Source organism: Vicia villosa, linkage group LG7 (genome assembly GCF_029867415.1).
Source record: "Vicia villosa cultivar HV-30 ecotype Madison, WI linkage group LG7, Vvil1.0, whole genome shotgun sequence".
Classification (NCBI taxonomy): domain Eukaryota; kingdom Viridiplantae; phylum Streptophyta; class Magnoliopsida; order Fabales; family Fabaceae; genus Vicia; species Vicia villosa.
This window is the reverse complement of record NC_081186.1, coordinates 127,245,713-127,317,801: the sequence shown is the minus strand read 5'-3', so window position 1 is coordinate 127,317,801 and position 72,089 is coordinate 127,245,713. Positions and strand designations below refer to the sequence as shown.

Sequence of the window (72,089 nt, the reverse complement as noted above, 5' to 3'; positions counted from 1 at the left end):
ATCCGGCCGAAAGGAGCACGCAATCTACTATCTTAGCAAAAAGTTTACCGATTGTGAAACAAGATACTCACTACTCGAAAAAACTTGTTGTGCCTTAGCTTGGGCAGCTCGCCGACTAAGACAGTACATGCTAAATCACACCACTTTCCTAATCTCCAAGATAGATCCCATCAAATACGTGTTCGAAAAACCTGCTCTCTCAGGGAGAATAGCGAGATGGCAAATGATCTTAACAGAATATGACATTCAATACACTTCACAAAAAGCAATCAAAGGAAGTGTGGTAGCTGATCATCTGGCTCATCAAGCAGTAGATGATTATCAAGCATTGAACTTTGACTTCCCAGACGAAGACATTATGCTAGTCAATGACTACAAACAACCTGGACCAGAAGAAGGATCCGAGCCAGGATCCCGGTGGACTATGGTTTTTGACGGAGCTTCTAATGCACTTGGCAATGGCATCGGAGCTGTGATCATTTCCCCCTCAGGAGGTCATACACCATTCACTGCCAGGTTATGCTTCAATTGCACTAACAATATAGCCGAATACGAAGCATGTATTCTGGGTCTCAAAGCTGCAATCGATCTAAGAATCAAATTCCTGGAAGTCTACGGAGACTCGGCCTTGGTAATCTACCAAGTCAAAGGGGAATGGGACACGAAGCACCCGAATCTAATTCCTTACAAAGAATATGTGCTGAGTTTGATTCCTTACTTCGAGGAAATCACTTTCGAACACATCCCACGCGAGGAAAATCAACTAGCTGATGCTTTAGCTACCATGTCATCCATGTTCAAAGTCAGGTGGGACAACGAAGCGCCTATGATCACCATCTACAGGCAAGATGAACCATCCTATTGCAATGAGATCAATACCGAAGGAACCGAGGAAAAACCATGGTTCCATGAGGTAAAAAGATATCTCGAAGCTCAGGAGTACCCTGAAGGGGCATCCATTAACGACAGAAAGTTTCTAAGGAGATTTGCTGCCAAATTCTTTCTAAGCAATGGAACCCTATACAAACGCAACCATGACTCGACTTTACTTCGCTGTGTAAACAAGAAGGAAGCAGAACAAATCATGGAAGAAATTCACAATGGTGCCTTCGGTACTCATTCCAGTGGACATACAATGGCTAAAAAAATCCTTAGAGCAGGTTATTACTGGTCTACCATGGAAACAGACTGCCATCATCACTCCCGAACATGTCACAAATGCCAGATATATGCTGACAAAGTACATGTACCTCCAGTTCCATTAAGCGTCCTGACGGCTCCTTGGCCTTTTGCAATGTGGGGTATTGATATGATTGGAGAAATCAAACCTACTGCCTCCAACGGACATCGCTTTATCCTGGTCGCTATTGACTACTTCACAAAGTGGGTAGAAGCAGCTTCATTTGCTTCTGTCACCAAAAATGTGGTAGCCCGGTTCCTCAAATACAATCTCATTTGTCGGTACGGCATCCCTGAACGGATTATCACGGACAATGGCACAAATCTAAACAACAGAATGATTACTGAACTTTGCACACAGTTCAAGATCAAACATCATAATTCCTCTCCATATCGACCAAAGATGAACGGCGCGGTGGAAGCTGCCAACAAGAACATCAAGAAAATCATACAAAAAATGACAGTAACCTACAAAGACTGGCATGAGATGTTACCTTTTGCTCTTCATGGTTATCGCACATCTGCGCGTACCTCAACAGGGGCAACTCCATTCTCCTTAGTCTATGGTATGGAGGCGGTTCTTCCAATTGAAATTTAGATTCCTTCCCTAAGGATAATGAAAGAAGCCAATCTAGACGAAGACGATTGGATTCAAACACGGTTGGACCAGATAAACTTGATTGATGAGAAAAGGCTCGCAGCTATTTGTCATGGTCAGCTATACCAAAAGCGTATGATCAAAGCCTTCAACAAAAAAGTCAAAAGTCAAGCATACCAAACTGGTGGCTTGGTTGTCAAACGCATCATCTTACCACAAGGTGATCCCAGAGGCAAATGGACTCCCACCTACGAGGGACCATTCATAATCAAGAAAATATTCTCCGGCGGTGCCATGTTGCTTACCACCATGGATGGCGAGGATTTCCCACACCCTGTGAATGCTGACATAGTCAAAAAATACTTCTCTTAAAAAGAAAAAAAAAAACAGCTCGCTAAGTTGAAAACCTGAAAGGGCAACTTAGGCAAAAATGAGCGTCTCGGTGGATTGAAAACCCGAAAGGGCGGTCCAGGCAAAAATTAGAGACTAAACAAATACTATCCCGGTAGGCTGAAAACCTGAAAGGGCGGCCTAGGCAAAAGTTAGGGAATGAAGCATATAACTGTGTTCCGTTCAGCTGCCTACTCACCATCAAGATTCAACACCTCAAAGACACCGATCAGTCTAATCACTTTCTTCCAACAAGTGAGGGATGAGATGCTCGAAGACAGATTGGCAATAGCAGAGTTGAAACTTGACTGGATCATTCTCACATAGCTATTTATCTTCATAAATATTTTTCAAAACTTTCTGACAGTTTCCTACTTCTAGGATTGTTGTCTCCCTGTGCTAACCCGCCTATCATGGCTCTTTTCAATGCAGCTCTTTCAAAAAATCACTATTTTCACTTTTTCTGTTTTAAATACGTAAGCGTCCCGATGATAATTTTGAATGACCATGTGCATTCAAATATGATTGATGTTTACCAGGAAAAACAGGAATGGCATTCAGGAAATGTTCCGATCATCTGGACATCATTCCATCAGAAGGAAATCACCAAGAGAAACGCATTTCTCAGCAAATTCCTCAAAAAGATTTTCTCTTCAGAAGAAGTCTTATTTCCCAGCAGGTTTGTTCCAGATTACTATCTTCAGAAGATGTGATCCCCGCACCCGGACTTGGTCAGATAGTGCATCGGAGGATTATGCATCTTCCTCATTCCCATTTGAAAGGGCATCAGAACTTCCAGTTACCTTTGATTCCCCAAGCAGTAGTCAAAGATTCTTCAACAGGATACCCGGGTTCTCAAAGAATTTCCCCAGCCGAGGATACTCAAACAAGACAAAAGATCATCAACGATCACAATACATTCATGACTAGCTGGCTAGTGGGAATTTATTTTTCCAACTAGAAGCTTGACACATATCACATTCACATTCACATTCACATTCACATTCACATTCACATTCATACATTCACATTCATATTCATACATCATATATTCATATTCATGCATCATGCATACGCATTTTCATACACAACATAACATGCATATTTCTCCGGGAATATCTCACATTTATATGCATCATAAACATTGCATATCACTAACTTGATTTTTCAGGTAGACGGATATCTTCAACAAAGATGTTCTCACTCACATGCAGTGTTCATCTGAATTCCATGAACGGTTCTCTCAGATATAATCAATCCAAAGATTCATTCTGATCACTTACCAACTCAAAAACAGAGCATCACAGATCAAAGCGATACCTCAGACGGTTCCAGAACGATCTAGCATCACAGATCAAAGCGATACCTCAGACGGTTCCAGAACGATCTAGCATCACAGATCAAAGCGATACCTCAGACGGTTCCAGAACGATCTAGCATCACAGATCTAAAGCGATACCTCAGACGGTTCTAGAACGATCTAACGTTGCAGATCTAAAGCGATACCTCAGACGGTTCCAGAACGATCTAACGTTGCAGATCTAAAGCGATACCTCAGACGGTTCCAGAACGATCTAACGTTGCAGATCTAAAGCGATACCTCAGACGGTTCCACAATGATCAACTTTCAAAATCTAAAGCGGAAAAACTTTGGACAAGTTCCGTAACGATTATCCTCCAAGACTTAAAGCGGTAACCTTGGACGGTTCCGAAACAGTCAACACAAAGACTTTCAAATCCTTCATCAAGATATAATCAATGGATTCATTCTGATGAACAAACCCTCAATACATTTACCAGGTGGCACCTGAAAGCCCATCTCAGGTAATGTTCCAATCTGCCAACAACATTTCGCAGACGACATTCAAATGCAACTTCCAACATCTCTTCTGATCAAGGTAAGTGCAAATTTTCAGGGCATCTAAATATTCAATCATCTTCTACCTTCAGATTTCAGACAATCTCTTCAGGTTTAAGAAGATTGAATAGGGGCAACTGTTATACCCCAAAATTTGCCCACATATTTTTCAAGAAAACTCCAATCTGAAAATTAAGGGTCTCATATAATCATGGATTTTTATTTCAACAAATATCCTGACATATGAAATACTTAGTTTTTAGAATCTTTCTTATACAGTAATTTGGCTTGCAGTTGAATTTATTCTTACGCAAACGCCAAATACTGTTTATTACTTCACACATGCTATTTATTTATTTACAGATAAATAGTACTGACACAATTGGTGCAGAGTTAAATCTTTTTGCAGGCGCAGAATCAGGAAACTCAGACTGTACCGCATACCGTAAATATTAGTTATTTATTATGTCTGTGTTTTTCTAACAAGTCAAGTAAATAAACTTTCATTTTTCACATAAAACAAAAACAACAAAAAAGAAAATTAACTTTGACTGTTGATTTTTCACTTTTAACTGCTGTTTCAATACCTGAACAGTCAGTTGACAGCCAAACTGCTGGCAGTACAATTCTCAGTGTTTTGTACCATCAATCAAATCAATCTTTCACAATTCAAAATTCCAAGATTTTTGTTCAAGAAGTCTTCTGAATATCACATGATTAGCAGAGACTCAACACTGCACAAAAATCAGGTACGCTTAACTGTCTCCTACACAAACAGTCCCTAATCAGGGTTTTTCTTGTTTTTACAGGGGCAACAAGTTTTTGAGAGCTCAAATGGATTTCATATACATCCATACATCTCAAAGTACCATCATACAAATTTTCAAACTTCAATTCACTCAGACGCACCGTCAGCAGCTCAAACAGTCAACAGACGACCCGTTTGACCAGAAAAGTCAACTGACAGTCAAAAATGAAATTTTTTGTCAAAATCCATATTTTGTCAAAGGATTCAACATTTGATCATTGGATGATCACAATTCATCAAGGAAAGATCAAAAATCAACAAAACCCTAAGATTCAAAATTAGGGTTTTTGCCTGAAAAAGTCAACTCAACTTTGACTGATCATAACTCTCTCATCCTTCATCCAAAAAATGCCAACCAAAGCTCATTGGGAAGGAAATTCAATTATATTTCAAATGCCATTGATCCCATGGTCATTGGATTCACCATTTGAAAACTATGGCCAAAGACATTACAGGTCATTTTCAAAATCAACAAAAAGACACTTTTTTCAAAAGGACACACAAGGAGAACCAAAAATCATTTTGATATGAGACCAAAGGCATTGGTTAGAGGACTCTTTGAGGTTTCCAAAAAGTGCAAGATCTCCTTCATATGACAAAAATTGAAGGATTTACACCTTGTTGAAGTTGGCTAAATTTTGGGAAAATGCATGAAATCAACATTGCTCAAAAATGTTTTTTTTCCAAAAGGTGCCAAGTTTTTATGGTCCAAACATCTTTGCCATGTTACTATGGGCCTCCCACGACCAAGACAAATCCCACTTCTATATTATCCATTTTTTGACATAATTTTATCTTATTTTAAGATTAAAATTAAAGGAAAATTGCAAGGATAATTAGTAGCTTGATCTCTAAGCATGACTCACCTCCAAAGTCTTCAATTTTCTGCAGAAGATTGGTGTCCAAGGCAAGAGCATTGAATGGAGTCAAAGTTGGTCAAAAATTCAAGGTTTTTTTAATATTAAAGAACCAAACTTTCAACAAAGGCAACAAAGCTTCTTAGCTTGAGTTCCAAGCAACTTTGGGCTATAAATGAGCTATCATACTTCAGCAACAAGGAGAGAGCCAAAAAAAGAGACACGAAATATAGCAAGAGCATAGCCAAGAAACCTCTAAAAATTCTCAAAATTCTCCAAACTTTGTAATTTTCGAATTATATATTTCAATCACTATCAATACAAACCAATTGCTCTAATCATCTCCTGGCACTTAATATAGTAAGTTAGAAGCAATAATCATGGCTATATACTCATAGAACTCGTGTTTAAAGAATAACATATTCGTGCATATTATCAACTTTTGATATCTATACGATAAGCTTATTTAAACAAAATCTAATGCCTTTGCCATCCCTTTGAGATCATATGGGGTAGATCTAACGTCTAACATGTGAGTTTAAAGCCCAGAATCGTGGGGTGCCATGGTTGAAGCTTAAAGCTTCAACCTTTTCGTTTTCATACTTAGCGTGATCAAATGAGAAAACTAACCTCACCATTGGACTCAGGAGGTCATCTTTAGTAGATCTGGGCCATTGTGGTTTTTATTTTCATGCGTTTTTGTAGGTTTCAAAAAATCCAGAAATTCGAAGGTGGAATCCGCAGGTAAAATCGCAGGTAAGTCCGCAGCTAAATCCGCAGGTAACTTGGAGAAGATGATGAACAGTGTAGTTGAACGTTTGACTGCACGCGTGGACAAATCTTGCTTCTCCATTGGCCAGTTTTGGCGCGTGTGGACCCCATCAAGAGTTTGAATTCATTTTGAACTCAGTGCATGCAGTCTTATCATTATGTCATGTTCTCTTCAATCTGGGCCATAGATCTTCATTAAAAAATGAATCCAACGCATCACAACACGCAGCCTATACCATGGGCTTCACTAATTTCCACACCAGATTAGTATCCTTTTTAATTTTCTATTTTATTTTATTTTTATTGCAAAAATAATCAAAAAATAGTTTTAAAATCCAAAAAATTCCACAAAAAATATTTTAAACTTCTAAAATAATATATTATTTTCTGAAACAAAAAATATTTTATTTTTCTTCAAAATTTCAATATTTTACATAATTAATTAGTATGTACTTATATATTTGCTTATTAATTATTTTAATTAGTCAAAAAATCATAAAAAAAATTGTTCTTTGTGTTAAATATTGTTTATATATTATAAACTAATTTTGTACATATTTAGGATTATTTTTCTCATTAAGTTTTAATTATATGTGTAATTATTTGCATAATTATGTTTTAATTAACTTAAATCAATTTCCAATCAATTTCAAAAATTCCAAAAAAATTAGTTTTGTTCTAAAATTAATTGACAAACCTTTTGTACATATTTTAAACTTATTTTCTAGGTTTAAACCTATTTTCATCTTTTTCTTCATTTTAATTTAATTAATCAAGTATTAATCATAATTAAAATAAATCCTAAAAAACCCAAAAACATGCCTTTTATTTTTCTTGCAATTTAAAATTCCTAGATAAATGTATAGGATGTCAAATTCATGTAAATAGGCTAGTTTACATTTCCCGCACAATCGATGTAATAGCGTAGATTTACTTTCCGCACTTTACATTTCCGCACTTTAATTTCCCGCAAATATAAACTGCGTGTATGTCAAAGATAAAACTGAACCGTTAGATCACTAACTTCAAAGATAAATATCTGAATCCAATCACAATCACACTTGCACCTCTTCAGGTAATCCTTTCTCATTCTTTTCAAAATCAAAGTCAAAATTACACTGTTTCAAGTACAAAATCGAACCTTGCTTTTATATCCGATGACAGGATAGATTTTTAAAGGAAACAAGGATAAAGACCTTATAACTCAGGGTAGACCTCCTAGTTTGCTTGCTCAAATCAAAACAATCAAAATTCTCATACACTGCTGTTTCTTTCAAAACTTTCCAAAAAGACAATACTTTGTATACATCCAAACACGGATTATTACAAAGTTAACGTTCTTTTCAAAACATCTTTCGAAAGATAAACAAGCATTTTGTATACATCCACACACGGATCATTACAAAATTTAATTCACAAAGTATTTGGGAGCCACATATGAGCAATTTCATAGCAATCAAAAATGATCAATCAACAATTGAGCTAAGCAAACTTAAGAGCCCATGGATAACCATGGATACAAAGGGTGCTAACACCTTCCCTTTGTATAACCTACCCCCTTACCCAGAATTTCTTAAAGGTCTTTTTTCTGTGTCTTTTATAAACCTTTCCTTAATTGGATAAAATAAAAGGTCGGTGGCGACTCTGTGATATTTTCAGAAATGCGAAAGCATTAAGCGACATAAAAAGAGTCAGTTCACGTATCTCTCCAGAGCAGAGGTATGGCCCGGTATTAAAAAAAAATCGGAGGTCCACAATTTCCTAGCTCTCTTTCTCCCATAATCCATGGTATAGATCCTTAAGTCCTTTCTCCGTTTCTCTCTTTCTATGAAGTTCAAAACGTTCGTTATTTAGTTTCCTTGAAAAACGACTTGAAAAAGACTCTTTTTGTTTTTAATTGTTTATTAATGAATGCATGAATGCACACACAAGAGTTTTAAACAAACATGGCGTTGAAGGGTATAGTGGTCATGAAGTCAAAACGCAGTCTCCCGCCCCAATGGTAAACTAAGGTTAATGATTTTTTGTACCTGTAGAACGGGTTCTAGGGGTCTCAGAGTTTTTGCTCAACCTTAAAGATACGTTGATTGGTATCTATAAGAGAGTTTTCTCTGAGTGTAGTATCTGCGTGACAATTACTTCCGTAATCACCGCTCTACGTCCTAAAAAGGCTTTAAGTGGGGTTAATGTGTTTCTAGGTCCTCCTGGTACAAATCAGTCTCGGAATGCAGTGGCGCAGTTAATCACAACCAGCCAGGCAAATCCCAAGAGTAGACTTGGAAACCAAGATTAGAGGGCCTTCACCGGGAAGACATCCTCCATCCTATCTTATGTTGCACTCAAATCCGGGTATAGGATTTCTCACCACAAGGGGGAATCAAGCCCTTTCCCGATACAGAATAAACAAAATAAACAAATATATATGCAACAATCACATGATATGACACAGAGGTTAGGCAGGACCTCTCTTGTTTGAGGGGGAATTTGGCATCCCTAATTCCTCATTGGGGCTGGACCAGCAACAGGTCAACCATTGGTTTGGATGAAAAACCAAGGTTTTGAACACTTATATCCCCAGCAGAGTCGCCATTTTTCTGTGGTGTCGTTTTCTTTACCTCCCCGTTTCACTTGGGAGGACGGCACGCTAAACCCTTCACGCGAAATTTGGAAGGAGAATGCGCCCGTGGTGGGATGAATTTTATTTCAGTTCTTCCTACGATATCACACGAACTTTCTTATTTGTCCTACGAGTAGGAAAGGGAAAAAAAGATCTCAACTAAACCCTAGGAGTTTGCTAAGTGTGGGGATTTACACCTAGACTAGAAATTCTGGAGTCCGGGAGGTCGGTTATACATAGGGAAGTGTTTAAACACCCTACATATCTGTAGTACTCTACAGGAACCTTCTCTGTGTCATTTGTGTTTGTGTTTATTGCTAATGATTGGGAAAGTTTCTCCTTTGTATTAGGAGAGGGAATTGAATTGATTAAAGAAAGACAGACAGATAGACAGACTGACTATTTTTGGTATTTTATTAGCTCGCTGAGATTCCTTGTGAACCTCATGCCTACATATCCCTAGTGGAAGTCAGAGCTTAATGTAGTTCGGGGAACTAACTAGGGAAATTAATTATTTTTGGTGCCTTGCTTGAAGCTCAAGGTTGAAGCTTGGAATTAAATCTCTGTTTACAGTAAAGAGACATGAAATTATCTCTACAGAGAGGTATTTGTACTATTCTACCACAAACATTTAAAGGAGTGACAGAATAACTGAATTCATTTCATTCAAGAGGGGGACCTTACTTGTGTATGTGCAAGTATACCAGTCAAATGCCTCTTAAATGAAAGAAAGATGCTCATCCAAATTAGGGAAAGTTACCACATGTCTGGGTTTTACTGCCAGCTCATGCCTTTCAAAATCCTAAATGGGAGACTTGATTAAAATTGAAATGAAATGTTTGTTTGTTTGAATGTGGTAGAGTAGTAAAAATATCTCTCTATGGAGATAAGCTATGTCTATCTACTGTATAAAAGATTTGACTTTTAGCTGGCTTGTATGAGGCCCAAGCTTGAGGCTTTTTGATTGATTAATTAATATTATTGACTCTGGGAGATGACTCCACTGGGAATTAATTACAGGGTATTTTTGTGTTCTGTACAAAGCCTAGAATTGAGGCTGACTCTACTTAGGGAGACTCTATTTGTGTGCCTTGTACAAAGCCCAAGGTTGTGGCTAACTGTTGAGGATAATTGAATGACTCTATTTTATGTGCCTTGTACAAAGCCCAAGGTTGTGGCTAACTCTAGCTAGGGGAAAACATTATTTTCTGCCTTGTACAAAGCCCAAGGTTGTGGCGGACTCTTAAATGAATTAAGTATGGATGACTATATGGGGAAAGATCCTAAGTGTTAGGAATCTTTGACACATGAAAGATATGGTTTATCTGCCTTGTACAAAGCCCAAGGTTGTGGCTACTGAGTGATGAAGGACTCACTAGGGAGACTCTATTATCTGCCTTGTACAATGCCCAAGGTTGAGGCTGACTCTTGACAGGGGAGTTTTATTGTTTGGGTGCCTTGTATGAAGCCCAAGGTTGAGGCTAACTGTTTTTGTTGGTTTTGACTCTACTGAGGAGGTCTTATTTATTAAAAGACTGTTTTTCTTTGGAAGCTAACCCTTTCCAGGGATTTGACTCAGCTGGTGAATTTGTCTGTTAAAAGACTGACTTTATCATGTTTTTTTTTAATTAATTTTGGAGGTTAACCCTTTCCAGGGGTTTTGACTCTTTTGGGGAAATTATCTCCTAAGAGAATGAAATTATTTATTAATTAATTTTGGAGGCTAACCCTTTCCAGGGGTTTTGACTTTTTAGACAGATGTTGGAGGCTAACCCTTTCCAGGGGTTTTGACATTTTAGACAGATGTTGGAGGCTAACCCTTTCCAGGGGTTTTGACATTTTTGGACAGATGTTGGAGGCTAACCCTTTCCAGGGGTTTTGACATTTTTGGACAGATGTTGGAGGCTAACCCTTTCCAGGGGTTTTTATTAAAATGAATGGCAGAAAGATTATCTAATGGAGACTTCTTGTTTAAAGCCCAAGATGAAGGCTGACTCAATGCTGAGGATGACCAAACATGGATCCTAGACTCTGCTAAGGAAGATTGATGAAGATGAGGGTGACAGAGACTGTCCATGTCTCTCATTCCAAAAATGTACTCAATGTGAATTTGAGACAAACTTAGCTTGTTTAAAGTCTGGTTTTAAATTGGAAGAAACTCACCAGGGTAGGCTAAGAGGTGACTAAAGACCTGTTCCTATGTTTATAAGAAACCTGATGGGTCCTTGTATACAAGCTCAAGAGGAAGCTGGAAATGCTTTTAAGAAGCCTGTGGGTCCTTGTACAAAGCCCAAGAGGAGGCTAATCGAGGGTCCTTGTTATAGCACAAGAGAAAGCTTATGTGGTTTTGAACTTATTTTGGCTCTAAGCAAATGGGTAAGAGGTTTCACCGGGAATAATTCCTCTTTGGGTGGATGTGTCCTATTATTTGGATTCTAAGGTTTTTGCCAAGATGTTTCACCGGGAATAATTCATCTTGGGGGTTTGAACTACAGATCTCTAATTAGGAAAGAGCCTTCACCGGGAAGACATTCTCAATCCTAGGTCATATTCCTATAATATATATATATATATATATATATATAGTTTAACTGTCCTATGGTTTATACTCAAACGTAGTTCTAAACTAATATATATATGCACAGTTTATATTTGACAGTAATTTAAATAAAGACTGTAAATTGAAAGCTTGTAAAGCCTAACCTGGATGGAGTGGAGGCCATTGAAGAAGTATGTACAGAGCCTCAACAGTATTTTTGTTGTTTTGTTGATAACAGTTGAATATATATATGATAAACAGTTAATGGTTTTTTTAAAACAGAAGAAGTGAAGATGGACAAAGGTCACATAGGTATCTGAAGAGTTTCACCGGGAATAATGCCCTTCAAATACCAGAGGAATGTTTTGAAAACAGAAAGAAGATTTTGAAAATACAGTTTTTAAAAACAAGCTAAGAAGAGAAGGTTTTTGGGACTTACACTCTATTAGAGGCCCAGTACTTTGCAGTACTGGTGATAAAAGCAGTTGAAAATGATTTGAAATGATATAAGGTTTTGTTGTTTGAAAACCTTACTCATCCGTTTAATCGGAGATTGATAACAACTTTGAAAATTGACAAAAGTCAACTTAATTAAAGTAAAAATAAAGATTTTTACTTAATTAAGACCTAAATAATTAGGGTTTTATCATAAACTTATTTACAAAGTGATTAGGTTAAAATAAAGTGATAATATATATTTAAAGTATTTAAGAAAACACTTAAAACATACTATTTTAAACCTAATTAAAAACTCAAGAAATAAATAATATTTTTATGATTTTTTTGACTATTCACAAAATAGATATATTAAATAATAGGTGTATAAAAAATGAAGTGAAAATGATTTATTTTAATAGGTTAAATAAATATGTGAAGTTGTGAAGAGAAATGAAAGAAATTAGTGTTAAAAAAATAAGTTTTGGCCCTTGGAGGGTTTGAACCCACGCCCTTGAGGTTACCAGCCCAAAACAACACCACTGAGCCAACGCGCGCTCAGTGTTAGTGACTTGCCTTCATTTGGTTATGTTTCAAAACAAGTTGTAAATCTTTGAAAAATAAAAGAACCAAAAAGTCTGGGGCGAGGGGGATTCGAACCCCAGACCTTTGGCATGAGGAGACTAAGAGCGCATGTGTGGCCACTAGGGCAAGTTATTCAGTCGTTAATAAAACGCACACCATTCAAAATAAAATAAACTCTCCCCTGAGAATTCAAATTTGCGCGCCACCACCATCTTCATCTTCAACCTCAAGCTCTCCATTTTTGAAATTCTGAACTTACTCGTTTCTCAACCATTTGCAACGATGTAAACATGAAACTTGCTCTAAATTCACTCACGATTCTAAATATGTAACTAACATGAACTATCATTAACTACATCTAATTATTTTACCAGAAATCGTGAAGAACCCTAAAATTTCAAAATTAAATTAAATGACTATACTGAAAGATAAATGGATGATGATAGAGGGTTTTCAATCCTCTGATGATGCTGAACAAGATAGAATCGAGCTATTTCACAAAGAGTACTTAAATTAAAGAGAGAGAGTTCAGAAACTTACCTCTGAAAATGGAGATCGTGAGGATGATAGAGAGCAACTGGGCTTGTATGAACGATCCCAAAAGCTTCCTTGTGGCTCAGTGATGCTAACTGAATGCTTGTAATGACCTCAAACCTCCTGAATTGTTCTATGGACCTCCCTCGATTTCAGCTTCAAGTGAACATGGAGGGTATTGATTCTCGAGTTACAGATGAGCTGCAGCCATCTGGTTAGCTTCACTATGACCTGAGGAGTGTGTCTGGATGATTGGCTTGCCTTGAAACCTTCTGAATCACTCCATGGACCTCCAACTGCAGATGCTCCAAAGTGAGAGCAACAATGGTGTTCCTCCACCTACAGAAGTGATCCAGGTGCTTGGATCACCTCAAATGACCTCCCTTGAGATGTTAGAATGCTCACTTCCCAAAGATAAGCTCTGGTTTGAAGAAATCGATTCTTCTTGCCAAAGAACTTTGAAAAACAATGAACAAGAGAAGAGAAAGAGAAAGCAAGTAATATGGTTGCTTTGGTGTGTTTTTCTACTGAATTGTGCTCTCCTATTTATAGGCAAATGTCTCAGTACTGAGTGAGAGAGTGAGCTTGCTTAGTGAAGCAAGTTTGGTTTCTTAGCCATGAAGAAATTTCAAAGAATATCCAAGTGTGATCATTGCATTTTCGAGCCACCTCCCCTATCCATTGATTCTATCTGATCTTAGGGGACAATTCAGATGCAAAGTGAGCTCTAATTGGTTGATGAGAAGATTCCTTGGGTGATTCATCAATTTGCCATAAATTCTCAAATGTAATCATTACATAATCACATGTTCTTGTTTTAGGAATCTTCTTCAATTATCATGGCATGGTGAAAATGAATGCATGGCATGTTTGCAGATGTATTATGGGTCATGTAGCATCTGAATTTGAGGTCATGTGCACAAAACTTCAAAGTTCCAAAATGATGCATGACCTATAATTTCACTTCATGAGGCCAACTTTGAACAAGCATAACTCTTAGCTCAAATTGAATTTTGAGAAGGTTGAACACAATTTGGAAAGCCCTAAACATCTACTTTAAATCATTAGTTTATGTCTTCTTCAGAATCCTTTGGGAAATTTGTGAAAAATGAGGCCAAAGTTGGAAGAAAACTAGGTTAAAACACTTAGAAAAATTTCTAAGTGTTTATGACCTAAACTTCAAAATTTCCAAAACTTCATAAATGGTTGATCTTTTGAAAAAAGTTCCCTTGTAAGATGTTGTTTTATTTGGCAAGATCTACAACTTTCATGTTGGAAGTTTTTTGAGTTGTGTAGGTGAAACTTTGAGATCTCACCATGCCCTCAAAAACCCTAATTCCCGACTTTTCGCTCCTTGATGAATTTCTTTGAATTTCTTTGGCCAAATGACTTTGACATCCATATATTGATGATATTGATCTTTGAAAGTCATTTTTTGACCAAAAACCTTAAAAGTCAATGATGATCCTTCACAGTTGACTTTTTCCTAACAAAGTGAATTTTTGGGCTTTTGTGTAGAAATAAGATCTTCTCCCCAAATGGATGATATAAATGGATTATATGGAGGTAGTAGAGATCCTTGAATCATGTCTTGAGTTTTGGATTCATGCCCTGATCAGAAGTCAACTATCTTGGTGAATTAGGTCAAAACCCTAATTTGTCGACCATGTGAAAATAATGACTGTAGACTTTGAATTGAGATGTAATGTCCAGTGGATCTTGTCATATGAGTTATTTGAAGATGATTGATGTCTTTGAATGGTTTCCTGGGGCTTTTTAGGGTTTCCCAAAAGTGATCCCTGATTTTAGTCCTTGATAGGTTCAAAACCCTAGTCTGGTGACCTGAGTAAACCTGTACTCATATGACTGGATGTCTAATCAATCATAGATGAGAAAAGTGAAGTTTTTGAGCCCCATGATTGTATTAGAGACTAGTCTTTGTATTGATTGATCCTTTGCCTGAGCTTTCTTGTCTTTGAGCATCCTCGATTAGGTACCAGATGGAGAAATGACTGCTCTGGGTACTTGTCTTGACCTGATGAAAAATCCTGAAGATATGTCATCTCAGGGGGGTCAAAAATTAGGGTATGACACATGTTATCCATCGTTAACCCCATTTGAGCCATAATAGTTGTTTTGTTCATTGTGTTAGTCTGTTTATCACCTGTTATCTCATTGTTCATGTCATCGCTCGGCATTCATGATTAATCACTGGTAAGACACTAAAAAGATCCAAGTGTGGGGTTGTGAACCATTGAAAAAGGGGGGCAAGAAGAAGGAGAAAAATAAAAAAAAGGGATATCTTAAAAAAAAAAAAAAAAGAGAGAAAAAGATGAATATGATCTTGTGAAAACCAACAAAAAGAGGTTTAAAATTTCAAAGCAGAATAAGATATTTGCCCCGGCCCACTTTTAATCTGAAAAAGGTTCAAACCCCATTCTTATGATTCAGATCAAAATGAGTAGAGAAGTGAATCCTATGTAATGCCAAGCACCTAAACCATTTGCTACCTCGTTCCTTGTTTACCCACCAAACCAAAGCCACGTTGCATCCTTAAGACCTCATAAAGTGTGTGTAATCTCTGTGTGTAGTGATTTGAGAATTTATTCAAAGTTGAAAGTAATATGCATGCCTTGATTCTATGAGTGTAGACACTTTAACCCGGAGAGATTTTGTGAGAATGTGAAAAGCTTGCAGGTGAAAAGCGTGTTCGAAAGTGGGAATGCCATTGATAGTCTGAAAAAGGAAACTTTACACTCGATTGCTAAGTGTAGGAATCTTGCGAAAAACCTGGTTGTGTTGTGGAGAAAAGAGTTTAGTCGGTGACCTTTGTTTTGACTCGATACATCACTTGAGGACAAGCAATGAGATAAGTGTGGGGTTGTGATCGGTCACCATTTCTAGTAAGTTTCCGCACCTTTTCCGACTAAAAGTCATAATCTTGGTAATACTATGTGGCATTGTTATAGGTTTTGTTAGTAAGTTTCTTGTTTGTTGATTGTGTGATGTTGTTGCATGATTAGTGTGTTCTGAGTATTATTTAAGTGCCGTTTTATGCGTTGGTTGTTAGTTTGTGTGTGGTCAGGTTAATGCACGGGAGAGGTCGAAGTTATGGCGCGCACAAGCGAGAAAAGAAGCCAAAAGAGCCAAAACTGAGGTCAACACGGGCACCCGTGTGTGTGCACACGGCCGTGTCAAAAGATGGCTGGAAAGTTGGTTTTTGGATAGAAAACAGAGGTTTCACACGGGCACCCGTGTTCCTGCACACGGTCCGTGTGAAAAGCTGCGCAGAAAGTGAATTTGTGGAGCTGAAGCAGTTGACCAACACGGGCACCCGTGTTCCTGCACACGGTCCGTGTTGGTAGGCGCGGGCAGATTTCCAACTTTTGTTATTTTGAAAGCCTTGAACTCATTAAGGGTAATTTGGACCTTTCGGATACGAGGGATGACTGCCAACACTACTAAAACCTAACAGGAGGAAGGAAGGGGGCATCTTGGATCATTGAGCATAGAGAATTACAGAGAAAGAAGAGTCAAGGGTTTTGGAAGAAGATCTTCAAGAGCACTAGCGATTGGAGATCATATCAACCACTAATTTCTTGTAATGACTTCAATTACTCTTGTTATTTTCTTAAACAGTATGAGTAGCTAAACTATTTCATGCTAGGGTGATGTCCCTAAATCTTTTCATGTAATGACTTGTTAAAACCGTTGTGATGAATTTGATGTTTTTATAATTTGAGTTTATGATTCAAAGATTTTCATGCTTCATTGTATTGGAAAATATTTTGTTGATCTATGATTAGGGTTAGGCTTGACACACCACTCTAATGCGTTTTGAATCAAAACATTACCGGTAAATTGCTTAGGAATAAGGATTTCACCATAGTGATCATCCATTCTAGAACACGATGCATAATGCCTTAATACTAAAATCAATTATTGAGGAATTGAAATTGACTTTTAAGTATTAAGAAGTTCTCCACTAAGGAATTAGGGAAAACTATTTTATAGAATTGATACTCAATTGTGGTCACATCTTTTCATGAACAACGGTGTTTTCAAGGGGTTACATAAGATTTATACATCAACCTTAGCATGCTTTCTCATTTGTGAACCAAATCATCATTTACTTATCGTTTTTAATTATAAACAGTTAGTAGTTTCATCAAGCAAATCAAAAACCCAACAATAGCTTTTTGTTCAATTGAAATTTAGTACTGGCTTATACGTTATTCGCAGTCCTTGTGATCGATACTTGGATTCAACTCCATTTTAATAACTACATCGGTAACAAAAGTAGTACACTTGCTATTTTCCGACCAATAACCATGGATACAAATGGTGCTTACACCTTCCCTTTGTATAACCCACCCCCCGAACTCAAAATCTTTCAAAGGTCTTTTTTTAGCCTTTCTAAATTGAATAAAATAAAAGCCGGTAGCGACTCTTTCTATCCGCATATTTCAAAAAGTCAGTTCTCCCACCGTATTATAGATGGCCAATTGTTCTTCAAGAAAAACACATTCCTCTTAGTGATAAAAATTATGAGTTAAATTTTGATATTCCTTTGACTCCTTCTTACGCAACCCAAGTGCTTACTTCATACGAAGATGATGTGAATGCTATTCATAATGATCATGAAGAAGGCATGTGGGAAAATCAACAAGTAAACATTTTTATTGTTTATTCATAATTTATTGTATGTTATAGGTTTTGTTTTGAGAAAGGCGGCTGTTATCTAGTGTGAAGCGAGATAATTTTGCTTATATATAAATATGGAATACCTTTCACCACAGTTGATAATAAGAACCGTGATAAAATGGTAGCACCTTACACCATGGTTGATAGTATGAAATGTGGTGATATATAAGGACAAACCAATTTTGTAACGAAAATATAGAAAATTGTTGGTGTTAGAATTCAAACCCTTACACTCCAAGTACACTTCACCACGGTTGTTAACATTAACCGTTGTAAAATCTCTTTTGTAAATAGAAAAAAATAGCTCAAAAATGATTTATTACGACGGTTAACAGGAAGGTGTTACAAAATATCTATTTTGTAGTTGTGTGAAGAGGCTTTTTGTGGATACATTGCAGTGTTTATTGGCCAATAACAAATGTATTGGTTTTTGGAATAGATTTTGATAGCTGGTTACAAAGATTCAGGGAAGATTCATGTACTAACGTAAATCCACGTCCTTTAAGTTTCATGAGAGGAGCTTGAACTTGAGCGAAATTGTTGCGCCTATGATCACCATCTATGTGTTAAAGGACGTGACATGCTTGTAGAGGTCATTTCCCCATCAAACGCCACCAAAAGGAACATCATGAATGTATCTTTAGACGGGGGCTTTATAGATTTTAGAGAGAGAGGGTTGGGACCTTCAATTTTTATTCCTTCAAAGAATACGTATTTCATAGGGTTGTTCATGGTTCGGTTCTGTCAAAAAACTGAACCAAACCAAACCGAGCAATTATATAAAGACATCTGAACCGTACCGAACCGTTTCAATTTTTTTAGAACCGAACTGAACTAAAAGTTTTGGTTTGGCATAACGGTTCGAAATTTTTAACCATACCAAACGTTTAGAATACAATTTTTCCAAATCGAACCATTTACTAAAGAACGAAACCGTTATACTTAGTTTTGAATTTTTTTAATAAAAAATCTATTTAAATTTATTTTTAGCATTTTTTATAAACTTTTTTAATATACTATTTGTCATACCCCAAAATTTGCCCATACTATTTCTCTTATACAAATTCAAATCAATACACAAAGCTCCTAGACACATTCTCCTACACAAGGCTCTAAAACTAGGGTTTGGCTTATTCAAAGGAAAATCAATGAATCAATGGCTCCAAGGCATCTCATATGGCTCAATATATCTCACATCATCTCCATGACAAGAATCAAGTCTCATCTCAAAGGATTGGTCACTCAATTGTTCAGAAAGTCAACTGAACTTTGACCAGCCATAACTTTCACATGGAACATCAGAAATTTTCCATCCAAAGCTTATTTTGAAGGAAATTTGATTCTCTACAACTTTGTCTCTCACACGCCAAGTCTAAAAATGCTTCATTTGAGAGATATGGACCAAAACATTATAGGTCCTTTTCAAAAGTCAACCAAAAGCCACTTTTTTTCAAAAGGACACACAAGGAGCATGAAAAGTCATTTTGATATGAGACCAAAGACATTGATTAGAGGACTCTCTGAGGTTTCTAAAAAGTCCAAGAACTTGAAAAAATAAGGAAGTATGAGGAAATGGCAAGGTGTACAAGTTCATTGATTTTTAAGGGTATGCATGAAGGAAAAAGGCCCAAAATCCCAAATATATTCAAATGAGCCCACATTATCTTCACCAAATCCTTATCCTTAGCCCATCCATGCCCTGGAAATATATCTTTCAAATTGATTTTGTTTTTATTAATTATTTTATGATTTTTATACATTTAAATCATGATTTAATTAAATAAAATAGCAAGTCAAGAAAGATATGATCATTGCTTTGATTTCAAGCCAAATACCAATCAAATATTCTCATTAAAACATTCAAAATTCGTTCACATGATTTGAGGTACAAAAAGATCAATTAAAGGCCAAGATTAGAAACTTTTATCAATCAAATTTCACACAATTTCAATCAAAGATTTAAGAAGATTTGATCAGGTTTTATTGCCTTAATTTCACCTCTATAAGTATGTGAACAAGGCCAGACACAAGGTTTGACGAAATCTGCAGCCAAAGAGAGCTAAACCCGAGCCAAAAAATTCACAAAAAACTCAAGGGGCAATTTGGAATTCTAGGCCGATTCAAGCATTGCAATTGATCAAGACTTGTTCCTTGATCATCACTGAACGATCCCCAATCGTTTTCGAGTCACAAAGCATCCATAATCAAGCACTGTAAGTCATTCTTGGCCGGCTCCTAAATTGATTCGATCCTATGTATTCATGCATTCATTCTCAAATCTAATTGCATATTCGTGTTTAGAATGATATATTTATTGTTTCTGGATGATTTGGTGCATTATAATGGTGTTATGCACACACCACCATGTTAGGGTTCATACCTTCGATTTGGGGGTTTCTGATACAGGTTTCATTAGATAAAATTGATACCATCATCAGGTTCGTGAGAATCAGGTGAACTGAAGGGTACCATCGCGAAATATTTCTGTTTTGGTTTGCATATATTCGTTATTTTTAGGGCAAGCATTCATAGCGCTTTTTTATAAAAGCGCTGTAAAAAGAGGCAGTTGCAGAAGTCCAAGGATGAAGACGATGAGCTGGCGCGTTTTGATTGGCCAGTTCAAACCGGTTTTTGGCGCGCGTTTGGGCTGATGGGGCGAATGGATCGTGTGCAACATGAAACACGCATTAGCGTGTACCCTCCTCCATCCAGGCCATGCAATCATCATCTCCTTCAATCTGACGCATCATAGTCCGCAGGTCCATCATAGTCTGCAGTCATGCGCCACATGTGATCAAAAGTTAAGTTTTTTTATTTTTTTTATTTATAATTACACAGCCGGTTATTTATATTTATATTTATATATATATATATATATATATATATATATATATATATATATATATATATATATATTTCTTTTCTTCTTCTTTTTTTGTTTGTTTTTGTTTTGTTATTTATAAAACTATATATTATTTTCAAAATTTTCTTTTTACTAATAATAATAGTTAATTTTAATATGTTTATATTATATAAAATTATTTTCTTATACATATTTATTTAATTATTTATTTATAATATAATATTTATTTTATATAAACTATCTTTAATATACTTATTTATTATCTTTTATTTAATTACCATTAGATTATTTATCCATATATTTTCCAAATTCATATCTATTGTATTCTAATTCCAAAAAATTCATAAAAATTATTTTTACACTCGATTTAATCTTATTATCCCGATTTAATTAATTAGGTCGCGAGACCAATAATTAATTAAATCGTTCGTGTTTCTTATTTACTTTGTACCATAATCAGGGTTTACGAAGATCAGTCCATACACTGAATATGTCTGTTTCTATGTCTTTTCAGGGTTGACTCTTCAAATACGCTCCGACCACGCGCCTGATCAAAATCCGAAGCTAAGTATTCGATTCTATTATTTTAAAGTCTATTTTGTTTCCTTTCAAAATCAGGGTTTATCTTGCCTACATTCATTTTTTTGCCTTTGCCATTTTTCAGGGTTAACCTCGAGGTTTCCTCTGACCGCCAACCATATCAGATCAAATGCAAAGCTAAGTGCCTTTTTATTGTCTATATATTTATTTTTTAATTTCTTTATCTTTTTTATCTTTTAGGGTTGATTTCATTTGCCTCCGAACCGATAATGCACTCACCCATTTTTTTCCTTACCTTTTCAGGGTTTGTCAAACGCCAAGGCGTCGAGTAGCGGTAACCCTAGACCCTAATCTCAATTATATTATTACTTGTTTCAAACCTATTTGCTTTATTTTATCCCGCTGGTTTCAATTCCCCTCTCCTCCGCTGGTTGCAATTTCCCTTCCCCCATTATCACTATTTATATTAAACTGCGTGGTTAGTAATCCTAGGGAGTGCAAGCCTGTAATTAATTTAGATCACTAATTACAAGATAAGTATCTGAATATGATCACGTGATTGGTGCACACACGCACACTTTTGGGTAAACCTCTCTGTTGCCTGTTGTTGCTTGTTGTCTTGTGTTTTTTGCAGAATAGCCATGTCCCTCGAATACGAGGATACCTCAGCCATGTTGCCTTGATAAATACAAAGGTCATAAGACCCTAATGATGCTGCCTTCGATACACCAATATGACCTCGACCCTCGGAAGTTGCCTACGAAAGGCTGAGGTATCCTCTGGCTGCCTACGAAAGGCTATTCTGGTTCTTCCCTTAGACTACCTGCCTCTCTATGGTATGGGACAGTCTTATGGCGAACGAACTCTCGATGACCCTTCAACCTCCAAATGAAAGGCTTCCTATCCCTCTTATGGTATGGATAGACCCTTTCACCCTGAAAGGCTAAAAGAACGTTTTTTAAACTATAAGGTAATTGCCCCTGATTGCTTTGCCTTGCTCTAAAACTTTTTCATATTCTTTCTCATAATCCTTCAAAATGGCTACGCTCATTTACGAGCTAAAGTCCATATTCTTTTTCTTCTACATTTCTGAAAACAAAGAGCAAAGCAATTAAGAGCCCATGGAAAACCATGGATGCAAAGGGTGCCTTACACCTTCCCTTTGCATAATTACCCCCCCGAACCCTATTTTTATTTAAAAGGTTTTTCCTGTTCTTTTAGCCTTTCCTAAATTTGGATAAAATAAAAGTCGGTGGCGACTCTTGCTTACCGCGACATTTCGGATAAAAGTCAGTTCACCGTATTACAGAACTGGCGACTCTGCTGGGGATTTTTCTTATAAAAGAGGGGTTACCTTAAAAGTTTAGGAATCACTTAAATGTTTTCTATTGTTTGCTTTGCTTGTTTTATTTTTCAGGGTTGTTTTGGGAAAATTGAAGGACGAATCCTATTCCCGGATTCAAGAACACTTAAGTTTAGGAGCGGCATAGTCATGGAGACCCCTCTTGTGCATGCTTGGGGTTGGTCAAAATGAAGTTCGCGCTTGAGTTAGGCCTCCACTGGTTATTGTGTACCTCTTTTGCATAGAGAGAGGTTTATGCATGTATCTTTGGGTGCGTCGGATCTCAGGGACCTTTAGTCACCTTTAACCCATCTTGACTTTTAGGAACGTAGTGGGAGGGCTATTCTTGGTGCATGCCAAGTTATGGTCGCTACCGATACTACAGCTCAGATAGGTTTCTTCCTAAAGTATCATTGTGTGGTATGCATGTACCATGTTCGAGGGTGCTTTAGAGGGGGCTGACAATTCTGGGTCACTTGGTAGAACCCGTTGCTGAAATCTCCTTATCCTTAGAAATACCCTTGGGAAGGACATCTGATCAGACTCCATGCAAGCCTTAAGCCAAAAATTGTGTGACTTGTGTGACTTGCGTGACTTGTGTGACCTGTTTATGTTTGCTACTAACCTTCGTTCTTTGCAGGTTTTGTTAAAAGGACGTGTTTGCCCTTACTATCTCACACTATGCCTAATGCACTGCATTCGCATAACATTCATGACATCATGACCTCATAACATTGCATGTTTACTAACCCTTTCAAGGATCTTAGGAATTTAGGGCGTACAATTTCAGGTGCTCTTATCAAGGACTGAACTCTTATCAAGGGGCAAGAGGGTTTACTTTCCTCTCGCCACATACCTTCCAATTCAGAGACGTTGTACCTATCAAGGGGCAAGAGGATTTATTTTCCTCTAGCCATGTACCTTCAAATTCAGAAGTTCTCGAATCGGAGGCGATGACCCACTCGATATGGTGAGCTTGGTTCTCAAAGAAAGACGTTCAAAGACAAAATTCAGAATTCTTCAAACGAAGATGCGCCCAAATCATTTCTAATGTTGCTAACTAAATTCCCAAAGATCCTTGAAAACATTGCATTTACATTCATAACATCGCATAACAGGTCTCTTACAATGAGTCTCTCATCCGTCCTCGCTGTTTATTTCAGCATCATGAATCTCGAATAATCAGTTAAGGATCTCCAAGCTCAAAATGCTGAATTCCAAGCCTTGATCCTGAATTTGTCCAAGAGGCAAGATGAGCTGAAATCCCTTCTGACTAAGAAGGAAAAGAAGACCAAGAAACCTAAAGGTGTTCTCAATCTGGGAAGAAGGTTCAAAGGCCCTCTCAAAAAGGTTGAAGAAGCTGAAACCCCCAAAGAGGGTAAGAAGACTCGAGTGAAAAAGCTTAGACCGATCTTGCAACTCAGGGATGCTGAAACCTCTGAAGACAGTGATGAGGACGAGCAAGATGATGATGCTAGTATCAAAACTGATGCAAAAAGTAACCACGATTCTGCCAAACTCTCTGAAGAAGAAGAGGACTATTACCATGAGGACGAACATCCTGATGACAAATACAAGATGTTAGAAGAGCGTCTGAGAAGCGTGGAAATTCAGAAGGTACTTGGGTTGGATTTTGAAGAGCTTGGACTCGTTCCTGGGGTCGTTATTCCTCCAAAATTCAAAACTCCCGCTTTTGCTAAGTATGATGGGGTCTCCTGTCCTAAACTACACTTGAGGTCTTATGTAAGGAAGATTCAACCTCATACTGCCGACAAGAAGCTATGGATCCACTTTTTCCAAGAGAGCTTATCTGGAACTCAACTCGAATGGTACTATCAACTGGAAAGTACTAACATCCGTACCTGGGAAGATTTGGTTGTTGCCTTTTACCAACAATATCAATACAATGCTGACCTCGCACCAACTCGCATGCAACTACAAAGCATGTCTATGGGACCTGAGGAAAGTTTTAAGGAGTATGCTCAAAAATGGAGAGATCTAGCTGGAAGAGTCAAACCCTCCTTGACTGACAGAGAATTGGTCGATATGTTCATGAATACACTGACTGGTCCTTTCTATAGCCATTTACTTGGAAGCTCCTCGTCTGGTTTCACCGACCTCATACTGACTGGAGAACGTGTTGAAAGTGGTATCCGAAGCGGAAAAATTCAGGTGGCTACTTCTTCTGGTACTATTAAAAAGCCACACAATGGGAAGAATGAATCCGACACTGTTGGGGCAGTCATGGTCTCTAGTCAGGTCCCAATGCAACAACAACAGAAAGATCAACGTAAACAACAAAGTGGCCAACATACTTGGAAATCCAAACCCGAAAGGGCATTTACCCCACTACACATGCCATTGGCTCAAGCTTTGCAACACTTGCTCGATCGGAGTCTGATAACTCTACTGCCTCCATACTCAGCTCCTGCTAATCCCGTCCCTGGGTACAAGCATCATGGAAGATGTGCTTACCATTAAAATAGTCCTGGTCACAATACAGAAGATTGTGGGCCATTGAAACATAAAATTCAAGACTTGATTGAAGAAGGAATTGTCGAATTTGGCCAACCAGAGGAGCCACACAAAGTCTAAAGGATGGCTATTTAGATCATTAATTTACTCGCATTCGCAATTTCTTTCCTGTTTGTTTAAACATTCGTCTTATGTCAGACTCTATTTATTTTATCATAATCATTAATGCATTGCATATGTTTGTCTTGACTTATTTCTCCTCCTATTGCTATATTAAACTTCGTTTTTACTTGGTTTTCTTTATGATATTTAACTCTCGCTAAAGCTGCGAACCTTTTAAGGGAGGATAACGAAAACGATACCGCAATCTCATACAGTATGCTTTTGAACAGACTATGCTGACGATGTACAGGCATTGTTTCAATTCCCAAACAGTGGAGATATAAAGATGTTAATCCCTCGTCAACCCCTTTGAGCCTAAGAAGTATAAGTTTCTTTCTTGTACTAATTAAAACCCTTGATTATAACCTGGGACAGGGTAGTTACTCAGTTAACTCAATTATCTTAGCTGTTGTCTACACAAATAATGATGGGTTCCCGCAACCATTAAGTCAGGCAGTCAATATCCACCAAAAAAAGAAAACGCTGTCAAGTCAAAACCTATGAAGGAGACTTATCAAAAATCAAAACATCCCGCTGACTGTAATCTCAAAATAAACAGTTCTGATAAAGTTAGGGATAACAAAATCAAAGTTAAAGGAGGGCACTACAAATCCTCGACAAAAGAAAAAAGAGTTACAAAAAAGGGATGACTGCCTGTCCAAATAAACTCCCGTTGCTTTATCCATCATCAAATGTCAATGTTATGACGTCAAGCTTTGCTAAAGATGAAACACAAAGTTAACTGAGCGTAGGATCGAAGAACATCACGAAGAAGGGGGTGGGGATAAATAAATTTTTGAGTCATTATCCTTTGTTTCTTAAACCGTGAACCAAGCCACATTACAACCCTTGAAAGACCTAATTGAAGAATGGTTAGTTCGAAAGCATACTATAACAAAAAAGGGTATCCTGACTCCTTAAAGTTTACCAAAAATCCTGAGTTGATATCATGTTTTTACAAACATTGTTTTCTTACATCTTTTGTTTTACTAAAAAACGTTTTCTAAACTTCAAGACAGACATATGCATTGCATTTTATGAGTGTCATTATAAAACAATTTTGCCTACGTAATTTCAAATGTTTGACATTAGGAAGAATCTGCATGGGGCATAATTAATGACTAAAAGTCCTCCCGACAAATAAATTTGCAGAGACGTATCGTATGCGTGACTCGATCAGCTAAAAGCTTGTTTACACAAAGGGCATGACATATTATTATCCCATCTACTGGGGGAAAGCTGGTCACGATTCATAGAATCTCTCAGAGGCACTGAACAACCCGAGAAGTTAGTCCATCACTGGGGGCATGTCAAATCAGTCACAAGTCCCAACAAATGCTGTTTAGCTACTAGCATCAGATGGTGTCAGTATCTGTCTACCCTTTGAAGTTCTAATTCCAAACTCAAGTATCAAGCATACCAGGCTACTGATTCCAGGGGCAGGTATATTCCCGCAAGCGCAAGACCGTATATGGTTAAAAGTGTTTTCCAACAACAAGTATTCAAAGACAAGGGGCAATGAAAGGGTGAAGTCTCTGCGAATCTTCCCCACAGAGCAATTTTCATAATATATCCCCACGTAGCAAGCCTTAGAAGTTATCTTCAAGCGATCTCTTCCTAACAGAGACTTGGTTCCCCGACGGATTTTATACCTACGACATTGTCGGTTCTCTGACACGATCTTCTTCTCTAAGCGTGGTTTATTCAAACTCGCTATTTTTATTAAAGCGGACGTTTAGAAATCTGATCGGATATTATATCAGAAGACTATTCTTCTCTCTTGTCCCTAGGATACATCAGGATCAGATCATTCAAGTTATTCTCATCCCCAAGCGAAGATCAAAAATCCCCAACTGGATATCCTCGAACAGAAGACAGGAATTCTCAATCCCCTTGCCATTATCTCCAACAGCATACAAGGATTTATTTTCTCAGTCAGCAGTTGCTATACAAGAGTTATCAATATGCTTCGACTATATAGTCCATCCCTGCATCATTCATAAATGCATAACATACAGTAGTATCGTTTATTTCGGGAATCTCAATACATGCATCATAACATTGCATCAAACTAATCTTTCCTTTTCAGGTCATTTCATAATCAAAAGAATATTATCATCCAAGTGCGGTGCAAATACAATCGTATCAACGATTCAATCTCAACACTCATTCAAGACAAATACAATTATGACACTTCATTCCGGGTCTTTCTTCAAAGATAAATCAGGAATAATCAAAGAACTTCTCATCCTCTCTAGGAACCTTTCTAGGTAATCTTTTCTAAGATGTATCACAGCCTTTCTAGGTAATCTTTTCTAAGATGATTCATATCCTTTCTAGGAGCCTTTCTAGGTAATCTTTTCTAAGATGATTCATATCCTTTCTAGGAGCCTTTCTAGGTAATCTTTTCTAAGATGATTCATATCCTTTCTAGAGGCCTTTTTAGGTAGTCTTGTTTAAGACGTATCATACCCTTTCTAGGAGCCTTTCTAGGTTAGTCTTGTTTAAGACATATCTCAACCTCTTTAGGTAATCTTCCTTTAAATATTTATCCAACATTTTCTAAGACATCTACTGCCCTTTCAAGGAGCCTCTCAGTTAATCTTCTACAAGACAGCTCTTCCCAGGCATTGGTTAAAGCCTAAACTCCTTTGCATCAGCCAGGGATCTACCCTATTCAAGAACCTCTTCAGATCAGATGGCATCTTTAAGCCCGTCTCACACATCTTTTCCAACACTTGGACGGCATCTTTAAGCCCGTCTCACACATCTTTTCCAACACTTGGACGGCATCTTTAAGCCCGTCTCCGACAAGAGTCCCTACTTCAGCTAGGGCAAATTTCTTGGCATTCTAGTGTTCAATCATCTTCCACCTTCAGAGATCGACTGGCACACAAACCACTCTACATCTTCAGGTTTAAGATAATTGAACAGGGGCAACTGTCATACCCCAAAATTTGCCCATACTATTTCTCTTATACAAATTCAAATCAATACACAAAGCTCCTAGACACATTCTCCAACACAAGGCTCTAAAACTAGGGTTTGGCTTATTTAAAGGAAAATCAATGAATCAATGGCTCCAAGGAATCTCATATGGCTCAATATATCTCACATCATCTCCATGACAAGTATCAAGTCTCATCTCAAAGGATTGGTCACTCAATTGTTCAGAAAGTCAACTGAACTTTGACCAGCCATAACTCTCACATGGAACATCAGAAATTTTCCATCCAAAGCTTATTTTGAAGGAAATTTGATTCTCTGCAACTTTGTCTCTCACACGCCAAGTCTAAAAATGCTTCATTTGAGAGATATGGACCAAAATATTATAGGTCCTTTTCTAAAGTCAACCAAAAGCCACTTTTTTTCAAAAGGACACACAAGGAGCATGAAAAGTCATTTTGATATGAGACCAAAGACATTGGTTAGAGGACTCTCTGGGGTTTCTAAAAAGTCCAAGAACTTAAAAAAATAAGGAAGTATGAGGAAATGGCAAGGTGTACAAGTTCATTGATTTTTAAGGGTATGCATGAAGGAAAAAGGCCCAAAATCCCAAATATATTCAAATGAGCCCACATTATTTTCACCCAATCCTTATCCTTAGCCCATCCATGCCCTGGAAATATATCTTTCAAATTGATTTTATTTTTATTAATTATTTTATGATTTTTATACATTTAAATCATGATTTAATTAAATAAAATAGCAAGTCAAGAAATATATGATCATTGCTTTGATTTCAAGCCAAATACCAATCAAATATTCTCATTAAAACATTCAAAATTCGTTCACATGATTTGAGGTACAAAAAGATCAATTAAAGGCCAAGATTAGAAACTTTTATCAATCAAATTTCACACAATTTCAATCAAAGATTTAAGAAGATTTGATCAGGTTTTATTGCCCTAATTTCACCTCTATAAGTATGTGAACAAGGCCAGACACAAGGTTTGACGAAATCTGCAGCCAAAGAGAGCTAAACCCGAGCCAAAAAATTCACAAAAAACTCAAGGGGCAATTTGGAATTCTAGGCCGATTTAAGCATTGCAATTGATTAAGACTTGTTCCTTGATCATCACTGAACGATCCCCAATCGTTTTCGAGTCACAAAGCATCCAGAATCAAGCACTTTAAGTCATTCTTGGCCGGTTCCTAAATTGATTCGATCCTATGTATTCATGCATTTATTCTCAAATCTAATTGCATATTCGTGTTTAGAATGATATATTTATTGTTTCTGGATGATTTGGTGCATTATAATGGTGTTATGCACACACCACCATGTTAGGGTTCATACCTTCGATTTGGGGGTTTCTGATACAGGTTTCATTAGATAAAATTGATACCATCATCAGGTTCGCGAGAATCAGGTGAACTTAAGGGTACCATCGCGAAATATTTCTATTTTGGTTTGCATATATTCGTTATTTTTAGGGCAAGCATTCATAGCGCTTTTTTATAAAAGCGCTGTAAAAAGAGGCAGTTGCAGAAGCCCAAGGATGAAGACGATGAGCTGGCGCGTTTTGATTGGCCAGTTCAAACCGGTTTTTGGCGCGCGTTTGGGCTGATGGGGCGAATGGATCGTGTGCAACATGAAACACGCACTAGCGTGTACCCTCCTCCATCCAGGCCATGCAATCATCATCTCCTTCAATCTGACGCATCATAGTCCGCAGGTCCATCATAGTCTGCAGTCATGCGCCACATGTGATCAAAAGTTAAGTTTTTTAATTTTTTTTATTTATAATTACACAGCCGGTTATTTATATATATATATATATATATATATATATATATATATATATATATATATATATATATTTTCTTTTTTCTTTTCTTCTTCTTTTTTTGTTTGTTTTTGTTTTGTTATTTATAAAACTATATATTATTTTCAAAATTTTCTTTTTACTAATAATAATAGTTAATTTTAATATGTTTATATTATATAAAATTATTTTCTTATACATATTTATTTAATTATTTATTTATAATATAATATTTATTTTATATAAACTATCTTTAATATACTTATTTATTATCTTTTATTTAATTACCATTAGATTATTTATCCATATATTTTCCAAATTCATATCTATTGTATTCTAATTCCAAAAAATTCATAAAAATTATTTTTACACTCGATTTAATCTTATTATCCTGATTTAATTAATTAGGTCGCGAGACCAATAATTAATTAAATCGTTCGTGTTTCTTATTTACTTTGTACCATAATCAGGGTTTACGAAGATCAGTCCATACACTGAATATGTCTGTTTCTATGTCTTTTCAGGGTTGACTCTTCAAATACGCTCCGACCACGCGCCTGATCAAAATTCGAAGCTAAGTATTCGATTCTATTATTTTAAAGTCTATTTTGTTTCCTTTCAAAATCAGGGTTTATCTTGCCTACATTCATTTTTTTGCCTTTGCCATTTTTCAGGGTTAACCTCGAGGTTTCCTCTGATCGCCAACCATATCAGATCAAATGCAAAGCTAAGTGCCTTTTTATTGTCTATATATTTATTTTTTAATTTCTTTATCTTTTTTATCTTTTAGGGTTGACTTCGTTTGCCTCCGAACCGATAATGCACTCACCCATTTTTTCCCCACCTTTTCAGGGTTTGTCAAACGCCAAGGCGTCGAGTATCGGTAACCCTAATCTCAATTATATTATTACTTGTTTCAAACCTATTTGCTTTATTTTATCCCGCTGGTTTCAATTCCCCTCTCCTCCGCTGGTTGCAATTTCCCTTCCCCCATTATCACTGTTTATATTAAACTGCGTGGTTAGTAATCCTAGGGAGTGCAAGCCTGTAATTAATTTAGATCACTAATTACAAGATAAGTATCTGAATATGATCACGTGATTGGTGCACACACGCACACTTTTGGGTAAACCTCTCTGTTGCCTGTTGTTGCCTTGTGTTTTTTGCAGAATAGCCATGTCCCTCGAATACGAGGATACCTCAGCCATGTTGCCTCGATAAATACAAAGGTCATAAGACCCTAATGATGCTGCCTTCGATACACCAATATGACCTCGACCCTCGGAAGTTGCCTACGAAAGGCTATTATGGTTCTTCCCTTAGACTACCTGCCTCTCTATGATATGGGACAGTCTTATGGCGAACGAACTCTCGATGACCCTTCAACCTCCAAATGAAAGGCTTCCTGCCCTCTTATGGTATGGATAGACCCTTTCACCCTGAAAGGCTAAAAGAACGTTTTTTAAACTATAAGGTAATTGCCCCTGATTGCTTTGCCTTGCTCTAAAACTTTTTCATATTCTTTCTCATAATCCTTCAAAATGGCTACGCTCATTTACGAGCTAAAGTCCATATTCTTTTTCTTCTACATTTCTGAAAACAAAGAGCAAAGCAATTAAGAGCCCATGGAAAACCATGGATGCAAAGGGTGCCTTACACCTTCCCTTTGCATAATTACCCCCCGGACCCTATTTTTATTTAAAAGGTTTTTCCTGTTCTTTTAGCCTTTCCTAAATTTGGATAAAATAAAAGTCGGTGGCGACTCTTGCTTACCGCGACATTTCGGATAAAAGTCAGTTCACCGTATTACACTATTATACATAATTTTTAACTTAAATTTTTTTTAATCTACATTCATAATCAAAATTCAAATTAATTCAAAATTGCAAAACTCATTAAAATAAGCACTTATGAATGAGCTTGCATTCATAAGTGCAAACTAACATTCTAGCAATTTCAAATCAGGCCTATACAGTGTCACCATTTTGTAGCATACATACAAAACCAAATCAGCCCATGTCATGATACATTCATAAATAACTATACAATTCAAGCCAAGAAATCAGTTAGCAATACACATTACCATACACTATCAGCACATTCATACATGCATCTCATTCATAAACATCAACTTCCAGCCATGACATCATCTAAAATTATGCAATGCATCAATTCCCAAACAAGTCGCCATGGTCACATTGACATAAACAACCCAAGCACACATTGTAGTTCAAACAGAAGTGTAGAATTAATTCAAAACCAAGTTACTTTACCTCCTACACAAAAAGTACATGCTACAAAAACCAGATGCATACATACATCAAAAAACCAAAACAAACATAGGCATATCAAAGTTTTAGCAAAGAGCTTAAGAAGCTTGAGTATTTGAGTTATTAGAAGTTAGAATTTTAAAACTAAAATTTTAACGATTCGATTCAGAATTAAATTCAAAGTGGTTAATTACTTATCGGTTCGATTCTAAAACCATTAATAAAATATAAATTCGATTTATTAACTATTAATAATATTTCAATTATCGGTTCGGTTCAGCGGTTTTTTTTAATAACCCTAGTCTTTTTCATATCGATGTTGTTGTTTTTTACTAGAGAAAATAACTTGTTTAGTACTCTGAATCCAATCACTGTCTAAGTTGGTATCTTGGTCGTTTCACTTCCGTATTCAAATTCGACTTTAGCAACAAAATGTATGGGCAAGTTCAGCCCCACATTTACTTGGTCAGAATTCTTTTAATAATAGTACTACTGAGAATTCCTATTTCCTATTTCTTATAAAGCTTTTACATGACGAAAACACACATAACCAAAGTTTGAAATTCTTCACATAAATGAGCTTTGTCTAAACATCTTTTCAAAATCATTTTGTTTCAAGAAATATACAATTTGGTATGGAATAGGAAACCAAACTAAAATTGTTCAATCACATTTTTTTAAAGAACAATTTTGATAAGACTTTTAATATATATTAGTTTCTTAGCGTTGTAAGAAACAACTCAATTAATTTGGATAAGTTGAATTAGAAAAGTTAAAATAAGTTTGAGATTATAACACAAACAACTAAAGTTTACAACTCTACTAATTTGAATCAATTGAATTAAACAAAATAAGTTAAAATAAGATTGAGAATATAACACAAACAATTAGTTTTTTTAAGATAAAGTAACCACTAAAATCTCACATACACACCTAGCATAAATTGAAATTCTGGTGATACATCTAATTTAAGGTCTATTTGGTTCAATCGGGGGGAGAGAGGGGGAATTTTTATAAAGAAAAGCGGGGTGAGAGGAAAGAAAGATTTTAATTACATATATATGTTTAATTCAAAATACGAAAGAGAAAAAAGGGGAAGAATTTTATTCACATATATTTGGTTCACATAGAAATGTGAGGTATTTTAAAATTAATTTATGTTTTTATCCTTATAATTTTACCATAAGACTCATCATATTTACCGTTTATAATTTAAATATAAATTTATTGACGAAATATAAATATTCAATCAGAAAATATCATAAAAGATTCTATAGAAACGTAATGATTATAATATATAATTTTTTAAAAATTATCAAATAAAGTAAAATCTAACAAAAACTATTATAAATAAAAATATTACAATAACTAAAAGAAAATATAAAAAATATAAAAGGAAGATACAATTTGTTTAAAATAGAAATTTTAACATTTTAATAAATTAAATTTATTTTTAAATAAATAAATAAGAGTAAATATATCAATAAAATTATAATTAAACCTCTAAATAAAGTGGTTCAAAAATAAAGTAACCTCTAAATCTCTAAGTCGGGTGAAACAAAAAGTGGTTTAGAGAAATTTTCATCTTTTCCATCTACATCTTTTTCCTTTCTTAAAATTTAAATCAAACACACAAACTATTAAATATTTTGTTCTCTCCTCTCTTATCCCCTCAATTTACCCCAACTAAACAGACTCTAATTTGATATTTTTCTTAAAAGAGTAGTTGTTTGAATTTTTTTTAAAAACAAATTGATTATTTAAAAAAAAATCTCAAATTTCCCATTAGAGATGCTCCTAGGAAAACCTTTCTTAGAAAAAAAGACTATAAAAACATTCAATAAATTATATTCTTAAAAGATTCTAAAATCTAAGTGACAGTACCCCACCACAACGTACAAGTAGGCCAATAACTAGGGGTGCTCAAAACCAAACCAATCCAATAGAAAACCGCAAACCAAACCAAACCAAACCGAAACCGCAAAAAACCGCATTTGGTTCGGATTAGTTTGGGTCATTTTTTAACAAAACCGCACGGTTCGGTTCGGTTTGCGGTTTGTATTTTGTAAACCGAACCAAACCGAATCAAACCGCATTATGTTATAACCTAACTTTTACTTAACTCACATCCAACCCAAACTTAAATCTATTATACCTTAACCTTATGATTACGAACAATTTTCTCATCCTTACGCATGATTTTAGTCTCGATCTTCTCAAATCTCTAATAGCATTATCGCGCATTCTTTGCCACATATATCTTCCCTCTTTTTCTATAATCTCTACTCTCCTATATTCTTTCTTTTTCACCTTCTAATTTTTATGCAAATGTTCTCTATTTCAGTTTCGTTTTTATCGCACATCATCTTCTCTAATCCTCAACTCTTTTGTTTTTTTTTTCTTTTTCACCTTCACTAATCTCTCGTCTCTTCTATTTTTTTTGTTTCATTCTAATAATTTTTATATTGTTATATACTATTTTTTATGTTTATTATTTCACTTTTGTCTGATTTAATTTTTACATATTAAATAGAAAGTTGTTGTCAAAATATGACGAGTTTTGTTGTTATTTGATAGTGTATGAATGTCTAAATACAAAGTTATGTTGTCATCTATATGTATATGTACGGTTCAATAAAATATTTTGTAAAAAACCGAACCAATCGAACCGAACCAAACCGCATTAGTTTGGTTTGGTTTGGTTCGGATTTTTTTTAAAAGCCAACCGAACCAAACCAAACCGCACGGTTTTTTCTCTTGCGGTTCGGATGATTTTTTTGGTCAAAACCGCCCAAACCGCACCGCGAGCACCCCTACCAATAACACATGCTGTCCCCATTTTTTTTCCTTGGCCGTCACGGATACATTAATTTATTTACTAATCAAAACTGATTTTACTTCCTAAAATAAATTAGGAAATATATCATTCAAAAGAAGAAAAAAAAAACTTGTTATTAATTTTTTTTTTAAAAATGGAAAAATATTGAGACCATATTTAAATCACCATGACACTTGTGTTCTTCAACAATAGATAAATGTTTGTCTATATAAAAAAATCTCTAATTTATTTATTTTTATAATTGTTATCAACTTTGTTTAGTGTACATATTAAAAAATTCCCTAATTATTATCCATATATTTATTTCTTTGAACTGCCATGTGTTTTATTGGTAACCAATTATGTTAGGTTTGCATTTACTCCAATAGCTTCACAAACATTTAATCATTTTTGTTGTCTTCTCCTATCCAGAAGTTTGAAGTAGGCATGCAATGATGAGAATTTATTGTTAAAACGTGTTTTAAATGTTTTTATCTACTTTTAGGCTCTGTTTACCGAATTTTGAAATTATAATTTTTGAGCTCATATATTTTAAAAAAATATATTTGATAATTGACGTAGTTTTTTTTGTTTATAAATTATTCTTATTGATATAAATTTTTATAAATTAGAATATAAACGGAAAATAGTAATAATAATGACGAAAATAGTTTATAAATTATTCTTATTGATATAATTTTGATTTGCTATTTTTCCGATTCACGAAAATTAATCATTCTATTTTAAATTTAAATCGTATTAATTTTATTTTCATACTTTTATATTTAAAATTAATGACGTTTCAATTTTCTAATAAAATAGGATAAATCTTCGTATATAATTTTACTGTGAAATTTTATAAATAAAAATATAAATAAAAAAACGAATATTTCATGAGTGTGTTATAAAAAAATATGACAGCGGCCGAAAATTATTTGAATTTAAAATAAAAGAATAATTCGTCAAGTAAAATTTGGAAGGCCAATTTAGCTTAATAATAAATATTTTTGACATGAGAGAAAAATTCTTATCTTGCTCATATTCAATTCTTGAACTCCAAGATTTTCTCAAGAAACTCTATAAATATCTGCTCAACCACTTGTTTTTCACTCAGTGGAAATTCAAAAGAAACTAGTGACTATATCACTTCCTCTGATACATCTCTTTCTCTGACCAATCTTCTTCTACATGCCACACAAAAATCAAAAACTGTTAGAGAAAAAGAAAGAAACATGAGTGTGGATCATATGAGAGAGCCATTGTTGAAGAAGAATCACCATTACTATAAGGATTGTCCTGGTTGTAAAGTTGAACAAGCAAAAGAGCTTAACCAAGGTGTATCTGTTAAGAATCTCTTCATCATATGGATGGTGGTGTTATCTTCAAGTAACCAATTTTCAACTTCTACACAGTTTCAGTTTTCCAATTCTAACACTTTTCACTGCTTAGTTCTTCTCTGATCTTTATGTGTTTTGTCATGTTCGTCAGCGCTTCCTGCATCATCACTCTTTCCATTCCTTTACTTCATGGTGAGTTTAGCGTAAACCTTGCACAAGTTTCGTACTTTGGTTTTGTGATATAGCATGATTTTGAATGATGCAAAGTTTATTTTCAGATCAGGGATTTTAAAATTGCGAAATCTGAGGCGGATATTAGTTACTATGCTGGTTATGTAGGTAAGATTATTTTTACTATTTCCTTTCTTTGAAGTCTTTGTTATAAGTTTTTCAGTTCATTGATGATGATTGAAAATGTTGTAGGATCATCTTTCATGCTTGGAAGAACTTTAACATCTGTGTTATGGGGAATGGTTTCTGATCGATATGGTCGAAAACCTGTTATGGTTATCGGAGTTTTCTCAGTGTTAAGTTTTTATCGATGAATTAGTCGTTTTCTGTAGCATATGAATATGTTGTTTTCTGTATTCACCAATGCGTGCTTGATTTCAGTGTTATTTTCAACACACTATTTGGCATTAGTACGAGTTTTTGGATGGCGGTTATCACAAGATTTCTTCTCGGTTGTTTGAATGGTGCAATTGGACCAACTAAGGTACTACAAGTTTTTCATTTTTTTGTTTCTACTGCGCCAGGTATTTGACAAAACTCCTCTATTTAATAGGCTTATGCTACTGAAATTTTTCGAGAAGAACACCAAGCTCTTGGACTCTCAACAGTAAGTCTCGCCCCACGATTGTATACTATAAAAAACGGTCTGCAACAGCGATTAAGGCCACAACGTCCGTATTTTATATATTTTTGCAACTGCATTACAACTATAATTTAAAAATCTGTCCAATATGAGCTCTTAATGATAATGAATTTCATCATAATGATTGTAAGTGTGATATATGTTTTTAGGTCAGTGTTGCTTGGGGAACAGGTTTAATCGTTGGACCAGCATTGGGAGGTTATCTGGCTCAGGTACTATATTTGTTCTTTACTCTCTCATGTAGGGTTGTTCATGATAAAGCTAAGTCAAAAAACCGATCGAACCAAATCATAATAAAAGCTCATTCGAACTAAACCAAAATTATTGGTTTGGTATACCAGTTAGGAATTTTGAACTGTATCAAACCATTAGGAGACAATTTTTCCAAAAAAGTTTGTACATGTGCATAATATTATTCTTTTAACTATCACTCTCCTATTTTCTTCTTGCAGCCAGCTGAGAAATACCCACATATATTTCCAAAGGGTTCCTTTTGGGATAAGTAAGTGAAATTTTGCTACATTTTAACTTTATTACAAAAAGGGTCTGTTTGGATATAGAAAATGTTTTCCATTTTTCGTTTTTGGTTTTCACTTTTAATTACAATCTGTCATTTTGTTTCCGTTTCGGTTCCTCTCTTCAAACATCTGTACAAACAATAGTATTAATAACTTTCTAAAACCAGAAAATGAAAACTGAAAACATTCTCTAATACACACTAAAGATTTAACTTTGGCTCGGCTCTAATCTTGTGTTTCTATCGATTTAGGTATCCTTACTCCTTGCCAAGCTTTATAATATCGGCGGTTTCATTGGTAGTAGTTATTGCCTGCCTGTGGATTCCGGTATGTATCTTTACTTTTCATGGATTTTATTTTCAACACTTTTATGCTGTCATTTCATAATATAAACTTTCTACCTCAATAAAGTACTTCAAAATGCATGTAGGAAACACTTCACAAACACAATGGTAACAATGTATCCACGGACGATGCTGAAGCTTTAGAAAATGGAAGCAACAAGGTTGACAAAGAAAAGACAGCCCAAAAGAGTGAAAGCCTCTTCTTGAATTGGCCCTTAATGTCATCTATAATTGCTTATTGTGTCTTCTCACTTCATGATATTGCTTATCAAGAGGTAAATTTCAAATTCATGAAGTTAAAATGAATTTAATTAAATATATGGTTTTTTCGGAATCTCATGCTTCTTTCATCTGTTTTCTTCAGGTTTTCTCTTTGTGGTGTGTTAGTCCTCCAAGTCTAGGAGGTTTGAACTTCACAACTGATGATGTTGGTAATGTTCTTGCAATTTCAGGTGCATTTTTAGACCCTTTAACAATTTGTATTCCTATTATTACATAATAGACATTTTGTACAATTACTAACTTCTGAAGTTTTCAGGTCTAGCACTTGTGATCTATCAACTAACCCTATACCAATATATGGAAAAAGCTTGTGGACCTGTTGGAATTGCCAGAATCACAGGGGTTAGTTTCATCAGTTTCATCTCATTGTGGAACTTACTGAAATTCTGCATTTCACTTTTTGTCATTTGAATTATGTTTCATATGCAGATATTTTCAATACCACTTTTGCAAAGTTACCCGTTCATAGCAATGTTGTCAGGCGTATCCTTATACATATTCATTAGTATTGGTTCCATTCTCAAGAATATTATATCTGTAAGTTCATTTCTTCATTTGGTGAGAAATGGTTTTTTTTTCTATTACAAATTTGACTTATTGTATTTGTTTTGATGGACTTATAGGTGACAATAACAACAGGTTTGTTCCTTGTACAAAACAGAGTAGTGGTAAGTGTATTTTTCGTCAAAAAAAACTGTTTCTACACAAAATGTTTGATGTTAGTTTCTGAAGAAATTGTTGATTTGGAAAACAGGAACAAGACCAAAGAGGGGCAGCTAATGGTATATCTATGACAGCTATGTCTCTATTCAAAGCTATTGGACCTGCTGCAGGTGGTTCAATGTGAGTTTTCCGCTAATTTCTTGCACGATTTCAATGCAGATCTCTCAAAAGATATTGCGAGTTACTTTTCTATTTAGATAACTAGAGAATTAACACAAAATTCATCTTTAATTTTCGTCTTATGATCTTGGTCAACACAGATTAACTTGGTCGCAAAAACGTAGTGATGCTTCTTTCCTCCCTGGTATGATCCTCAACTAATTTCTTTGTAATATACAGCAAGAGTTTTCGGTGTTTTCGCTAGATGTATTGCTTGGTAGCTTACTATTGCACATTTAACTGCAGGTACCCATATGGTATTTTTCTTTTTGAATGTAGTTGAAGGAATTGGAATTCTTATGATGTTCAAACCATTCCTTGGTGAAAAGAAGAAAACAGTTTCAGATCAGTTACACTGATAATAGACAACTTTGCTAGAGTTATGCAGTCGCACTAGGACACTGATGGCAATTAAATGCATCATTAGTCTTGTTCTTTGTTTCTAAATTGCTAGTAGCAATTAAATGTATAAAAGCAAATGAAAACAATTGCATAAGAATGAAAAATAATAGGAAAACAACTTGTAGGGAAATAGAAAAACTGAAAGTTTGTGATTCTCTTTTGGAATCATGATTCTCGAGTTGAAAGTGATTTCACTAATAAGATCTACATTGTCCTTCACTAAAATTTCAAGTGGGAATATATAGATTATAATTCTATATATAAGTCAAAAAACTTAGGAATATATAGTATCACTATTAAAGATCACATATAACAAGCATAACGCTGATACGCTCTAATACGTCGCCGATACATATCAAAGGAGTATCCAAATAATTTATTTAAAAAATAAAATAAAAGATGTTGATACGTTTTGATACAGCGGCAACACATCATAATATGCTGACAATATGTCTCCAATACGCCGATATATATCAAAAGAGTATCCAAATGATTTATTTTAAAAATAAAATAAAATATTATGATATGTTTCGATACGGCGGCAACACATCACAATACGTTGGCAATATGTCTCTACGCTGCTAGTTAATCTCATAACTATTAATATTTCTAGAAAAGCAATCTTTCTCAACTTTAATTACTTCATCACTTTCATTTTTCTATAAGAATCAAATTTTCCCTTTAATTATTTTCTCTCAATTTTATCTATCTTTTCTTTTTCTTATAACTCTTTTACCAATTACTATCAAATTTTGCAAACTCTATTGGTTTTTTTGTTAGAGAATGATTTAACTAATGTTTAATTTTAATTTTTTTATATATGTATCTTAAATGTATCATATTTTAGATTTTTCAATAACTAACATATCTCATCCGTATCAAATATATATTGTATCCAATGCCCGTATCGTATACGTGCTTCATTGAGAGAGATTAATCTCTTAATCTGGGTAGGACTTTATACTACATAAACAGCAAAATTCTAGCTCAATACTTTTAGTACATTACATGGCTCAAGGATGAATATATTTTTCATGTAAACAAAACAAATCATCAGATCAATAGATACATGAGTAAGATACACAGCATGGTTTAGCAAATTAGTTCGATAATCCCAGATGTAAAATCCAATATTAGCCTTCTAATCAACATCAAGACTAATTACTACATTACAGCAAATCCAAGATAAAGATCTGCATGTCGATGATGCTTTCAGAACAACAAATCCAAGATAAAGATCTGCATGTCAATGATACTTTCAAGTGTTCATGACCATTCAATTCAACAAACTTTTGCTCTTAAAATTAGGAAGAGGGCAGGATAATCCAAGTGAGAGCCAAGAAAGAGCAATGCCCGTAGACCCGTGATTAATTTTGAATAAATAAAGTCTACCCTTCACAGTAATGATATTTGGAAGCATACGCTAATTTGGAGCTTCCAAGCTGAATCTGGCTCTTGACATTGAATCTCCTCATCTGTCAAATAAAGAGTATGCACATGTAAAACTTCAAGAAATTAACCTTAATGAGATAGAAAATTTCTTTTAAGAAATGAAAGAGAATCTTAACCCAGATAATAATAAGCATAAACAGTTGAATAAATGTAAACATATGTGTGAGATCCATGCATAATCTTAAAGCAAGTTCCATAAGATTTTGAAACGCTCCGTTAAAATATTTTACACGAAGACAACAGAGAAAACATCAATTAACATGGGAAGCTGCACCAGTCCAAAACAAAGGCACATCCCAGTAGCACATGAACAGCAATAACAACTTAGGCATTTCCTAACTATAGCACGGTGCACATGTAATACTAAAGTTTCACTTGGGTCCTTCAGAACGTGATTGGAGAAGGCTGCATGTTGGAGAAGATCTTGGTCCTTTCAGAACTCAGTCAATTTTATTGGGTCTTAGCATATATTTTTTCATATCTTGATCTACCTTACATGGTCAAATCATCTCTTGAAAACATTATCATATTTTTAATAGTGACGACTGACGAGTGCTACTCCTATTGTCTGTGTATCACATTTATTAGTACTAAACTTTATCTCATATTTCCACTCATCCACCTCAACATTCTCATCACTGAACAAATAGCCTACAGTTATATGGTACAATTTCCCTTTGAGCTTAATAGGTACCTTTCGATCACCAATAACACCCAAAATCAATTTTACAACAAAAGGTATGAAATCAAGTCTTCCGTTTTTTTCAAGTCAATAAGACTACCGTTTAAGCTCTTAATATGTTTTTCATGATCTAAGTCTTTTATAACCACAGCAAATTTATAAACATGTCTATTCCCGTGTTTGGTGCCTAAAGATTAGTAAATATCACCACAAAGTGTTTAGGTCGCACACCCTGATTTCATTCTTAAATATTTGACTGCATTGTCAAAAATAAAAATAAGCACCTATAAAATACTCGTAGAAAAGCATTTTGTTAGACTTCTTATAATGGCAGTTATGCACAGTTTTGGGAAGTTATTATGTCAATTAAATTGTTTAATTTTTAGGAATAAATAGAGAAAGCAAAGGAGAAACAGATTATGAGATAGCTATTGAGTGGTTTTGGGTGGAAGAGACCAAGCTCTCAAATTCTTTGAAGGGAGAGATCAAGACTCTCGAATTTCTTGGATAGGAATTGCTTTCTATCTATTCTATCATTTTCTCTTACGTATAGGTGTGTTAAATCTGAATCAATAATATAAACTGTTTACTAGACAAATTCTGCAAAGGATTGTACTATCATTTCTGTTTTCTTTTCCTTGATTCATTCACTACACGTACCAGTTTCTATCACATTCATGCATATTTCAAACAACTTATCACTAGCTTATACAAAAGAACTTTGAAATCGGTATGCATTCAATATAAATATCAAAGTAATTTGAAAACGTGCAATAGATCCACAAACCTCATCTAGCCATGGACAAGCTTCCAAGAACCATGTTAGCTTCAAGCATCTGCAACAAAATGTCAACCAAAGAAACCACGGCACTTTTCTGATCCACACAGGCATTTATTTTTCCTTCTTAGTGCACTACTACCCTCGGCATGGCCAGCAAGGACAAATCCATAATCATATGTTAACTCTGCCATAGGAGGAATATGTTTAAGGGCGAAAAATACAATGTGGAGAAAGGATTGATTGTTTTCTGCATATAGGACCGGCTGCCAAAACACATTCGGGGAGCAACTATGGTTCATGAATCTACCCACATTTCCCACATTCTTGGCACTTATAATGAGAGGAGACGGTATAGTATAATCTTCACTCAAAACATTTGAACTTACTTCTTCCAGTAACCTAGGATCATGATTCCACTTGAATGGTTGATAAATACGGCTTGTGTCGAAAATATATTCATCATTATCTTCTTCATCATTCTGAGATACCTTAGCTTTGTCAATAACTTCGCCTGCATACTCGCAAATAAAGCTACCAGCGCGAATAGGATCCAGTGTCCGAAGCCCCCAGCCTCTATCCTTTGTTCTGAAAACCTCCATGTGTGGCTTTAACCCGGTCTGCGATACTCGATTTTTGCAGTTGGGAAGACACCGACACATAGGGCCACATTCATGAATCAGCGGCTTCCGACTCACTAGAATACTATTTGCAGTGTACGGAAAATCACCTTCATTTCTTTGAATGCAAGAACAGTTCAAATCACCAGGGATGCATGCTTTACAATTGCAGCCAAATGAAGGCTGTACTAAACCAAAAGGTTTCGGTTTCTTGAGAGACGTGAAATAAGTGAAAAAGGCAGGACCTTTTTCATCATCAACATCATTGACAAGTGATACGGGAATACTTTCAACTCCATTGGAAAGGTCGGCAAGAATAAAACCATTCCTTGAAGCAGAACCTGCTTTCCACTTTTGAGCCAATTTCCAAGCACCAAAAGCACTTTTTTGTCCAGGCAACCTTACTAACTTATACTTAAATATACCACCACCAGATTTCCCTCTTTCAATCCAAGAATCTTGGATTTTATACAAACCATCATACATATAGATTTTCGCTGTTCTACTCACAGCATCTCTCAATCCCCGAATGACTCTAACTTCGTCGTGACGCTGCGCACTTCTGTCCAAAGCAAGATTACCCCTTTGGAGCTTCTGATCAGTCACATGCTTATCTTTCTTGTTGAAATTCTCACCTTGACCACTATAAACTAAAACATCATTATCCTCCGTATCATCACCATACATTCCCGATGAAACAACACTTAACGCCACAGTATCCTCCTTCGACCCGTCCTTGAAATTCATATAATCAATTCCACCCATCGATTGACCATGTAAACCCACAAGACACATCTCCATTCGAAAAAAGAAAATATCCCCAACCTCAATCCCAGGCACCGCTCCCGCTCTTCTCCTCAAATTCGTTTTAATCCCTTTACACGTCAAAGCATTGCTCGCTCTAAGATCCGCACGCTTGATGGCAAGCGAACTATTCAGTTCCTTCGAATCTTCAAGCTGGCAAAGCCTTCTTCGAATCGAATCATATGTCATGAGCACATGATTAACCGACTCACGATTACCGTCATCATTTGGAGACGGGTTAACACCAACACTAGAACTAGTTTGACCATCAAAACCCGCCTCCCGAGTTTTCTTATTCTTCTTCCGTTTAAGAAACTCTTTACAATTCTGTATACTCTCCCCACCTCGCTTCCGTGTATCATCAACAAATTCTTCGCCGTTCAACCCTTCTCGAAACGATTTAACATCTCCATCTGCTCGTGGATTCACTTCCTCGTCAACTGAACTCTTGTAGAACCTAATTGGAGTCACTTTAGCAGCAACAGGAGTTTCTTTCGCAGAAACATCAATTTCCTCAGCCGTTTCGGCATCAACATGAACTTCCTGAGCTCCTTTTGGAAGAGGGATTTCTTGGGGTTTCTCAAACGAATACAATGGAGGAAACCCAGATGGATAATTTGCACGAAAACAAGATTGAATATGATTAGGCAATACAGGAGCTAAACTACGCAAAGGTTTGGCTTCAACAATCCTAGATTTATCAATTGAATCTGAGGCATGAAGGGTGTTGTTTTCTTCCATGAAAAACCTAAAAAAACCAACTTTTAGTATGAAATTTCACGTATTTTGCTCAAAAATTATACAATTGTAACTGTTAGAATGAAAGATGCTACAAAAAATGAGATTTGAAATCAAATTTAGTGCGGAAGAGTATGAGAAAAATTACCGAAAGTTGCATATGGTTGAAGGCGTTTGAAATTGAGAAGGAGAGAAAAAGAGAAGAAATTATGGTAGAGTGAAAATATTCTGATGAGTAACGATTTCAATTGTCTTTTCCAGTTTTCAGAAGATTTGTGGAGTATTACATTATTCTTCTTTTTTTTTTTTCTTTTCTGAAAATCAATTACTTTTTACTTTGTAAAAATCATCTTTTTCATTTTTTTTATTTTGTGAAATCAATTAGTATTTAAGATTATTTTTCTAAAAAGTTAAATATTTATTAACTTTCCGAAACATATTTAGCAAAACATATTAAAAGGAAAAATGAAAAGAGTAAAATTATAAAAGGTGTTAAAGATTAAAAATAAAAGAAAAAAAGAAATACACATTTATCATATATAATAAATTATATTTTGATTAGTTGTTTATGTAAAATTATTTTACATTATCAATACACTATTTTAAACTTTAAAAAATATATAATTTTTTGTTGCAATGCAAAATAGTTATATGCAAGTATTATCATCTAATAATATAATTGCTGAATTATTTAATATAATTGTTGAATTATTTAATTGATTGTATGTGTAAAATATTTTTGTATATTTTTGTTTTTACATCTCAAAAAACGCTACAACTTCTAGCTACAAGTAGAGTTGTTAAAGTGGGCCGAAGCCAAAGGGTCGGTCCATAATGCCGAAAAAAAATTAGAGTCTGAGCTTTTTTTTTAGCCCATTTACTTCCAGGCGTTTTTTAGTCAACAAAAAAAAACCTTAAAAAATATGGACTAGCCTGTATGGGTTATGGGTACCCCGCCGGCCTGAAAAAAGATTAAAAATTTTAATATAATTAGAAATTATCCCTTCATAACCCATAAAGAAATTAAACAAAAGGAAAAATATTTAATTTGACCAAACCCAAATACTTTAATATTGCATGTTATTCATAAAGTTGCATGTTATTCATTCATTTAATATTTTTTTTAGTATTGCTTATATATTTTTAGGGGTTAAATATGTCAGGGGTCTCTATAAATATGCGACCCTGTAATTTTAGTCCCTCTAAAATTTTTCTTTAGTAAATGCTCCTCGCAAATTTTTCTGTCTCTAATATTGGTCCCTCCCATTAGTTTCCACTAAGTAAGGCTGACGTGACACGCCACGTGGAATAAAGCTTGACAAAAATTTTAAAATATTTGAAATTGCAAGGGTTTTAAACCTCCACTAAACTAACCAAAAAAATATTGATTATGAATTTTTGTCGAACACCTTGCAAACATTCTTCACAAGAAAAACAAAAAACAAAATAAAAATTTCTTCAAACAAAAAGCAAATAAAAACCTATATTTTCTTGCAATTAATGATTCTTCTTCTTACCATGCTTCTGGAACTGCCTTATTCATCTTTTCCATGAGTCTGTCATTTGTAAACATTCCGTGAATGACAGTTTGGATGGTATCTCAGCTCTCTCTATTATTGGTAAAGCAATTATCACACCAGAACCTATAGTAATTACTACCCAAAAATAGAAGTATCCTTTGCTGAATTCCCATGAGATAACGAGCAAACAAAAAGGTCTTAAATTGCAAGTTCTGTCAGATTGAGATTGAAATTATAAGAGAAAATCATGTCTTAAGAAAATCATGCTTCTTTAGCCTTTATTAACTTTTCTTCTTTAAACTCTTTCACTGGAAAATTAGTAATTTCCTTTTCAACCACCACAGTGATTTGTTTAGTAGTACTCCAATCATGAGGCGACAACAAGCTACATACAACATGAACACCTCCCCGTGTTAATATAGAAACAAGGTTTCCAGCAAGCATTGGTGCATTTCTTCCACTTTTATCAAGGTTTATCTTTCCATACTCTATTTTTGTAATAGACAACCATGTGATTATTCCAAGAACAAAACCGAATACCAATCCTTAAATGGCTTCAATTGCATTTGCTTTTCTCCATAGAAGTGTGAAAGCAATAGGAATAACTGCTGAACCAATCAAAACCCACATTGCAAGGTACATCCATCCTAAAGAAACTCCAGCTTTGTTTAAGAAACTCCAATAGGAATGACTGTGATGCGGCTGTACGACTCTGCATACTGGTTATCAAAACTTATATGTTGCCAAACTTGCTTGCAAGGTGTTTGAGAAAAGTCCAGAATCAATTTTTTTGTTTTTTTTCTGGTTAGTTTAGAAGAGGTATAAAACCCCCGCAATTTCAAACGTTTTTAGATTTAAAAATGAATATTTTGGGCCTCCGGCCTTGAAAAGCCCAAGACCCGTATGGGCAGACCCGTTTAAGGCCGAATAGTCCATATTGACCGCTCTAGATGCAAAAATGGCATAATAAATGCATGTTTGAACACATTTAATTTCATCCCAAGTAACAAGAGTCTCCTATTTAATCTCTATAGACTTTTTAACAAAAAAAAAATGTCTAACCTCTTTTAAAAAGTCTCTTTGGTTAAAAGATTACATCACATGTCATAAATTTGTCTAATTTATCAAATTTATTTATTTAAATAAATATGAATAAATTTATTATTATTATTATTATATTATATTTTAAAATTCAAATTAAAATACAAAAATAAAATTATTTATTTTGAAGAATATGTATCCCTACTATTGCCTTTGTACCCTTAAAAATTTTGGACCAGATTTCCCTCGTATAAATAAGTTTTTTTTTCCATTTTTACTTTTTCACCCTTAGATACCGAAAAAGCTCTGAGAAAGTTAAAATATTACAAACCGGAACACATTTCGCAACACTTCCGGTTCACAGTTCAAACAAACCAGAACACTTCCGCAAACACTTTCGATTCACACGAAAGCCCGTCAGAACACTTCAGGTAACTCTTTCGGTTCACACCTACTCACACCAGAACACTTTCACAAACTGTTCTGGTTCACACACCACGCACACCAGAACACTTTCACGAACTCTTCCGGTTCACTGGCACGCATACCGTAACTTTTTTCGCAACTGTTCCGGTTAAGATTTTTAACATGTAACACCCTTCTAAACCCCGCGGAAATTAAATAAATAATCAGAGTGACATGAAACAAGGGTGCCACAATTCGATTTGAAACACAAAATAACGTACTTCATTGTCATGCATTAACTAAGGAACATTCATCAATAGTTCACAACATCTCATGTCAACACAGCGGAAAATTAATCAAACAGATAGGCACAACATCTTTGATACCATATCCCATAAGATAACCCAAAAACAAACAATTAAAGTTATAAACTTATAAACTCAAAACTAGCGTTCCCCAGTGTTACAATATCAGAGCATGACATTTGACGCTACACTAAACACACTGACTTATGAGCTAATCCTCACCAAGTCGAAAGCCGCTATCCTCAATCTGAAAAATGACAACATGTAAGGGTGAGTCTCATTCACAATTAATAAATATTATGCATTCATAAGCAACATAATATCATAGCATACCATTCACCCAAATTGCATATTCAGATTTTCACACAATCATCAAGTAACCACACCAACAATTTCATCACCAAAATATAACACTGAAACTCATTCAATCATGTTATATCAATATGCATATGGACCAACTGATACTATGCATGTGGTACCAATAAACCGTTGACTTAATCCACCCGACCGATCTAAATATCAACGAGATAGGGCCCAACCGACACAAATTCCACACAATGGGAATTATGTCCACCATCGATCCAAATCATCACCGGGATCCATCACCGAATGCATATGAATGAATGCACACATATAACATACTTAAAAACATCACTGATCCGATGCACCGCATCGTCTCACCATAACTCACCATTTTCATCACCAACAAAGTATGTACATGCTTGCACAATCATACAGTTATTTACACATTCATCATAATAACCATAACAATAACCACCACTCATTTGTCATAACAATTATTTACACATTCATCATAACTACACATATGCACAATATTTCATTTCGCAAAGAAATTAAATCAATTTTAAAAATAAGTCGCGCCACTACCCATCCCACCAATTCATCATATACAATATTTAATTTTCTTTACAACGTCCAAAACGGCACTAAGAAAGGATACACGTATCAAAAGAAACGCTATCTCAAAATTTAGAAAAATTTCTGCACAGCAGGGTCCGCTCAGCGGACCACCAGCGACGTGAGGCAAAAGCGAACTACATTGGGACCTCCGCTTAGCGGACCTACCTCCGCTTAACGGACGTGCGATTTTGCAGAATTTTCATCTCTGTAACAGACCTGCAATCTCACCCACTTTCCACCCAAAATGCATTCCAAACATCACATAAAGGTATAAAAACATCGCAGACATTATCACACATCATCAAACATCATTAAAACACATTTTTCCAATCATAATTTCATGCAATATAATCAATTTCCCCAAACTATTTCATTCCCAAACCTAACAATCTCAATCCCAATACAACCAATTGAATCAAATAATATCCTAATCAGTCCTATTACCTATAATCACATAATATATACTAAAAGGAAGAGCCCCCCTTACCTTCGATCGGAGTTCTTGAAGGTTCCCTTCTTCCTCTTCTTCTTCTCTTCTTTGCTCTTTCACGTGTTCTTCTTTTTCTCCCAATTGGCTCTTTTCTTATTTTATGAAAAATAAAATAAAATAAACACAACTTAGTAAAAAGCCTAACCAAATAGCACCCCTCTTTTACTAACATTACACCTTAAGCCCAATAGCTCTTATTCCATAATTTTCCAGTTAAATCCAAATTAAAATACCAAAATTCCAATTAATTAATTAATTTAAATCCAAATTAAATTAATAAACGGAAAATATGGGGTGTTACATAACACATCGGAACACATTTCGCAATTGTTCCGGTTTTGTTTTATTATGTTTTTTTAATGTTGTTTTATATTTTTTTTAAGATAAGCAACATGCGTACCCTAGGATCAGACGGGAGGTCTGCTAGCCGCTCTTTGGGACGATGCCGCATCATAGATGAAGTTGGTTCGTCTATACCAGTTCCATAGCCACCACACGAGCCAGCTGGGTATCCTGGAGGACCTTCGGATCGGTCATTACTTGTTCGATACGAGCACCATGTTGCTCGGCGTCTATGGTTCCGCGAGGTAAGTAAAATAAATTTATTCTACTTTTATCATTTTAAAATTAATTTATTCTTATATTTTATAATATGAAGTTTTATCTATTTTCAGGAAAGAGGTATAAAAAAGGAGCTTAAAGTCGCAGGACACGGAACGAAGCTGAAGGAGATGGTTCCTCATTTGCTCCCACCAGAGATGGAGGATTTGGTGTCTAGGTCAGGTCTGACATCTCTCAAGAGAACCAGCCTGACCAAGATAGATACAAATCTTGTTTCACATTTGTGGAGAGGTGGTATATAGAGACATTGTCATTTCACATGCAATTTGGTGAGATGACGATTACATTGAATGATGTTGCCAGTCTGCTACACTTGCCTATTGGGGGTTTGTTTTGGTATCCATAGGAGCATGCTTTTGAGGAGATGATTGTTGAACTTGGCATTCAGTACTTGGGAGTGGAGAGGGGTGCGATGGCTCGACATGTGCGTGACTGCAGGGGATCTTATTATTCATTACAGCGGTTATATGACCTATTTAAGGAGCATCGAGCTGCTAGTAGCTGGGCATTTGCAACCAGGGCATATCTTATGATGTTGGTGGGTTGTACGATTTTTGCTGACAAGACTTTTACTCTTGTCGAGGCACGATATTTTTTGTTGTATAGAGTCTTAGAGAGACTTAGTGCTTATAATTGGGCATCTGCCGCATTGGTCACTCTATATCGACATCTTGGAGATGCATCTATGTTTAGTTGCAAGCAGCTAGGTGGATATCCTACTCTTCTACAGGTATTTATGTAATTTAATTTTTATACTTTAATTAATTGTATGTTAATTCATATACTTTTATTTATATTCTTTAATATATGTATATTAATTTATATAATATAATTTATTTTGTAACAGTGATGGATTCACGAGTACTTTCCCACAGTTGGAAGGTAAGGAGAGAACTGGTGTCCAACTGAAAATCATGGGCTTCCTCGATAGATGAGATGCTCATACAAGCAAGGAGCCCTGAAGGTGGGTGAGCTGAGACTGGTCTTGGACCAGCTGACACTTATAAACATCGTATGGTGCCCATTCGAGGATCACAGACGTCACCGTCCTTTTGACGAACTATCTCTATACAAGTGTTTTCTTGTTTGGGGTGACTTACATGTTTCAAACTTGACTTACATGTTTCAAAATTTATACAATTGTAACTCTTAGAATGAAAGATGCTACAATAAAGGATATTTTAAATCAAATTTAGTGTGAAAGGGTATGAGAAAAATTACCGAAAGTTGCATATAGTTGAAGGCATTTGAAATTGTAAAGGAGAGAAAGAGAGAGGAAATTATGGTAAAGTGAAAATATTCTGAAGAGTAACGATTTCAATTGTATTTTCCAGTTTCCAGAAGATTTGTGGAGTATTACATTATTTTTCTTCTTTTTTTTTGTTTCTTTTTTCTTCTGAAAATCAATTACTTTTTACTTTGTAAAAACCGTCTTTTTCATTTTTTATTTTGCAAAAACAATTAGTATTTAAGATTATTTTTCTAAAAAGTTAAATATATTTATTAACTTTCCGAAACATATTTAGCAAAACATATTAAAAGGAAAAATGAAAAGAATAAAATTATAAAAGGTGTTAAAGATTAAAAATAAAAGAAAAAAATACACATTTATCATATATAATAAATTATATTTTTATTGATTGTTTATGTAAAATTATTTTACATTGTCAATACATTATTTTAAACTATAAAAAATATATAATTTTTTTTGCAATGTAAAACAGTTATATGCAAGTATTATCATTTAATAATATAATTGTTGAATTATTTAATTATTGTATGTGTACAATATTTTTGTATATTTTTGTTTTTTATCTAAAAAAACGCTACAACTTGTAACTCCAAGTAGAGCTGTCAAAATGGACCGAAACTCATGGACCGGCCCATCAAGCTCGAAAAAAGTTAGGGCCTGGGCTTTTTGTTTTGAGCCTATTTATTTTCGGGCCTTTTTTAGCCCGGCAAAAAAAGCTCTAAAAAATATGGGCAAGCCTGTATGGACTATGGGTACCCCGCCGGCCTAAAAAAAGATTAAAAAATTTTAATATAATTAGAAATTATCCATTCATAACCCATAAAACTTAAACAAAAGGAAAACATTTAATTAGACCAAACCCAAATACTCTAATATTGCATGTTATTCATTCATCTAATATTTTTTTAGTATTGCTTATATTTTTTTTAGTATTATCATAATGTTGCATGTTATAAACTTGGTTATATTCTTTTAATAATTTTTAACGAATACTTTTATTCTTTTATAAATTTTGATAACGACCTTAATATAAATCAAGATGATAGAAGTGGGCAAGCATCCAACACATTTGATCATTTGAATGTCGTTGAAGAAAACTCAAGTGATGTTGTGAGTCGAGTTAGGACTATTTGAATTTGTGTTATCTTGGAAGGAACAAAGTTATTTTATGTTATCATGAATATTTTGTGTTATCATGAACATTTGTACCTTAAAATTTGTTGGAACAAGTTATTTAATTTTGAGTGCTATATTGGATGATTTTTGATGTATTTTGGATATTTTGAATTAAGTTAATGTGTTGTTTTACATTTTAAATGTTAACTTATATGGATTATTTATAAATCCTAATATATATACAAGTATTATTGCATGGTTACTTATAAAATGAAGATTTTTTTTTTAAGGAATGGATCTGTTTAGAGCTGGGTAGTCCGTAGCTCAGACAGGGTTGAGCCTGGGTAATAAAACTAAATCCCATTTAAAAATGGATATTTTCGACCTTAGAAAGTCTGAGGCCCGCATGGGTAGACCTGTTTAGAGCCGGATAGCCCATATTAACAGCTCTAACTGCAAAAATGGCATAATATATGCATGTTTAAACACATGTTTAATTTCATCCCAAATAATAGTAGTCTACTATTTAATATCTATAGACTTTTTTAAGAAAAATGTCTATTCTCTTAAAAAGCCTCTTTAGTTAAAAGATTACGTTACATGTCTTAAATTTATCTAATTTATCAAATTTAAATTTTAAATTAGTTAAAAGATTATATCACATGTTATAAATTTGTCTATATTATTATTATATTATATTTTAAATTTTAAATTAAAATACAATAATAAAATTAGTTATTTTGAAGAACTTGTAAAAATAGATTAAAAAAACTATGAATAGAAGTCCCCTCCATTTGTTTTCCCTCGACTTAGTACAATTCTTTCAATAGATCTTTGTCACGTGGGAATTAAAATTTTAATAGTTCAAATGATAACAGATTAATTAAATCTTTGAGAGTGCCTAACTGAATCGCCAAAATATGTGAACCAAACATTAATGCACAAACAGATCTAGAACCCAATTAAAATTTAAAATGGAAAATACTCATAACAAGTTTTTAAAAATTAAAAAAATAATTTAACGGTTTGGTTCTTTAATAAATAGTTTGGTTTGGGAAAAATTATCTTCTAACTGTTCAGAATTTCGAAATGTTATACAAAACCAATAATTTTGATTCGTTTCGATTCTTAATAAATTGAAACGGTTCGGTTCAGTTTGAGTGAAATTTTTCTATGAATTGGTTCGGTTAGATTTAGTTGTCTCACAAATTGTACCATGAACAACCCTAACCCTAACAAATTGTCGTCTCTCCTCGTTCTCCCCACTACGTCGTTTTGATAACAATATCTTACTTTCTTACAGTTATGACATCTGACTTTTAGGAAGCCTTGCTATTATGTTGTCAGAGAAAGGGCTTTTATTTTTCAAAGTTAAGCTCATGGACAACTACATCACCCATTAGGTTAAGTTACTCATCTAAGTTGTCATAAATCCTAGAAGACTGATTGGAGACTATAATTTTTTTTAATAAAAAAAATTATAGTATTCCACCAGTCTTATAGAGTTTACGATGATTTCAAAAGAACAGTCTCACACTTACACTTTAAAAGAGAAATATGCAATGCAAAAGAATGAGAGATTAATACCTATTTACAATACATCTTCTGGTTATTTGGTCGTATATTTTGGGAAAGCAATTACTGGAGATTGTGTTGATTGAAAATCAAATCATTCTATATTGGGTGTGTCAATTGATTGGCTATGGCGCCAATCGATTGGTTAATCAAATCTTTATTGGTTAATCAAATCTTTATGGATTTTGAGTGTTTATCATCAATGCAAGGGATTTGATTGCCTTGGAGCACACGTTTAACTTGGATATGATGTGAAAATATGGGCGTCAAGCTTCTCAAATCGATTACCATAAAGTGTCAATTGATTGGGCTTTCTAACCATATCCTTTTACTTTCTGCAATTTTCTTTCAATATTTTATTTCTGTCGTAAATTACTCACCTAAAAATTACTAATACGATCTTAATTGAGAAAATTAATTACGAATTTTAAATACCACAATTCATTCACACCTTTTGTACTTGAAATTACTTGTCGAACAAGCGGTATCAAAGCCTAACTCGTGTTAAGGACTATTCGTCTCAGAAGGAAAAATGTTTTCAAACTATTAAAAAAAAAAACCTCAACCTATCATATTTTGTTGTTCCCTATTGAGTTGTGGTTTACTATAGGAAGAATGTAGTGTAATTAATATTTTAGCTGATAATTTACTATGCTTTTAATTTGACACAGTAACATTATAGTTGCCTCATTACAGTGATATAGAGCAAGAGATTGATAGTCAAGAAGAATTATCTCTTTGAGAAACTCATATTTTTGAATAATAGAATCTAGTAAATAAAAATAGCTCTCATTCTCATACACAACATAAGGTTATACAAAATGTTAAAAAAGAAAAATACAATCAATTATGTATGTATAATTAGGTAATCTATTGGAATATGTATTTGTGTATGTGTGTGTGAAAAAATTATTCAACTTTGACTGCAAATACTGTATGAACATAGTGTCGACCATCAAGCCATGTTATAGACCCAAAATTGTATCCACCATGAGCTTCTTTGGCATAGAATGACACTTTATAGGTAATTCTTTCAACATTCTCCGAAAACACAAGTTTGTTAGGGAAAACATTAACAACCATTCCTTCTGGTGCATGCACCTTTGCAACATATGTGGCATTAAAAGCTCCCACATTGGTGACTGTTCTTGTGATCACTTTTACTTTTTGATTTCTTTTAAGGGCTTGTATAGAGATTGATGGGTAGTTGATGTTGGATATAAGATCTTGAGAGGCTTTTGGGCAAGTTACATTGGTTTTAGATATTGAGCTAATGATTTTCTTTGAGTTGCCATAATAACAAAGGAATCTGATGTAGTCTTGGATATTTGTTTCGAAGACTAAACCGGGGTTGAGAGCTTTGAGTGGATTGATTTCTCCGACTCCCATTTCGTGTGGGTTGGCAATGTAGTTTGAGCTGTTGGTCACCGGCTTCTTCATGTTATTGTATGTTGTAGCTGAAAAAAGCGATCAGCAAAACAACATAAGTAAATGAAACATAGACACCAGACACCAACACGGACACGTTTGATACTAGACCAGACAGAGATATTGACACGTTAACACTGGTAATCATTTGAGAATATAGGAGCGATTGAATATAACTAACTACATATATATTAGTTTCATGGTGGTATTCAACACTGATACATGTCGGTACGCCTAACACGTGTCAATGCTAAATCAAAATACTAGAAAATTGTTTTGGTCTAGAACCTGTTGTCATTAATGCTGATTTGATCATGGAAGGGCTCCATCTTCCATGTACTGATTTGATGAATGCTGCAGCACCTGTCACATGTGGGCATGCCATAGATGTACCGGATTTTATGCCAAATAAAGATGGTTTTTCTCCAATTGGAACACTTCCTGGCTCATCACTTTTCGGAACCATGGCAGCCAAAATGGCAACTCCTGGAGCCATGACATCAGGCTTCACAACAGATTAGTGAAAATAGTAAGTGCACCGTTCTCGACATGCTAGCGTGTTTCTTGATACATAGCTAAATGAACTGCATGTAGGAGCGAGTTGTAGAAAATTACCTTGAGAATGTTTTCTGTAAGGCTAGAAGGACCTCTGGAAGAAAAGGATGCAACAATTGGTGCAGGCCTATATCTAGGAACTTCTGTTGTTGGAAGAATTGTTGCGGTTGGATTCCTGTAACAGAAACAAGATAGTCTGAGAATATAGCTAGCCTATTATGTCAATGCATTTTACATTTACTCTCATTGCTGAAATAACGGCTTACTCGGTAGAGTTTATGTAAAGATTGATCATGCTTACTTGGTAGAGTTTATGTACTGAAGGATCTGATGCCATTCAACATTTCCAATCTCCGTGAAAGGAAATGCACCTGCATCAAAGGAAACATCTCTATTGTTCTCGTCGACTAGTATCATCCCTATGGCTTTTGCATCTTGTAAAACTAGCTTCTTGATGCGCCTTGAAATATTCGGGTCATCGTTAACACAAACAACAATTTTGCCTGCTACTTTTGTATAATCTAATGATCCAGGATAACAATTCCTGCAATTCATAAAAAAACACTTGGTATACGTTTCTTCTGTCGGGATTTTTAAAGCCAAAAAAGTTGTTAACTAGTACTATTAGAATTCGTACTTAGCTTCTGATGTTGGCGCGAATTTGGCAGCAATTTCCTCTCCAAAGACTAGAGAATGCATTGTTGAGCGAGTAAGGTTTGAGAAGTTAATGCCAGCGCCCTGGCGACACATGAAAAGATTAGTATATGAAATAGATATTATAGTTAGCTATGAAGCGCGGACACTCTAGATTGAAGGTATTTCGGATATCCAACATTGACACATACGGATGCATATAATTGCATTCAATTACTTCTATTTTCTTAAATTATTATCGATACCTACATATCGATGCATGCATTTGTCGTGTTCATTATCTGTGTCTGCGTGAGTGCTTCATATAGTTACGTTTCATATAATTACATCTACAATATTAGAAGCTTACTTGGAAAGCTTTTCCATTTCCAAGGACAACGGTCGACCGAAAGCTCCTATCAATGTTAGAAGCCGAAACTGTTAATACCCAAGGTGCTGTGTTCACAACAGTGTAAGGATCAGGACCATCATTCCCAGCTGAACACACCACCATAACCCCTCTTTCTTCAGCATGAAATGCTCCAATGGCTATTGGATCATTCAAATAATCCGACTGCATTAGCGAGCTAAGTCCAATAGAGATCGAGATTATATCTACTCCATCTCTGATAGCATCGTCCATAGCCTTTAGTATCGTCGAACCTGAACAGCCTTCTTCCGAACATGTTTTATAGGCTGCAATTCTAGTAGAAGGTGAACCTCCTCTCGCGGTTCCTTTTGCTAAACCGTAATAACTAGCATTGTTGACGAATACACCGGCTGCTGTTGATGCAGTGTGAGTTCCATGTCCAATGGAATCTCTTGGTGAACCTTTGGCTCCTTCAATATGAGTCTTGTTGCTATTTGAAGCATCTTGTGTATTGTAGTATCTCGCACCTATCAGTTTCCTGTAGTTTTTTCAAGAGAATTCAAATGTAGCATATAATCAATTTGAATTTTTTAACATAAATTTGTAAGAGAAGGAGTGATGACCTGTTGCAATTAGATTTCTTGAAATCATGACCCTCCATGCAAACTCCTTTCCATTTTGAAGGAATCTTGCCTATACCCTCATCTATGAAACTTGGTGACTCTGGCCATATCCCTTGATTAAAAAACATAGATAAGTATTATATAATTGAATAATATTCAAACAAATTGTTCATAATATTCAACAGGAAAACTCTAGTATGGTCTTTAAAACTCATGAATTAGTAATTGATGAAGCTTATCAACAGGACCGTCTTTAAAGGCGTGACCGCACATGATCCAGAATTTGTCACAATTAAACTGTGGTTAAATAAGACTTCATATAATATCGTCACAATTAAATCGTAGTTAAATAAAGTCTCTATTTAATTTGTCTCGGTTAAAATGCGACTAACCTAAACACGATCTCTAAAAACTTGAGACGGCTCTGATTATGATTACGAAGGATTTTAACTTATTAGTGTTAAAAAGTTGTGATAGCATATAAAGTCTATATGCTGCTAACATTTTTATATCATCAAATGTTAATGATGAAGTTAGAAGAAGAATACTGCTACATACACACGACCCATGCTGCTTTATTTTAAGCATAAGAAAAATATTCACTTGTTAAACTAAGGAACCCATAATATATGATGTAACATGCCAAGATAAGCTTGTAAAGATTTCAGTAAGCACAAAGTACTAGGAAAATTAAATAGGTATTGTTTGTTTTGTTTCAAAATGAAAAATCATGTGGGTAGTAGCAATCATAATAGCTAGTTGCGAGCCACAATGCATAATAGATGATGTTGATGCTAAACCATCAATAGGGAGTGAATACCCAAAAGAGGTGCAATAAGTTATGACAAATCTTTTTCATATGATAACATAACACTATTTGTTTTGGGTCTATGGATCATGAATTTGTAACTTCTAATGTTTATGTTATACACTTAACAAATTGCCTTTCTTTCTTTTTTTCTTTTTTGTATGACAACTAAATATTAAACTATATTAAAAAAAAAAAGAGAATTGAAAAATAATACTAATATAAGACTATCCAAATTCATATATCATGCTACTGTGACATGGTTGATGAATTTAATTTGAGCAATGTTAGTTGGAGTTAGTTAGAATCAATTTTGTATAACTAATTGAGTTAGTTAGAGGTAGTTAATTAGTTAGAGCTAGTTATTGTTGTTAATTTGTTAAGTGAAGCATATAGCTCCTATATTGATCAATGCAATAATAATCCTTTTCATTCTCTCACATGTACTTTTTCAATCACTCTCTTATTTTCTCTCTTTTCTCTCAACTTTTATCCCCAACAAATTGGTATCAGAGCATTGTTGATTCTAAGAAACTCAAGTGATTGTAAGAGATATCAAGAATGACGACGAGTCATGAAAACTTTGTAGCACACCTACATGTTCTCGATAGCAAGAAATGAGACAAATAGGTGACTTAAGTGAAGGTGATTTTGTTGGATTATTTTATTAATCCATTAAATATGACTCATATAATTAAAAGTTTGGCTTTAAATAAAAGATACATTAATGTGGTGATTATTTAGGTTGATGGATAATTAAGATAATGGAATTTTTATTTTGAAATTCAAAATAAAGTTTAAATCTCTCTTCTCTCTCTTCATGACTGTTGGGACATGACTTGGGATAAAATGTGATTGTTGAAATAAAGTGCCTATAAAAGGGCACCTTTAGTAAAGCAACGCCAACTTTTCTCATTTTCTCACAAATACACAAAAGTATCTTCATCATCAAAGATACACATAAGAAAGAAGGAAGAGAGGAGAGGAGAGAACAAATGAAACAAGAATAACAAATATGGATCCGAATACGTTTTTATTGTTTAATATAGAAATTAGGACACCGTAAAAATCATGATATCAAGATCCACAACAAAAAAATTTCCTACAGATTTTTGGTGCACAAGATATTTTTTATATGGTGGAAGCGGGTTTGGAAGCTTTGCCAGAATATGCAAGTGTAACACAAAAGAAAGCACACAATGACTTAGGTCAGTTTTTATTTATATTATGTTATGATTGGCGTTAGATATGGTGCACTCTAATGTTATCCCCAAAACTATTCGGCTTACGTATGTTAAACCGCTTGATGTCCAAGTAGATGTTGGTATATAATTTACAAATGAACATGAGTTTGGTCTTCGTGATCATATGCTCCAATGGATCCGCATGTAGGTTGCCAAATTAGGGTTCGCCGTTGTAATTGGGAGGTCAGATAATAGTTTTGATAAAAGGCAAACATTTGTGACACTAAGATGCGAAAGAAGTGGCAAGTACATAAATCCTATGTGGAAGTTGAAACGTAATGCCACTTATTCGAGGAAATGTGAGTGTCATTTTAAGTTGTGCGGATACCTTATGGCGAATATGGATATTTAATGTGATTTGTGGTATACATAATCATGACATGTGTCACAAGTTAGTCGGTCATCCCATTGCATGTCACCTTAAGGTTGAAGAGAAGGAAATTGTTTCTGACATGATATTGAATATGGTGTAGCCCAAAACATACTTGTAACTTTAAAATTTAAAATACCTCAAAATATCTCAAATATCAAGAAAGTATACAATTTTCGTGCCCAAAAAAATAAGGCGATAAGAGGGGATGAAACTGAAATACAATAATTGCTGAAGCTGTTAGATGATAGCCATTATGTATCTAGGTACATAGTGTGTGGGGATGGAGAAATATTTTGAGATATATTTTGGAGTCATCCTGATTCCATAAATTTGTTCAATCTATTTCCTACTGTGCTCATTATTGATTCAACATATAAAACCCACAACTACAAGCTTCCATTTTTTTGAAATTGTTGGTGATACTTCTACGCAGAAGAATTTTTTGGTTGAGTTTGCATTCTTGGAAAGTGAAAAAGAGGATATTGTTACTCGAGTTTTAGAAGTGTGTCATACTTTGTTGAAGGACCAAGGAAATATGTCAAATGTCATTGTCACAAATCGTGATACGGTACTAATAAATCTAGTTGCCAATATGTTTCCTACATCACATGCATTACTTTGTAGGTATCACATAACAGAAAAATTGATAAGTAGACTTAAGCCTGTGGTAGGGACCAAACAAATCAAGGGTGAACATGGGAAATGGCCAAAGCTAGTATGATATTGGAAAGCATAATGGATGCCTGAAATAATATAATAAAATCTTCTCCATAAACGCTTTTTTTTTGCACTTTGGAGTGCCCACTTCAAAATCAAATCGGGCGCATTATGTGTATTGGATGGATTTCAAAATCACTATATTTTGTTCAACTTTATTTGAAATTGGGATGCTCTATACCACATACATCATAAGAGTAGTCAACTCATTCCACAATGAAAGCAGAAACTTTGCCAGATAGCTTTTTAGATAGGATGGAAGAATTCACCAAGTTCAGCGAGATTGAAAGAGAATCAAATAAGCAAAAGTCAAAGGTCAACTACCTATAGATATAAATTTAGGTGGTGACATATGTTTTGATGTATTTTAGTGTTTATTTAACAATGTATTTAGGTGGTGACACATATATTGTATGTAATGTCAGATTGATATTAACAATGTAAATTGTATATATTTTCATACATTTTAATATATATTTCAGTTTTATAAAATTTTCTATCTATTTTATACTTCATAAAAGGTTATGTTTCTATAAGAGGTTATGTGTGAATAGTTCAAGGTGAATCCAGAAATGTATTTCTTGATACATCCCATTTTCTAAAATAATGCTAACTTAGGTTTATTCGGAACTATAATTCTGTATACACTCTGATGTTACTAAACAAATCAGGGTGTATCCGGAAATACGTCTCAAGAATATCCTCTAAGATAGGATTGAATTTCTAAGGTTCATATTGATCTAAAACTTGTATAAATATTGGTGCATGTCATCTTGTTAGCATAAATACACACAAAATATCTCAATATTCATATCTCGCTTTTGTATACATCAGCGGTGAGAAGCCCCCTGTTGAATTTATGTTCCTAAAGATCATCCGTTTTGTCAATTTAAAATCCATACTAAAGAATTTGTACCTAGACATTCTAAAGATCATTCGTTTATGTGGAATACATTCACTGTTACAAAACAAAAAGTCTGATTGAAGTGGATGCGAAGATTGCGAGATCAACCGAAGATATTATAAAAATATTGAAAAGTCTTCAACCATATGTAATGTTACATTTTTAATAATATGTCATAATAATGATTGATGTTAATTTTTCTACATCTATTTCTAGATTGTAAAATACAAACGTTTCTAAAAATACAATTCTAAATTTTTTCTGAGATTTTAGTGCGTCTGAAATTTGTTTTGGATTTTTCACAACTTGTACCGCTTTTTATTGCAGAATTTAATTAATAAAAGTTATATCACTTTTAATTCAATTTCTTTAAATAACATTGATGTAGATGATGGAGAAATACCTTAATCAGTTCATTTTTAAAGTGAATGACTCACTACCAATTGTTAGTCGGTTCAGTGGTGATTGGCGCTGGACTTGGTAGGGAGAACCACGGTTCGATCCCCGCAACTACGATCAGGAGGGGGATGGAACCACTTGATGTCAGAACTCGCCCCCGAACCGGACTAAACCGGTGGTATAAAGCCAAAAAAAAAGTGAACGACTCACTTCTTTAACATTCAATAGAAAAAAAATAAAAAATAGTGTCACAGAAGAATGATAAAAATACAATAGTCCTTAAGTCCTAACACTCTTTTATTTATAATAGAAAACACTTATATTGTATTGATGTGTTCATTTTTACTAGGGGTGGTAAAACGGGTTCAGCCCGCAAGAAAAATTCATTTTGCCTGTATTTTTTTGTTGGACGGGACAAGGTTTTAAGTCTGCTCTCTTTAATGTGTCCGTCCCGCCCTGTTTTTTGCAGGCTTTTGCGGACATGAGTTTTTTCATACAATTTTACTATTTTTAAGTTTAAAAAGTTCAATGTCTACAGGCTTTCTCCGCCTCGCCCTCACTTTTTTGCGGGACAAGACAAGAATTTAGACCCACATTCTCAAATATGTCCGTTCCGTCCCATTTTTCCGCGGGCTTTTGCGGGACGGACATGCCCGTTTTCCACCCCTAATTTTTACCCCTTTCATTAATAAAAGTGATTATTAGAGTATTATCCCTTTCATTAATATAATTGTCTTAATCTATATGAATTAGTCAATTAAATCACTCATTAATATAAGATAAGATGTGTCAATGAGAGCATTAGTTTAGAAATAAAAAATGAGTCACCTGTGTCAATGAGAGCAATGATTATATCATTTGATGAATGTTGGTGAGTAGTGACAGGAGGTTTCATTCCCAAATCTGAATCTAAAAAATCCCAAGATCTTGTTGTATGCAATTCTAAAATTGGATCTGGGAACACTGACACCACACCATCGTGTCCTGTTTACCAATCAACAACTGATAGTTACCTCAAAACCAGACAAAACCATTTATATTACAGCCTGTTTATTTATTTAAATTTATATGATTTATCAAAAAAATAATAATTTACATTCTATATTTATTGATTGTATTCTTTGTATTATTATTAAAAGTATTTCACTTTAAAACTTAAAACATCTTTTTCAACATTGTTAAGGTTGGTGAACATCATAATTAATTTTCATTCTCTTTAATTATTAGTACTAATCTGGTCAGATTATACTTAAAGCAAAAAATCACTATAATGAAATTGACACTAGTATTTTGTATTTGTGATCCTTAAAATGAGTTCTTACTCACATTAAAAAAATTAGCTATGTAAATTTTATAGTAAAAATATGTTAGAAAACTATATACTTTTTTCCCGGATCACTGTTATAAATAAATTTAATTCTTTTATCCGTTTAATAGATTAATTAATGTATCTGATTTCTATTATTTTTATAAAGATTAAATACATCAATTATCAATTGTTGAATGAATAAAAAAAATTGAATTTACTTATAACATTCTTATGAGAAAATATTAAATAGTATTTTATTAGCATGGATAAAAATATTGATAAATAAAAAAAGAGTAAAATATGAAGCAATGTATTCACAACAAAATAGGAAGAAAAGTCAATGAGTCATAAAAGTTAAAAATTAAAAAGAAACAAAAAGAAAGAGAAGATGAACTACCAGATAATGCAGAAGCTTCATTCTCTCTAAGCATGGCAGAAAATCCACTAAAAGCATGACTATAATGATGAATAAGTTTTATCCTCTCACTTTCTTCACTGAAAAAATTAAAAACATTTCCATTCCATAAATTCGATTAATCGTAATATCAATTTTAATTAAAGGATAAAAATGAATTAATAATGTTGTAAGTTAAGAACCTTGGAATGATTGATGATAGTAACTGAAGATGAACTGATTCAGGTATTTGTCCATCATCTACATCAATGTTGTTTGATGATGAAATTGGATTTCCCATATAAACAACATAAGGCTACAAAAAATATAAAATATAAAGTAATTTGATCACTCAATTATCAATTTATCATATAACAAAATAAAATAATGAAAGTGTAATGATATGAACCTTAGTAATTTGATCTGCAATTATTGTATTGCAGATAAGAAGAGAGGCTAAAAAGAGGAAAAGAAGAAACTCCATTGAAGATGAAGAGAATTTCTCTTTTATTTGTTCATTTTATAAGCTACTTGTGTGTGTGTGAATTTTTTTCTTGCTTAAAGAATGAAGCATGTGAGAGCATATTTGTTACTTTGCTTCTTTGTATGCAATGGTATAACTACGGTTACTAGTATTACTATTTTATTAACGTTTTTTTCCCTTTATTCTCTCTGGCGTTTACTAGTTTTATACTAATGGATGATACTAATGTTGACTAAAAAAAACACTGATACTGCTTGTAGAATAATTTCATATTCATTAATGGTTTATTGCTTGTCAAGATCAATTAAACTAATATAGGAGTTTTTTCTTTTGATAAGAACCCTTGGAAATGGAAGGTTTAGTTATTGGGAAGAATAATTGGCTTGAAATTGGTTAGAAATAAACATAAATATGAACTAGTGTGTGAAGAGATGAATTTGAAAAAAAATCTTTTTTTATTTTAAGAAAAGGCATTAAACTTTATTCACCAAAAAATCGATAAGTACACACCGATCGCTAGGATCCAGGCCATCAAAGTAAACCAAATCTAAGCATATTATCTCATATGTATACTTAGTTTCTTAGACATAGTACATCGAATCAAAATACTATTAAGAATTCTATCATAAATCCTATCCTCACACTGTTTTTGGGAGAAGATATACTCATTTCGTGCCTTCCACAATTCGTAAATCGTCTCTGCCACAGCAATTTTCAAGACTTGTCTCTTCCATCCCTTCTTTCTTGTTTCCATAATCAGCCACTCAATTTCCAAATTCCAACCCAATGGACTCCTCATAAAACCAATCCTGTTTAAGATGCGTTTCCAAACAGCTTTGAATTTATGGCAGTCAAAAAATAGATGATCAATCGACTCAATGTTATCACAAAAACAACACTTGGTATCGACGTCAATACCAAACTTCTCTAACCGATCTTTTGTTGGGAGCTTCTTCCATAAGCTCATCCATAAAGTGAATATTGCTCTTGGTCTTGCACGATTCTGCCTTAGAATTTTATCCCATCTCACCTCTACACCGTCTCCACGCAATTCTTTATACATAGTGCCTGTTCTATACCGATCTGTGGTCTCAGCATCCTTCCAGCACTCCGTATGCTGCACAGACTCCCTGCTCTTTATAATATTTTTCAAAATCCACGAGCAAATGTCTTTACAGTGCCATTGCATCACATCACATCCTTTGAAAAAATAAATCTCCAGCCACTGTATCCATAGCTTATCCGCCTTCTTGTGGATATTCCAAAGAATCTTTCCCATGGTAGCTGTGTTCCAGGCTCTAAGGGAAATGATATTGAGACCTCCTGCCTTTGTATCACCACAAATGTATTCCCACGAAACTGGTGCCTTTCTTGTTATTATCTCCTTGCCACTCCAAAGAAAGCTTCGACACGTGGCCTCAATGTCTTTGATAACTTTTTGAGGTAATGGAATTATTTGCATCCAATAACTCGTGACTGCAAATAACACGCTTTTAATCAACTGACATCTCCCTGCATAGCTTAATAACCAGCTGTCCAATGTTTTATTCTCGCAACCACATGCTCTATAAGGGGCCTGCATTGTTGTATGGTGAGCCTTCTACTAGATAACGAAATCCCTAAATATCTGAATGGCATCTCTCCCTCTTCAAACCGTGTGTCTGTCAGAATTTGTTGTCTTTCACTAAAGCTAACTCCCCCAAACAGCACTTTACACTTCGCGGGATGAGCCTTTAAGCTTGTTGCATATGAGAAACCGTGGAATTCCTCCATGAGCAGCCTCACTGAGTCTCTATCACCTCTGCAGAAAAGGTACATGTAAGAAACAGTAGAGACACACAACATCACCCAGTCAATAAATTGCTTTGGAATTTGAAAAAAATCTTTAATCACATATTAAAGGTATAACACACTTTAGTAGTGCTAATATATTTTAGGCTACCTTCTTGGAGAGAGAATGTACCATCATAAACCATCATGTGTGCGCGTACCGCCGTTGGCTCGGTTCGAGCTTGGTATCCAAAATATATTAAGAAAACGATATTTTCTTTTCAAGTCAGAAACCACTTCCAAGACCAAACAAATTATTCTGTACCCCGAAGAAAATGAATTCATTTTGGGATTTTTAAATTGCCCATAGCACAAAATTTCATACCAAATCAACTTAACTTTGAAAAAAGAATTTATTTTAGGATTTTTAAATGGCCCACAACACAAAATTCCCTACCAAACAAACCTAACTCTAGATGTAGACTCGAGAGACCTCACTCTTTCTAAGATCAACCCTAAACACATAAGCAAAACCAAGACTCAAATTGCACCATGAGATAGAACACAATCAATGTCATTTGGGTCAACAATCACCCTTACCCCTAAATATGTTGTGTGCTTGGTAAGAATCGTATCTCTAATTAACTACTATGAGAAAACCACAACTCTTGAAGGCACCAAACTCTTTTAAATAAGAGAAAATACTCTGTCAATATCAAGAAAAAGACAAGTTAAATTGGAGAAGCTTGTATAGAGGAGTATAAGTCATTATCACGGAATACAAACCAGCCTGACTTATCAAGGGACGAACACCAATTATCCTCTTCCAAAGAACCAGAAACACCCTTAATCACATCCATTAGATTGACTGCCAGTTCGTGTTCTAAACAAACAAACTCCTACTCCACCTAAGGTCATAGGACCAGACCTCGTTCATAAAGGAAACTATGTCTCAAACTCTTCCAAATCCTTTAGTTTGAACCTGATAAAGTGATCAGTGGTTTTTACACATGTTTTTACCATTATTTTCAGTTGCTTTTGAAGTATTTTAATTAGTGTTTTATTTCTTTATTCCGCATTTTACGTTTTAGTTGTGTGTTTAAGTGTTTGCAGACTCAGATGAATGAAGTGGAGAAAATCAGTGCGAAACGTGAAGAAACTGATGAAAAAGCATATGGCATGGCCAAACGCGTCTCCACACGCGTGTGGAGCCTGTAAAAGTACATCATGCTGCTCAAACGCGTCCCCAGACGCGTGTGGAACTGAAATATTGAGGTCTGCTGAGCAAACGCGTGCCCAGACGCGTCCCTGAAGCCAGAATTGCAAAGGAAACTGTCCCTCTGCCCAAACGCGTCCCAGGACGCGTGTCGCTAGCATCAAACGCGTCCCCACACGCGTGTGCACGTGAAGATTTGGGCTTTCTTGCTGAAAAGCCCAGTCAGACAGAAATAAAAGGACCAGAATGCGTTTGGACAAGGATTCGACGAATTTGGGAGCGAAAATACACTGTAGAAGGCTGGAGAACTCAGATTTTATGCAAGGATTGAAGAATTCTATGAGCTTTTGCCATTGAAGATTGGATTTCCTTCATTTATCTGTAATGTCTACAATTTACACTATGGTTTTTGTTATTTTTATGAGTAGCTAAACCCCCCATTGCTAGGGGGTGATCTTGATTCTGAATGTGATAACTTTATTTCTTTGATGCAATAACAATTTGGTTTTCATACTATTGGTTTGTTTTACATCTGCTCTTTATGCCTTAACCGTCGGAAAAACGGATGATGAATTTGTATGAATAAATTTAGCTGGACAGCAATTATTCATTGACATGAGTAAGAACATAGGATAATAATTATCACCTAGGACTAGGGATATTTTATCTTAACCGGAAATTCTTGGTATTGGAATGCTTGATCATAATTATAATTATCTATGGACATAGTAATTAGGTTGTGACGTCAAAGATCTTTTCACTAAGGCCTTAGGATTAGATATTCTTGAGAACCGGTAATCAATTATGAAACTATGTTATTGCATTGAGAAGGATACTTGTTACAGGAAGAATCATTCACCGACCCCTAGCAACCTACTCATCTCTGTTCATCGTTTTAACATTCTGCGTATTTACATTATTTGCAAAACCAACAAAAACCCTTATTACTTTGTTTTAATTGAAATTGCTGTGAAACTCTGTATCGTCAAGCAGTCCTTGAGATTCGATACTTGGGATTTTCCCATTACTACTACATAGGCAAAAATAGTACACTTGCTATTTTCCTACCATAATGTCTCAATAAAATGAACTCTCAAGGGGGTACACTCGCACTAAGTTCCCTCTAATAAGAAGGTGGATATGTCATTTCCCACCTTATTCAAGATGCCCTCAGTGAACTAATCACATTTTTCTTGAGGGTCAATACCAAGGAGGTAAATTCCTTTCCACCACGCCAAGGAACATCTAAAACCAGTCGAACTTCCACCAGAAGTATGTAAGGTTGCACTGACCCCCATATTTAGCTCAAAGAATATCGTCCCAAAGGCTAAATTATGCAATAATCTTCATCTTCACTTACCTAGGAGCGCCAAGTTAACCAGATGCAGATCTCATACTCCTAAGCCTCCATCCTTCTTAGGCCTACACAATCCCGACCCTAGAACCCAAAAAATCTTATCTTTGATAGTGGCCCCTCTCAAAATAAATCTCCTTTGGAGACTTAACAAACTCTTCTAAACTTTAACAATCATTTCAAGAAAGAAAAAATAAAAATGATTATAGATTTAAGAATAAAGTTCAATAAAACTACTATACCACCCTAGCTGATGTACTTGTTTCCCCAAGACATGAGTCTGTTCGAGTTAGAGTTAACCAAGGGTCTCCAAGTAACTTCGAGAAGAGGGTTAGGTCCAATTGGGAGTCCTTGATACTTAAATGAAAAAGTTTCTTATTTGCAGGGCTAAAACTATTCCACCATTATTAAAAATATATGGATTCTCATTAACCCCAATCAAACTACTCTTAACAAAATTAAACTGAAGTCCTAAGGAAACTTAAAAAACCTAGAGAATAGATTTAATAACCTAGAAATTATCAAAAATTTCCTTACCTAAGATCAAAGTATTATCGGTATACGAAATATGAGAAAGTGTAAGATCAGAGGTACCCGCCTTAAAACCAGTAAAGAGATCAAGACCACCACCTCTTCTAAACAAACTGTGCAAACCTCAATAACCAAAAGGAAGAGGAACAAAGCTAAAGAATCACCTTGCTTGAGACCTCTCTAAATATTTATTTCTTGCGTGGGATAAGAATTAACCAGAATGGACAACTTCCCAATAAACACACAAGCCCATATCTAGGAATGCCACCTAGTACAAAAACCATATTTTTCTAAAATATAATCAAGAATATTACAATTAACTGTGTCATAAGCTTTCTCAAAATCCTCTTTGAAGCTAAGACAATATTTTGTAGATTTCTTAGCCAAATTGATAAGTTTATTAACAACCAGTACTCCATCTACTAGAATATGATCTCTTATAAAAGTAATTTGATTCGAAGATATATTCTTACTCGTCATTATTGCTAGTCTAGAAGCTAACACTTTATATACCAACGTATACATGCAATCAACCGATAAATGGGTCAGAACCCACCCTGAGAGGACATGGAATCCACTTTAGGGATTAGTGTAGCAAAAAAGAAGGAGAATGAACCAGACTGAGGTGGCAGTTGCAAGAATTCTCCCTAATGAGCTGCTAGAATATCTTTAAAAATGGTAAAATTAAAACTATATTGACTTGGACTTTTATTACCATTAGACTGAACAGCCATGTTATCAATCTCAAAAAGGATGAAAGAAAAACAAATGGCTACCTGATCATCTCGAGTAATAATTTAAAATCCATCCCCATCCAAAGTCGGCCTATTTAGATAGGATTCCAGAAACTGATTAGTGAAAAATATGATTGCCTTCTCAAAAACCTTGTCAACCTTTTCGACCCAAGTGTTACCAACACATAAGTTTGTTATGATATTTGTCCTTATCCTACTATTCACAAAAGCATATTAATAACCAGAATTAACATCACACTTGCTAAGACATATATCCTTGTATCTTTGAGCAAGCTGAGAATGCTTGGAACAAAGAAGGGCCCAAAGATCCAAAATCTTTATACATTAGAGGAAACACTGACATACGAAATAATACCACCCTTGAATTTAAGGTTCAAAACCCTAATATTCAAAAAGAGCACAATAATCATTGCTTCGAAAGCACTAAACACCTATTTCTCCCAATGCTTAAGGCTGACTTTAAGATATTTAAGCTCCTCTTTAAAAGCAAAACCCTTTCACCCTATATAAATAAAACTAGCCCAATTGTTCAATAAAATGTCATTTAAACCACTATGAGTATGTCAATGATTGTTGAACCTAAAATGTTTAGGGCCCTAAATCAAAGTAAAATACCTAAGGACCAACAAATAGTTATTAAAGACATCATGGAGTAAGGCCCGCCGAGATGCCTATTGTAACACCCATTTTCTAAACCCAAATTACGATTAAACATTTAAAGAGTATTAACATGCATAAAATAAAAAGAGCATTACATGTTATTATCACCGCGATGAAAACCCAAATAAAATACAAGAAATCATACAAACATGCACTGATCATTTCATAACACAATTTGAAACTACATGCTTCCAAAAGTTATACATATCGCACGCGGAAGAAATATAACTCAACAAGTTTCAATGAATATATCCCATATTATATTCATCTACCATATCATATAACATAAACAATTCAAAATTATGTATATGTCACATGAAATCATCCTTGGCAACATTGCCATCAACATACATGTATCCGAAATATCCAAACAAATTATGAATAAGATAATAAAGTCCAAGTCATAAAACATGAGTTCAAATAACCCCCAAGTGTTACATGATCAGAGCATTTAACTCTCTACCTAATCAAAACGGTAAACGAAAAGCTCCTCGGCTAAATCCTTGGATAGCTCACTACTCGTCGGAACCTGCACGACAATGAACATCATTCATACAGAAGGGTGAGAATTCACATCATAATGAATACATAATATATGACCAATGAATATAGCATACAATAGGGTAATCATTCATCACACTTCATAATTTGAATTAAGTTCCACAATTATTGCACACAACATACATACGATTACCACACAAGTAAACACATCAATTCAAAACAATCACGTAACAAGAATGCGACTCGAAATGCAATTAATGTGACTCAATTCATGTGGTACCATTATGAGTATCAACTCACCGCTACCAATTAAAAACCAGAGCCACGCTTCCGAATCCGCAAAAGGGAACAAAGCCGCTCATGTTTCCACACAAGGATCAAAGCTAACCGGGGTATAATCTCCCCATGTATGCATGTACAACATTACACAACATATGCAATGATCATCACACAACCTCAATTATCCAAGCATATCACATAATTCGCACAACTCGAATTATTCTCCAAAATGTTGCACAATACTCATTAATCATTAAACAAGCATACTCTTAGCATTAAATGATCCTTTATAACAGATAGCACACAAGTTGATTCATTTTATTCACTCCATTCACAAATTCACATCATCCATATACCAAAATACAAGTATCATGTATCGATTCATTTTCGATCCAAAACCTATCCAAACATCATTGAATAAATTATTAAAATTCATGGAAATCCATCTAAAATCATATGGATACAGGACCCCAAGTCAAAGAATCCAAATTTAAAGATTTCACAACAGACTGTCGCGGCGCGTCACACTTCCCCAGCGGCACGAGCCAAGTAAGAGAGTTTTGTGCGACGCGACCAAGACTTTCTGCGGCGCGACTGTGCGTTTTCTGAGAAAATAAACCCATTTTTGAAAGCATTCCGAAAATCGTTTTTAATCAACACAAACTCATCCAAAGAGCCATCTAACACATATATGAGGTTCCTAAACATG

The 72,089-nt window shown here is 34.8% G+C and overlaps 3 protein-coding genes across 3 annotated transcripts; 1 reads left to right on the top strand and 2 right to left on the bottom strand.

The window, feature by feature from the left end:
- Window positions 1-36,148: 36,148 nt before the first annotated feature.
- Window positions 36,149-39,997, top strand: LOC131616783 (protein ZINC INDUCED FACILITATOR-LIKE 1-like). The gene is made up of 17 exons (XM_058888226.1): window positions 36,149-36,500; window positions 36,603-36,643; window positions 36,730-36,790; window positions 36,875-36,977; window positions 37,064-37,166; window positions 37,236-37,289; window positions 37,475-37,537; window positions 37,778-37,827; window positions 38,095-38,170; window positions 38,274-38,462; window positions 38,552-38,639; window positions 38,726-38,811; window positions 38,899-39,006; window positions 39,093-39,137; window positions 39,224-39,312; window positions 39,453-39,496; window positions 39,598-39,997. Exons 1-17 carry the CDS (start codon window positions 36,347-36,349, stop codon window positions 39,708-39,710), a joined length of 1,467 nt encoding a protein of 488 aa, XP_058744209.1. The 5' UTR covers window positions 36,149-36,346; the 3' UTR covers window positions 39,711-39,997.
- Window positions 39,998-40,613: 616 nt separating this feature from the next.
- LOC131616782 (histone-lysine N-methyltransferase, H3 lysine-9 specific SUVH3-like) lies at window positions 40,614-45,109 on the bottom strand. The gene is made up of 3 exons (XM_058888225.1): window positions 44,976-45,109; window positions 42,675-44,837; window positions 40,614-41,228 (listed from the first exon to the last, which is right to left on the bottom strand). The coding sequence occupies exon 2, from the start codon at window positions 44,828-44,830 to the stop codon at window positions 42,737-42,739; it is 2,094 nt and encodes a 697-aa protein (XP_058744208.1). The 5' UTR covers window positions 44,831-44,837; window positions 44,976-45,109; the 3' UTR covers window positions 40,614-41,228; window positions 42,675-42,736.
- Window positions 45,110-54,849: 9,740 nt separating this feature from the next.
- On the bottom strand, window positions 54,850-64,443 carry LOC131616781 (CO(2)-response secreted protease-like). Its single transcript, XM_058888224.1, has 11 exons — window positions 64,240-64,443; window positions 64,034-64,146; window positions 63,834-63,931; window positions 62,956-63,111; window positions 57,683-57,794; window positions 57,060-57,597; window positions 56,694-56,794; window positions 56,358-56,600; window positions 56,117-56,231; window positions 55,790-56,006; window positions 54,850-55,530 (listed from the first exon to the last, which is right to left on the bottom strand). Exons 1-11 carry the CDS (start codon window positions 64,312-64,314, stop codon window positions 54,983-54,985), a joined length of 2,316 nt encoding a protein of 771 aa, XP_058744207.1. The 5' UTR covers window positions 64,315-64,443; the 3' UTR covers window positions 54,850-54,982.
- Window positions 64,444-72,089: the final 7,646 nt, after the last annotated feature.

What these genes read in the sequence shown, in the direction of transcription:
- LOC131616783 (XM_058888226.1), top strand. Translation starts at nt 36,347, where the DNA reads ATGAGTGTGGATCATATGAGAGAGCCATTGTTGAAGAAGAATCACCAT. An exon ending in TTCCATTCCTTTACTTCATG is followed by an intron (nt 36,644 to 36,729) that starts GTGAGTTTAGCG and finishes GTTTATTTTCAG; the next exon opens with ATCAGGGATTTTAAAATTGC. An exon ending in TTCTCAAGAATATTATATCT is followed by an intron (nt 39,007 to 39,092) that starts GTAAGTTCATTT and finishes ATGGACTTATAG; the next exon opens with GTGACAATAACAACAGGTTT.
- LOC131616782 (XM_058888225.1), bottom strand. Translation starts at nt 44,830, where the DNA reads ATGGAAGAAAACAACACCCTTCATGCCTCAGATTCAATTGATAAATCT.
- LOC131616781 (XM_058888224.1), bottom strand. Translation starts at nt 64,314, where the DNA reads ATGGAGTTTCTTCTTTTCCTCTTTTTAGCCTCTCTTCTTATCTGCAAT. An exon ending in CTATCATCAATCATTCCAAG is followed by an intron (nt 63,932 to 64,033) that starts GTTCTTAACTTA and finishes TAATTTTTTCAG; the next exon opens with TGAAGAAAGTGAGAGGATAA. An exon ending in TTACAGAAAACATTCTCAAG is followed by an intron (nt 56,007 to 56,116) that starts GTAATTTTCTAC and finishes TCTGTTGTGAAG; the next exon opens with CCTGATGTCATGGCTCCAGG.